We start from the raw sequence: 72,089 nt of genomic DNA on the forward strand, positions 1-72,089 counted from the left end.
TATCTTTGTCGTGAAGACAGTACCAGATATACTGGGAAAAAAAATCACTGTATCCTGTTCTGGCACCCACCAATGTAGGTCGTGGCTGCATCAGAGGGAGTATTGTCCAAAGTCGATTGGCATCTGATATCATAATCAGTACTAGGATATGACAAGACATGTTCCAGTTATGGAGGTAATAGCAGTGCTGGTGCTGTATGTATAAAAAAAAACCACCCCAAGATGCTGCCAGGATTATCTAAATGGATGACCTCCACCTTGCTGCGAAAATAAGGGGGGGGGGGGGGGGCAATAATTCATTATTTACCTAGCACCTAAATATCTGACTCTCTTTCTTCCTTTTCCACTGTTAGAGCTCTATTGAAATTGAAATCCTCAAAATATGTCACCCATGGCTGAATAAGCACTAATATGTTTTTTTCGAACTTAATCACTTCTTTATGAATATGAATAGTGTTGTGAGAAACCTCTCTTTCATTCTGCTATTAGAAGAGGCATATGCACAGCTTGCTTGAACAAGTTGGGAAACTGTTCTTTATGTTTGTTCTGTACAATTTTCCAGAGCTCATAGGTATTGTCTCTTGGATATCTCTGCTCCAAATAAAATTATTCAATAATATGAGCTCTGCCAAAGTTTTACTTTCTTTAATCAATACTTTGCTGACTAGTACGACAGATTTCTTATCCATTTCATGATATTGTATTAGGGTTTCAAGTCCACCAATGCCATAGTGTGCTTGTTCAGGCAGGTATTTTAATCAAATAAATATCTTTACTTTTTAATATACTTAAAAACTTTAAAAATCATTACCATTATAGCTATCATTAGGCCATACTGGTGACCGAAATCATTATCTGAAGATGAAACATGTTGGGAGTTGTTATATTGTGTTTTCAAGGTAGTCTGTATTATAAACAAGGACTTGTACAACTTCCTTGATGAATGCAAAGTTATATTATTAAATGCTTCTTCCATGGCCTAATGTGTTAACCAAATGTAGTTTAACAACCATATATGTCAGCCAAAGTATCCCAATACATAAACAACAGCCAAGCTGAAATAAGACACATCATAATAAGCATCAGGAGACCTCTACCATAAGCATGACTAATGTTGTTACAATCACTTTAAGGGTTAGCACTTAAATAAAACTTGTATACTGTGTAGTTGCATTTCTATATGCATGACTGTGAACAAATCTGTGGAGTTCTCAGGCACTGCTGCTCTTCAAGTGCATTAAGTTGTACAACTTTTGTGTGATTCATGCACTAGAGTGCCCTGGCAGCATTTCTGAAGCTCAAAATGATCTGACATGCCTTCTTTTCTTCTTCTTTCTCCACCTCATACCTCTCTGCTAATAGGAAGCTGTCCACTGCGGCATTGGTGGCAGTTACACTGAAGAAGACTATTTTTTGCTGGTGAGTTTCAACACTCCTTTGACTGATTAATTTGTTTGACAAAAACACTTGCCCATATATGTTCTTACCATCATGTGCATACATGGCTAGTATGACCTGCAATACACCCCATACAATTGAGATGGGTATCATCTGGCAGTGATACTGACCATTAAGTATGGCATCTGGATGTGTCTAGGAACACTTAGTGTCGAGTAATGCTTTTAAGATAAGTTTCTTCAAATTAACACTAGGAGTATCCATGTTGAAAAGCAAATATGTTGTTTAAAACAAATGAATGATGAAATAAATGGAGACGATCAGATTCAATAGGAAGCACTGTATTTTCTATGAAAACAAAGTTTATCTCAAGTAAAAATAAAATATAATGAACCTTGAATTTTGAGCTTGAAAGCTTCTGTGGCCTACGAAATACCTCCTAAAAAACCATGGAAATTTGTGTATGGATTCAATCTGGTATGTTAGCCCCTCCACACACATACAGATACACAATAACAGAAACAGGAAAATGGTATAAAAAGCATAATTGTGATCCTATCTGTCAAAGATAGAATCTGAAGCTGGCAAAAGACACACCAGGGCTTCTATACAAATCTGGTTCCCATCCACCCAGGACTCTTCCAACTTTCCACGACTAAACTTTTTAATGTTTAAAATGAAGATGCTGTATAGCTGGATCTGTACAGAGTAAATAATAATATTGATTGATACAATAGGAAAGATAACCACATAATTTGCTTTGTTGTCAAGATTGTCTCATCCATTTACACCCATCTGATCCACTCACATTGGTGGCACACTACAGTTTCGTATTTTGCATAGGGTTAGGATTTTAAAGAAAAAGAATTTCCCCGGCTTTCCTCACTGTTTATACTGGCTATTTAAAAAAGACTTTGTATATCTTATGTATAATTCAAAGAACTTTTAATTCCCTTTATTTTGGTGTATGATTGATGGGTGTAATATGGGTTATAGAGTATACAGCTTGGTCTTACTCCAGATGTGCACCTTTCAAAAAAGTGCTAGCTCCACTTGGTCCTTTTCACTTCCTGAACTTCAGAGGTAAATTGTATAAAAAAAGAGCCAATAACTTTTTTTTACATTTTATATATTTGGTAATTCATTCATTGCACTTTCAGAAGCTGGTATTGTCTAGTCTGGCAAAATTCATTTTCCCTATTTTAATAGCTGCTATGTATAGTGTACCTGTAGACTAATTCAGGCTCATTTTTTAGCACAAGGGAGCATTCATTTTAGTTAGCAGTGCGTTTAAATCAGGTACAATTTCAAAAGAAATATCATCCACATTACATTAATGTAGTATAGAGGTATGCCACCATTCTCTCCATTGTGCATGTTTTAAATGCAAACGTCACCTTACATACATCACTCTCTCAAAGGTATATAATTAACTGGTGAGCGCCCCCTTTAACACTACAGAATGACAAGCATGTGAAGGGGCCTTTCAATTTGTGGCAATTTCCATTACTTTCCATGACAATTTTGTTTCCTCATCTTTGCAGGACTCTTAACCCCGATGTACAATTGGGTAAAATTATAACATCTTTTTTGGTTCAAAAGTAAATGTTAACCGATGGAGAGACATATCACATCAAGATATAACATGCTCTACTAATATATACGGTCTTGAAGTCATACATTTAACTGGTATTAGGATGACAAATTTTTATTGTAATAAAACTTTCATATACATGCCACTTTATGCTAAAAAGAAATTAAATCTGAACATTACACAAAATGATGGAATAAATGTAATTAAGCACAGATACTGCCAGTGAACAATCCTGGAACAAAAAATGCAGTAACATGAAAAGAGAATAAATGTTGATCTTTCAGCATGAAGACAGAAAGCTATCTTCACCTTAAATTCCAAAGTGCCACCGAGAACCATCCTTAGAATGTACTATTGTCTTAAATCTAAAGAATCAGTCACAAGTACAGTAAAAGTTTAGTTCCTAGGCACCTGCAGAGCTATCATTCAAAGTGCATAAAATACCATAAAGCTGCACAATATTGACCATATTAAATTCTGTAAAGACAAATACAGTCTAACAGTACAATAACAATGTTAATGAATCTGTCCTGGGTTTCTGGTTGTCTCCATCATGGATAAATTTACACATAATAAATTGCTACTTTAAGGTACACTCCATTGATTCATATCACCAAAATGTCTGGAGAAGTATAATCTGTTTAAGTCTTACTGCAATCCATCCAAAATCATTTTATCTTCATATTCTCTGTAGTTATCACAAAGCATATAAATTTAAATGAAACAAGTATTAAATTTAAATGAAATAAAAATCTGAATTTATTATTTTGGAATCTTTTTCCTCATATATTCTTTATTTACTAATTATTAAAAAGCTGAAAAAATTGATTTCAAAGTATAAGATTCATAAGTTTGCAAGAAAAATGATTCCTTAACAACTAATTTGCCTTAATAAGATAAATCTAACAATGTGTAGGATAAAATCATAATGTATCAATATCCAAAGCAAAATGGAGTGTAGGATATAATCGTAATATCGAAACCAAAATTGATTGTGGGATATAATCATAATGTATCCATGTCCAAATCAAAACAGTGTAGGATATAATCATAATGCATCCATATCCTAACCAAAACTGTGTAGGATATAATCATAATGTATCCATATTCAAACCAAAACAATGTGTAGGATAAAATCATAATGTACCAATATTCAAACCAAAACTGTGTGTAGGATAAAATCATAATGTACCAATATTCAAACCAAAACTGTGTGTAGGATAAAATCATAATGTACCAATATTCAAACCAAAACTGTGTAGGATAAAATCATAATGCATCAATATTCAAACCCAAACTGAGAACAAAGCATAGCATTTGGAGTACAATGATAGATGGACATAATGGGTTGACTTCTATGAAAAACTACATAATACAAGAAGCTAATAAAAAATATACAAATTTCTGTATTGATATTGAAATAATCAGATCATAAGTGACTTAAGAGGAGCAGATAGCAAATGGTTACAGATAAGGGGAGATAATCTAAAATACACCCCAAGAAGGGTTTGTAATGACGGCCTCAAACAAAAAAAAAAAAAAAAAACAACAGAAATTTTCCACACAAGAGAATCTTTAAGAACAATATCTGCTCTTGATGCTACATGATGGTTAAATTTAAAACAATAACAAAAATAAACACAGATTCACACCGATTCCATATGATAAAAACTATAAATAGAGTTAAAAATTTTATACTAGGATAAATCTGTACATCAATTCATGAAAAATAAAATTGTCACAATAGGTACATGCAGCCATGCCATCAAAATAGGTACATGTGCTTAAGCCATCAATGAGGTACATGTGTTCAAACATGCAACTGCATTCAAACCATCAAAACAGATGCATGCATTCAAATCATGGTAAAGGTAATCGCATTCAAACCATCAAAACGGACACATGCACTCAAACCATCAAAAGACACACACATTCAAACCATCAAAACAGACACGTGCATTCAAACTACTAAAACATACACATGCATTAAAACCATCAAACAGGCACATGCACTCAAACCACCAAAACATACATATCTATTCAAAATATTAAAATAGACACATGCATTCAACGTATCAAATAGGTACGTACATTTAAACCACAAAAACTGATACATGCAGCCATACCATCACAACTGGGACACCCATCTATACCACCAAAATTGATACATGCATTCAAAGCATCAAAAGACATATATGCATCAATACCATCTAAAGAGATATATGCATTCATACCAACAAAACAAGTAAATACGTCCATAAAACAAGATCTCCAGACGAAACAAAAAAAGGAAACTAAATAATAATAAAAATTGTACAACCAACAACCTGTATCAATCTCTCAAAATAAATATACATACATGCAAAGTTCACATTTTTTATAGTAATAAATATGACAGGATATATGTAGGTATTTACTGGCATGTCAATTAAAGAGATCTAGCTTATATTTATAGTGGCTTTAAGATATTTCATGTCCAGGACGAGAACAGAAACTTGAGACAGAGAATTAGATACAGGCAGAAAGAAAACAACATTTACAAATAAAATATATATTCTGATACAGCACAATGGCATACAGTTTTCATAACAGGCAAATAATTTTGTTTTGAAGCAAATACCTAAATTTATAGTAAAACTTGGATCAGCAAGCATATCAATATCAAAATAAAATATTGTTAATGACTTTGATGGCACAAGCAATGAATTAAAGTACATTCAAATTTTTTTTTGTTCATGGGCAAAAATGTCAAATTATAATTATAAAATTTATTTTTAAAATGTTCTGGCTGGAGACATAATTTCATATTGTTCAAACAGACACATTCTTTCATTAATATGCAGTCTGCAACATGTGAAAACAGCTCATTTTGAATGTATACAAACAAGATATCCAAGTTGGTATGATGACATTCACTTGCCTTACATGATTTAACAGCTGACCATTTCACTAAGAAGTTTTATTTGCTTATTTAATTTTTTCAATAGTACTATGAACCTATTGCTGACAATATCATGTGGAGGAAATTGCAAGCAACTGTCTTTTCCAAGGACACAATGAGGCGGACCACCAGGACTGGTTTGGTTAAGTATCAAACCCACAACCCTTGGATTTGGAGCCTGATGTTCTACCAAATGAGCAATCATGGCTCCCTAATCATGTGTAAACTATCTTCCAAACTTTATATCGTGTTGATTTTACCTATTTTACAAAATCCTAATTCAAAATCTTTCTAATGATAAACGCATAATTATCAAGTGTAGTTTCTTGTGCATGATCAAACATATCCTTATGGTATAAAGCTATTTAACCAGTTTAACAGAAACTGGATCAGATGCAAGATTATATATATATATATATATATATATTCAAAATTTTCACTCATAATAAAAACAAACACCCTGACAATTTTAGCCTATTTGTAAAGTATGATTAAATATGGGTAAGAAATAGCATCTCCAGTGGTAAGAAGCACAGCTAATCCTATGGAAGATCGCCTAATCAATAAGCACAGATCTTGCTCATAATACAAAATTATATATCCTGATGATGTAAGCCAGTTAATAAAATTATGATTAGAATAGAGTTGGTAAAGTGATGACAAGCTCAATAAATCAGATGCAAATCGTCTCATTAATATGCACAGATCTTGCTATAACTGTACTCATCTAAGATAGCAAATGTTTCAGTAATTTATTTTCTCCTTGAATACTTAGCCAATCATATTAACATATAGGCCCCACCACCTCCCAAATCCAGCCCTCCCAAAGATGAAAATTCATTGCTTTTATATTCAACAAAGGGCAATAACTCTTGCATATTGACTCCCCTTGCAGATGACATGACACTAGTTTCAAGCAGAATGGAACATCATGTAACAGGATGCTTGCATTACGGGGAGGATGTAGGGTATTAAATTTAATGTGATTGGGTAAGTATTATATGAGAAACATAATTTACTGAAAAATCTGCTTTCTCCTTCAAATGCATTTCCAAACCACATTAACATTAGGAAAATAGGTAATAGACAGAGGAAACTCCTATACCTATACCTCAGTTAACCTCTGAGGGAAGAAGATTGGATTCCTGCATATGAAGGTTAATCCACTATACTAACTTGCAAGCAATGCAACCATCTGGGAAGAAGAAAAAATGTCTTACCACATAAAATTCCTAGAATGAATGCAGATTTGAAGTATTTGGTACCACAGGAAGAAGTACATCACTACCACAGAATTGTCTCTGAATTGTCTGACATGAGGATCATGACCTTGCTTTGAAGACAGTTGCTACAAAAATGAGAACTGTTAACAATTTCCTTGGTATGCAGGAATTTCCATGATGGATGAACAAAAACATAAGAATATACATTTGTCAGATCGAAACAGATGGCAATTTAGTTCGGAAGGATTGAGAAGCAGACTGATCTTCCCATTTCCATCATGAATTTCAGTGAAAGTATGACCTGATATAGATGACTGAGGTCAAGGACATTGCCATTTGCCATCCTGACCAAACAAAGCTCGAAGGAAAACTGGAAATTGTGGATTCCAATCTTCAATGCCAACTTCTTGATGAGTGCTAGGATCTCTTGCTGCAAAAGTGTGTCCTTTACCAAGTATGACAGTACTTACATCTGAATGAAGAGGGACTTGGTGAAATAAGAACTAAAGCCCCTCTCTGACAATTTGGATTGCCCACTCATCTGGCTGAAAGAGATCGATCTAATGCTGTTTGAAGAAAAAAAAACAAGAGTGATGCCTACCAGAATAGTTGTCTGCAGGCAGTCAGGGACACAAATCAATGGAGAACAAGTGGAGGTAAAGTTATACCTCTTCATTCTATACGGGACATATGCCTGCAACTAACTTCTGCCATCTAGTTTGGTCATAGGCAATAGCTTGTGCCTGGCCCCATTAAAGTCCCATCTCTTCCAGCATGGTCATCACTGTCCTTCGCTGGGTTATCTTCGGCCATCCACATTTATGATTACCAGCTGGTGTCGATCTGAAAGCTACCTTTGGTATCTGTTCTTGGGGCATTCTCATTATATGCCCCTTTGTTCACTATCCCCTGGATACTAATACCTTTGAAACTGATAAAAGATTGTCTCCATGTATAGGAATGGGATCAAGGCTGCTCGTTGTGCAGTGAACTATCCTGTATCGACTTGTCTCCAGTCATCACACCAATCAGTCAGAGATGATGTATAAGGCCAGAGTTATTATGTTAAGAGATGGAGGGATAGTTTTGGGTTGCCTGCCTCCACATTTCCTCTATCTTGTCAATGAACAGCGGAGACGATCAAAAGAGGGAGGTTCACAGGGTCAGGGCAGGATGTGGCTTTAGCAAGGATAAGCATAACATGCATCCTGTTGTAAAAGAGAGGAAGCCATCAAAGCATCTGCCATTGCTAGGTGGGTTACCTGTTAATTACCTTTGATATTCTAGCCATTCACTCACAGGCATATGATTGCTAGCATGTCTGCAAACCTGAGAGCTACCAGAGATGCCAATTCCAAAAACGAGATGTGGCCACTATATTGTAACCAAGTTTCAAAGTGATGTGTAGAACATGTTTATCCAATGCTTAATAAGCAGACGAAGTCATATTGACTGCAGTGTAGTTCTTGTCTAATGCTGGGAGAAATGTGAAGAAGATGACAGAATGGGTCTTACACCAGCGAGATTGTAAAGGATGCGGGTAGTCAACTCTCAGACTTTTTTGTTGCTACAGTCAACCAAGGCCTTGACCCTGTATACTAGTTTAAAAGAGGAGGGTGGACTGGAGGACATTATGAGTCTGGCAACACCCCATATAAATTCCTCTATCACTGCCTTAAAGTTATACTCAGTCCACTCCATGGTGGGATCTGAGTATGAACCATTATCAGGTGTAGATGGTGGTGATTTTGCAGCTTCTTCCACCCAATATAACAGGGGTAATAAATAAATAGTGTGCGCAAATACGAATTTCAATAGGTTCTATTACAACATTGGTTCCCGGCCTTTTTTGGCTGCAACTCTAAAAAATGTTTTTTTGAACTTCACGATTTCATTTCCACATTTTGATAAGTTTTGCCACCTCCAAAAGGAAATCCTGACAACCCTGCAGAATGTTTTTGTGACCCAGAGATTGGAAACCACTGTATTACAATGCAGCTGTTTAGAGCCATGTGGTTAGAATGCAGAAAATATGTGTGGATTAGTGAAAAAATTCACCTAAATTATGGTCAAAACTGAAAACTTACTACCTGCAGCACAAATTTCCAATGGATTTCAGTAGGTAATGTGAACAATGTTGTCAGTTCACAGCAAAAGTTTCAAACTAGTTCCATTTTTGGTCAGCATGGGGAGGTAATGGGCAAGAGCTATTGCCCTTTATTTATATAATTGAGAGAGAAAAGATGAATTTTCATCTTTGGGTGGACTGGATTCGGGAGGTAGTAGGGCTTATATTCCTAATGTTAATTTGATCAAGGAAAGTATTTGAAGCAAAATCTTTATGCCTATGCACCAAGTCTGATCAAAAGTGTATCAGGAATATGGTTTCTACTGTGTTAACAAGCTCAGCCACTCGCATGCAAGGTCACCTCATTAATGCGTGGATACCATGCATTATATGACTCATTTGCCATATAACCCTTTATTTGAAATTTGATCAAAATCAGGTAAAAAAAATATGGCTACAAGACTGGCAGCAAGTTCAGCCAATCCAGATGCAAAGTGTGTGGATCCTGCTCGCTTCTGAAACTGTCCATGATTTTAATATAAGCTAACATACCAATTGTGATAAAAACTGGGTCATAAATATGACTTCCACAGTGGATACAAGCTCTGCCAATCATATACCAAATCACTTCATTTGTAAGAGTGGATCTCACTCATTTGGGAATTCATTAAAGATATTAAGAATGTAAGCATACATTCCAAGTTTTATTAAAATTAGACCAGAACTACAGCCTCCAGAGGGGTAACAAGGTTAGAAAATCAGATACAAGATCACCTCATGGTTCTCGCACATGATCGAAATGATGCAAGATTTTTATGCCATGAACCCATGTTCCCATTTTCTGATCAGAAATATTGACTCTACAGTAACAAGCAATTGTTGAGGGACAAACACTATATGACAGATGTAGGGCCACACCATAAGCTTACATGGCTTTATGGCTGAATGGGCAAAACAATGTTTGATGAACAAACTATAATATACGGCTTCTTTGAAAAACTGAGCTCAGCTTCCCCAGGAAATTCAGTAAATATTTCATAATCACACTTACAGACATTGAAGAAATGAATAAAGATGTGATGTTACAACTCATATTTGTGTTGAATTTATTCCCAAAAACCTTTTACTTCATCATTTTACTGAGGTTTCTTTTTTTTAAATGTGAGCTTTGCTTAAGACTAAATATTTCAGAATATTCAGCTAAACTTACTTTTATGAATGACAAAAAAAAAAAATAACTATCATATGTAAAATAACAAAACTTTTTAAAAATTTAGATACTCCAACTGTTTACAAGCAATCATCCTTAAACAATAAACACCTTGATCAACCAGCAAGATCAGATGATGACAGACAGACTAGGGCTATATGTTTGCATGGCTAAACAGGAAATGCTAATTGCTAACAGCCTATTTCAAACATGCATAATGGTGCCATTTACCGACAAATCTAGGCTGTCATAATGCACATTATGGTAACTGAATGGTTGATGAAAATTAAGTTGTTTCCTGAGATAATCAGGTGTGTCTATGTCATGGCTTTTTGATGTTATACAGAAATTGATTTAAGTTCCTGTAGAAGTAGTAGTTGTGGTAGTGTTGTGGCATATAATTGTTACCTTCACAGAATTGAAAATATAACATCTAGCACATTCAAATTTTAAATCTCATACATAAACATAAGGATATGTACCATATTCATTTTTAAAACACTACACCAATAGTGTAAAAGGCATTGATTTTTAAATCTTTATGAATACTGATGCTATTTATTTCATGGCCTGTAAATGTTAAGCAATCGACTGAGTACCTTTTGCATAGAATTGGTATCTATACAAATGACTTCCCATCTACTTCACTAATCAGAAAGCATATACCAAAAGTGCTCAGTCAAGAAGTGATTCTCTCCAATTAACATATATACTCGCTTATAAGTTGGATCCAACTGCATAAGCTCAGATCTGCCATTGCATAATGCACCAGAACATCTAGTTCTATGCAGTTTCTCAGAAGTCATCAGCAGATGAAACAACACATACCATCACAGGTGCATTATGTGGCAGCAGATCAGAGTCTATGTTGTTTGCAGTTGGGCACAACTTAAAAGCAAGTAAAGAAGGTAACTGCAAGAATGTATGTATCAATGCATCTATCTATATGAGTATTATGGTAACTGCAAGCAAATATGTATCAATGCATCTATCTATATGTTGGCTAATAACTTCGATATAAATCAGTTGCATGCTTTCAAGAGAAAGACCTGCCAGTTCTGTAAATTCCAAAGTGTGCATTTTATTAATTTTAGATCGAAATCCCTGACCACCAAAAGTGAAAGCTACATCATTCATCTAAGCCTCTTCATGAGGCTAGTGTCATTAATGATTGGGACTGAAAGAAAGAGTTGGCAAATAAATTCCACAAATTTAGAAAACAGGTGATTTGTTAAAAAAGACAACAACAATCCATCTATAATTAAAGACATATTGCATAAGAGAATGACACAATATTTTGTTGGGGAAAGTCTTAGAAAGAACCATTGCTAACCAATCACAATCATACAATGAGAAAACACATGTTAAACATGTTATATGGATGAGTTCAAATGAGATTAAAAACATATTTGTTTCTTAAAGAAGCAATTTCACAAATGAAGCCCAACTGAAAAATGTCTACTGGGTGGTGACTCCTTTTTGTTGAATTATTAAAAGGATTTAAGGCTCGTCCTCTAGAGGGTTTATCCTGATAACTTCACCTACTCCTTTGGTACTGCCCTGTCTGAACAGAAGACGGGATCCTTCACGAATATATTCTGGATGCTTGACAAATCTGAAGATGACCTGAGCTTTCTCATTGGTCCTGATCCTTTTCTGTTGGAAAATGAAGAGAAAATGTAACAGTTAATACTTTAAAAAGACCATAGCAAAATGTAACAGATAATACTTTAAAAAGATCATAGCAAAATGTAACAGATAATACTTTAAAAAGACCATAGCAAAAGCTTAACATCTAACATACACTAATATATGTACACTTAAAAATGCTTTGCTGAATCTAAATCTTCTGTTCTTTGGTGATTTATCTTCATGGCCGTTAACACTCTTTACTACATCAGACATAGTGAATTCCATCATTTTCCTGTGCATCGCCTTTTAAAGTTCTGTAAAAGTTATATTTTCATTGGTACCTGAAGTGATATAATTTTGGTATGTCACAAATAATGCAAATACACAGCATCTGTACATTTTTTTGATATCCAATTTGTCTTTTAAACAAACTAGTGTGACACACTTAACAAATAAAAAATTGCTGTTTAACCCTCACAATTGTAAGATTTTGACTACCTGGTCTTGATACTGTAAATGGCAACTCTATTATCATGACCGTCATAAGTTCTCTAATATTGTTAATTCGGCAATTAATTAAGACAAAATGTTTACAAATCTGAAACTTTCAACTTCAAGCATAGAAAAGTTTTGGAAAAACAGTTTTATTATTCCTGCATAAAGCATAACTTATGTTATTTATAAAAATCTGAATTACAAAATTTATGTATTTTATCATGAAAAATACTAACAACATAATATAGTTTGTGTTCTATTATACATATTCTATGTAGAACAGATCTTGTATCTTGACATACAACTTCCCTGACACCAAGAATGTGTCAATTTTGCCTAGAATAGGTTGTAAAGCATAATTTACAAACTGTTGATGATGATAACTGATAAAACAGAGGGATATTGGTCTTCAAATAAACATTATTTAGCTTAAAAAATGTTCACCATCATTTGGACAACAAAAAAGGGCCCTATATTGCAAACAGGCCAACCATTATAATTTTGCCATTAAGCCTTATGGAAATTACCCTGAAAATACAGACTTACAGAAAAAAAATTATGGAAAGAAGATTGTTTGCAGTAAAATCCTGATACTGGCTTGTCCATGCTTTATTTGCATCTGGGTTTCATACTAGGTTCAGTGGGACTGGTCAAGGAACTAGACTAAATTGACTGGAGTATCTTGGACGCTTAAAACTGCAAAATGCCAGCATGATCAAACTATTGCTTCCTTTGTTTTTTAAATCACGTCCAACAAGTGAGCAGTCAGGATGAACAGGACAATAAGCCTCTTTTAATATTTTTACTAGTACCCATAAATAAAAGGGAATATTCAGATTCTTGGGGGCAAAAAGCAGAAAGGGTAACATTTATAGACAACATGTATTGATTTGAGTTTGAGTATGTCACATGGTGGATAGATTATTTCCGTCATCATAGCTTTTTATTTTATGTATTATGTCAAGTTAAGAGATATCAAGAAGCCATTGAGTTCTGTCAGGTTTAGAACTATTGTTTGTGAAGCTGTACTGGAGGAAAGTAGGACTGAAGTAAACTTGATAAACTTTAGAGTTGAACACGATGTTTACTGTCGGTACAGATGGTACACCAATCACACTTTTGTATTTTTAAATGCATGTTTTCCAGCTTGACATTAGCCATTGAAAATATTTTGTTACACCTTAATAAAAATTGATCCAACTTCCAGAAAGAAATGAACTACCATACTGAAGGTTGGCAGGTCTGGTATTGGTATTTCATCTTCACTGTGGCTGCAAAACAGTCACAGGCAAATGAAACCAGTTTAATGAGAAAGATAGTTTATGCAGATTATTAACAAGTTCTAAGCTGCAGAGTTGGCAGGCCAAAATACTATCATCATTACTGAGATGGACAGTGGTCAATTCAATTCATCCAGAAATTCAAATGTTGATGGAATAAATAAATTTATCAAAGAATCAGCAAGGGGGCAGATTTCAAACAGCTTAAGTTTGTCACCTTGTGTAAAAAAAAATTGAAAAGATAATAGAATAGGACTAGGTGTTGTCAATAGTTTTCCTTCACTAACAAATACTAGTACCTGTGGCCACAGCAGCCTTTTGCATATGCAGGAAGTACAATGTGCTAGATTTTGTTGGTTTACATCCTCATTCCCATGCCCGGATTTGTTCTAGCTGAAATTTTCTTTGCACAAGGAAATTGTTTTATTGCTTCTGTTTTGAAAATAACATTATAATGTCTTCAAAGTTTACATTAGACATGAAACTGGTAATTACTAAAAAAATTAGTTGTTTTCAAAGCATTTATGCAGTGCAAAACAAAGGGCCAGGTGGCTAAAGTGAGTTAAATGAAGCCAACATGAAACTGCCTAAAACGCTGAATAAAACTCACTGACAACCAAGTAGTCTATTTGAAAGTATTTTTCTTTCTTGTCATTGATAAGAATTGCATATCATTATATAACTATATTTCTATCTGTAATCTGCATACTGGAAAGACAACCAGGATGTCAACAGACATAAAGGTGCACCACCTTCCTTTCAAAGATGGAAATACCATCAAGTGAAGGGTCGACAAGGGGGGGGGGAGGAGAGACCAGCAGACATGATTTTGGTCTTCAAAAACAAATGCTGAAAAAAATGTAAGGAGGGGTGGGGGCCTCCCCCAACGATCTCAAGGGGCAGTGCCAAAAACGCATTTTACACTCATAAAAAACTGCTCCTGGTGCAACTTATGATCATGAAAGAAACCAAAATAATCATTTGAAAAACTAATACACTAAAAATGTTCAATTGACTTTGAAGATTTCACAATATTTATAGTTCCATGAATTTTTTCTCCAATACTAATGATGCTTAAGTTATTTCATGTGCATATCATTATTCACATTGTAATTATGTCACAATAATTTCTCAATTTTTTGCAGCAAATATATTATACTTCTCTCTTTTCATAACAAATCTGTAAAATAAACACCCAAGTACATCAACTATATATAAAATAATCCCATAGATTCACTTGTTTTTTTATTCAATGGACATGACCTGTTCATGTACCAGGCGAGCTTTTTTTGCGGCTTTGGCAAAGATTTCTTTAGCCTTCCTTTTTGTCACCGCTGACTCTTTTGGCTCAATGTGCAATCATTTCTTTTCCTTCCCAATGAAAGCCTTTTTCCTTTCAAGCATGTGCTTGTATTGGTGACATGCAGTGCGCATATTCTGACAGAGGGCTACATATGTTCTCTCATGCAAGAGATCTTTCATCTGATAGTAATCAACTGTACTTTTACCAGATGCCTTTTTGAGCTTCAATTTTTCCATGTACAGTTTTTTTTATAGGTGCGTTTCCAAACTCTTTGAATCGCAAAGTCAGATCTCTATTGCCAAGGTCACAAAATGCCAGTCCTCTAGCATTCAGTTTTCTTATAAACTGACCAACTAAAATTCCGTCAACTTTTACCTCTAACCAATCCCATTTTCATGTGGTTTTTAAACCTTTATCTAAACTTTTTTTGTCTTGGTCTCTCAACAACTTGGTTTACCTTTCCGAAGATCTGAGCAATTTTTAAGCCTTATGTTTTTACATTTTAACAATATGACATACATCCTATGAAAAGTACTCATAGATACATGCGATGTGATTCCTAAGTAAATGTACTTGTGGATTTGTACCAATGTGATTCCTTATGAAAGTTACTCATGGATACATGCTCATGGGATTTTATTTTTCATTGAAAATTTTCTTTCCTTCATATTTGGTGCAAGTTTGCCTTATGTATGCAGAGCTGCCAACCCTCCAGACTTGCAATGTATATGTAAGTTTCATGGCTGAATTTTTGGTGCACTATAATCTATGCTTCACTTTTTGTGGAATACATATCTTTTTCCTTGGAGGTGAAAACATTTTAAGTGTAGTGTAGCTTAATTAGGAAATGGTATTAATCCAGAAGATGAAACATCAAAGGGTTGCTGATTAGTGGTGTCGGCACATGCCTGGAAAAATATAACTCAAGTAAATTATGAGATATGCTAATCTTTCAGTATCTAAATAATTTCTACACTCAAAAAAGCTGTCTTCTTTTAGTGTCTGTTTAAAAAAATTGAAGTTGCTATGAGTATGAACATATGCCATTTATAAAAAGATCAGTTGGGCCTCGGTTTTCTTTATGAGTATTTGTAAAACATCTGTTCTAAATACAGATTATAAATTATATATTTTACAATGCTTGCTACTGGGCGAACCGAACAACTGAATATAGTTCTAATAAGATTGCAACAAGCAATACAGCAAACATTATTTTATTCTTGATTTAAGCCGATTGAAAAATCTGGAATTTGTGTTGTTTTTGCATGTGGCGTGAATGCGTGAATCGCTATCTCGAGTCATGAAATTCATGCCAATATCATGAGGGTTGGCAGGTCTGTGCATGCTGGAACCTGAAACATTTCATAACTTGACTGATCTTTAATTACTAGTAGGACCATGATGGGACTACTAATCAAACTGATTTTAGACAATGTCGAACTTCATCAAGACTATGTTTTCCCTGATTCATACAACACCTGTCTCAATACATGCTTATAATTAAATACATGGGCATTGTGGTCTCAATGGAGGCTATTGTCATTTGTGTTTGCAATTCATTTAATTCAGAAATGCATTCATCTTTATCAACATGCACTCACTCCCCTTAGTGTTGATACTTCCCAATTACTACTTACAGTCCTGGACAAGAATTAGTCTAGACTGCCTTAATAAACAGCATAATCTTCTATCATGCAATGTATTCATTCTAATTTGTCTTTGAAGGCAGTTATAATGAATATAATTTATTCATCTTCAAAAAACAATTTCTTTTTGTAATGTGTCATTATTACAAATATATATTATTAATGTGGTGTTCAAGTTTATCTTCTGGTTTCCTTGGGGATCACAGCTAGTGTGCATCTGTTGTTTGGGTATTCAATTCCAAACTTTGTGAATTTTACCTAAGAAAGCAAATGTCAGTTGAATGGTAGGTCAACCCAGTGGGTGAAATCAGTTTCCAGTTTCCATTGTGAACTACACAAAGCTAGTGTTATGTACAATCCAGTTATCATTTAGTACCAGACAGTTCCTGATAAATACGTTACTCAATGTAGGCAATTATTATGCTCACAGACCCCATTATGAGCTTTTGTACACCTCTTGCTTGTTCTGTTTCAGTTTTTGCAGAATCACTTAATGACAGAATGATCTTGATTACTTTATACTAGCTGTATAGAGTCCAAAAAACCACACAGCAAGTACTTATTTTGTATTTTTTGTTTGATGTGCACAAACGCTTCTTAATTTACAAAGCACAAACTGGACATATAAAACCATATATATTTCATATGTTAACCATAAAAGCAATGATATAAATATTAAAGAAATCTATGTCATTTTTGGTACTGGATGGCAGCAACAAGTTTCTGTGTACAAGTCCTACCACTTATTTAATCTGATTCGAAAATGAAGTACAAATATGATTTCTAACCAAGGAGTTTGTATACTTAGAATAAATGGGTATAATGATACAACTGACACTTCAGCAGAGCTGCCAACCCTTTAGACTTGCAGATAGTGAAAAAAGGGATAAAAATTAGTGAATTTAGAAAACAATTAGTGAAAAATTATACCATGAAATTAGCTCCATCTATCTTGATAGTCAGTACTACATTATATAAAAATCCCAAAATAAAAATAAAACATTATTTACACAGATTACATGTACAAATTTATTTGCTGCCTAATTTGCTGATATACACAAACTTCACACTATTTGTCATGATAGGATGCTGTGGCAGACTTGAATTTCCTCAACTGTGCTATGGTAAATAGTTTTCCAAACAGTTCAGACTTCTTAGCAGCTGGTTAACTTTGGTGACTTAAATTGCTGCAAATTCTCAGCACCTAAGTAGATACTAAAGTTTGTCCTATTTTCCTCCCAATAAGAAATACTCTTTTCTTTCACGGTCACTGTTGCTGATCTCCAACTGTGAAAAAGCAGGTTATATTCAACAAGAAAACTCACAAACAATTCTTCAGCATTTGGTAGCTTGTAGGACTTGAGTACATGGCTTAAAGTACTCCAGAGCTGAAATCTGCTGGGAGCGCTCCTAATTTTCCCAATATCTATATGTTTTTTGTTAGCAGTGTGCTTTGACATCATTCTGCCACAAGCCCACAGGGGCTCATATTGTTGCTTGTAATTTATCTTTCATATGTGAACTTTACAATAATATTTTTATATTGTACATGTATGACAACTGAATTGTAAGCAACAATACAAGCCACTGTATACATTCCCAATTCTAAAATTCACGGCACACTACTGTGCGAAAGCATAATGTATATCAATGATTGACGACTGAATGCAAGGCCGATTTTTGGTGTACTCCAATCTATACTTCACCATTTTTTGGAATACATGTCATTTTTTCTTAGAGGTGAAAACATTTTAACTGTAGTGTATATTCAAGCATGTGACTTGGAACAAAAAGGATCTAATAAATACTAATTTATTTCATCCTTGATGACACTACAAATATAGTTTCACTAGTGTACTTGTTACAAGAATGTTTTAATATTTTAATTCTGATGGATTTGAGGGCAAAATTTAAATGATATATATACAAAAATTATCATACCTTATCTTTAATCTTAATAATGTTGGCTAGTTGGACCACATTGCCAACATGCACAGTTGTTTGGAACCCCTCATGTATGCTAGTGTTGTGGAACAGGAGAAATATATCACACTCAAACTCCATACAGGACTGTGCAAGCTGACAGCTGACTAAAACCATACCCTGTCCAACAGAAAAGAAAACATATGAGTTTTTTAAAAAAGTCTATTAACAATATTGTGATATTACAAAACAACAATAGCAAGGTGGCCAGCTTGCAAAGCATAATGCATGACAGAATACATAATGTATCAGCTATATCTCAAAACAGACATTTACACCAACTTACTAAACATACTGCAAGTGTACTTATTTACTTATCTGAACCACAGGTTCAAAACCAATTAATGTATTACATACCAAACAATAAGTAAATAACTATAAGTGATACAAATATAATTTACTTAAAATTTAAAAAATGCAGACCTGCAACTAAGTTTCTTATTTTAAAGTATCTGACATCAAATGTTTGGCCTGCAAATTAATTACAACCTAATGTCAAGTCTCTGACCTCAAATGTATGGCCTGCAAATTAATTAGAACCTAAAGTCAAGTCTCTAACCTCAAATGTATGGCCTGCAAATTAATTAAAACATAAAGTCAAGTATCTGACCTCAAATGTATGGCCTGCAAATTAATTAGAACCTAAAGTCAAGTCTCTAACCTCAAATGTATGGCCTGCAAATTAATTAAAACATAAAGTCAAGTATCTGACCTCAAATGTATGGCCTGCAAATTAATTAGAACCTAAAGTCAAGTCTCTAAAATCAAACGTATGGCCTGCAAATTAATTAGAACCTAAAGTCAAGAACTTGACCTTGTGCAGTTTGACATTTGTATCGACTGAAGTAATTCTAATTCTGATGAATAAATTCCTGACAAGAGTAAAAAAAATTAGACATGTGGTCATGGGACACCAAAACCTCGCTACAATGCCCATACCTAGAACCAGACAGACGGATGTAAGGTCAAAAAACTAACACTACAGGCCCCTTTGTGATAGGGCATAAATAGAACCAGACATTGACCTACTGACCCTAATATGACATTCTCAGTAAGGCAGTTAACAGTTTTCCACAGATAAGACCAATGTTTAGTAAGTGTAATGAAATATCAAATACTGCTATTGTTGACTTGGAAAATGTGTAAAAAGTTCAGAAGTGTGATCAGAAGTAGGCAACATTACGCTCAACTAAAAAGTTTGTAAAATACATTTAGTCCATAATGACCGCCAGTTCAGTTTCAGAAACTGCAGCTCCGAACCCCATAAAGGTCAATATCACCCTACTAGATCATTTAACTCTATATAATTTCTGTCTCTTGCATTTTAATTTGACATGACTGGAGCTACATATCTCTCCAAACATAAGTAATATTCAAATCAACACAACTATATATCTGATAAATGTTAATTGCTGCTTTCCAGCTTTTTTTCAAGCAGGGTCATGAATGTCAATATTCCTTTTTATACTTCTGTCGATTAGTGTCTGAATAACTCCTGTTTATTTAGTCTGGTACCCTGTCCAACTCCATCAATAATCTAATATAAGAAAACCCGCAGCCAGACCAACCCTGGGCAAGCCACAACCTGGAAAAGTTTGCAATGATTGTATTCTCACAATTTTGTTATTTTTCCTTAAGCCCATAACCTAATGTATATCAGCAAGATATGTACCTTGTTTAAAGTTTTTCCCCTCTAATGTTCTAGGATATGATGTAGATTTTGTCACCACACTAACAATTCGACCTTCTAAAAGGTTAATGCTAAATACCCCTTCGTGGCTGGTCATAACTACAACCAGGCAGAATGATGTGCAAGAGTCCTAAAAAAGGTTACATTACAGGTGCTTCACGACAGTCAATACTCGAACAAGACTGTTGTACATACAAAAAGTCTAGAGGTAACATTCCTTTTTTTGTTTTAAATGCTGGTATTCCCATTTCATAGCAGTAGTTTTTATCAGATTACACAAATTCTGGCCATCATTTTTATTTAGGTCCCTCTACATATAGTAAGCAGAGTTTAAGTTATAGTCAACACAACCAATCCTCCAAAAGAACTTATGACGGCAGATTTTAAGGAGGGCTCCAATGATCAACACCATTTATATGCAGGACCAATCTGAGAATACAAGAAGTCTTTTAGTTAAAACCCATGACAATACAACATTAGTCCAAAAGGAGTAGCTGTAACAATATTTTCAATATATCATTTTGGGAGTAGAGGACAGAGTCATGTCACAACAAAATCCAAATAGAAGCTAAATGATTTAATTAGGTATCCTGTCATATTTATAGGGAGGTTAGGTATTGAGAAATACATATGTTTGAGACCTGATTAACATTTTCTATTCATTGTGATTTTTTTAAATAATTGTTGTGGGGTTTAACACCATTTTTCAGCACACGATAGGCTATGCAAGGCAGCCAGTATTAATGGTAGAGGAAGAACCCGGTCAAACTCCAGGAATAACCACTGACCCATATGAAGTACTGGCAAGCTTTCTCACATATCCACACTGGCTGAATTCAAGACTCGAACCAACGCAGATAGAGGTGAGATGGCAGTGATCTGTAACGGAAAGCGCTTTAGACCACTCGGCCCCATAAGAAGAAAGATTTCTTGCATGAGAGAACAGATGTAGCCCTTTGTCAGAATATGCGCACTGCATGTCACCAATATAAGCACCAGCTTGAAAGGAAAAAGGCTCTCACTGAGAAGGAAAAGTAATGATTGCACATTGAGCCAAAAGAGTCAGTGGTGACAAAAAGGAATGCTAAAGAAATTTCTGCCAAAGCTGCGAAAAAAATCTCGCCTGGTACATGAACAGGTCATGTCCATTGGAGAATCAATGATATGATAAAATAATATACAGGTGTAAGTGGTATGATGTTTGTGCCAAACAAATAAACTTGCAACCGTAATACCAATTAAACATCATATATAAAAAGTATTTTAGCAAAAAACCCATGTAAAGACTATCCATTCAGGAGCAATAGCAATAACAAGCATTTCAAAATGGCCACCATGGCAAAGGTACTGCAGTCCTGCCAACCCTGATGGGACCATCTCAGTAAGGCAGTTGTTTTTTTCCCCTTAAGTTTGACCAGTTGTCAGTAAGGTGTAACAAAATATCATAAACTGCTATTGTAAAAGCTGGAAAACGTATTTAAAAGTGTGGTATCTGAAACATTATGTTCAACGGGAAAATTTGTAAGGTACACATTGTCCTTATTTGCTACTAGTACAGTTGCACAAACTTCAGTTACAAACCTTATGCTGCTCAACGGCTTGTTGCTATCTCTCAACTTGATGTAATTCTTGGAATTTTTTCCCATTTCACATGACGATGTCAATCGTATCTCCCACCACGAGACATAATCAAACTGACACTTGATGTCCAATAAACATAAATGTATCGCTTCCTGCTTTTATTCACAAAAATCTGAATATTCCTTTTTATTCTTCTGTACTGATTAATAACACTTGAAGAGGCTTAATTTCCATTTCGTCATCAAAATACATTGCTTGCTGGATGCCATTTTCAAAAACATCTATAATCAAGAGTTTGATCATGCTGATTCTTTACATGAAAAACTATGTGCAGTTCTATGCATCTGAAATACTGCAAGTTAGTTTGGTTCCCCATCTAATTCCACCAATTCTAACAAGAAATCCAGATCCAAATCAAACATGGATGAACCAATTATCTGGAATTTTTGGCAACAATCATTTTCCCATAGTTTTTGCTTTTACTCCCAAAGTTGGGGGCCCTGAATGGCCAAGTGGTCTAAAGTGCTCACCATTACGGATCACTGACATCTCACCTGTCTTTGTGGGTTCGAGTATCGGGTTCAGCCAATGTGGGTATGTGAGAAAGCTTGCCAGTAGCTTCTCGTGGGTTGGTGGTTCTTTCTGGGGGCTTTCCAGGGTTCTTTCTCCACCATTTATACTGGCCACCATGTATAGCCTACCTTGTTCTGAAAAGAAGTGTTAAACTCTACAACAACAACAACTCCCAAAGTCCATATTTTAAGTGTCATTTTCGTAAAACTTATGGCAAAATCTTAAGGGTTGGCAGGTCTGGTACTGGATATCAGGCTGTCAGCATTTTTTCTTTAGGAATAACAAGACATCGTAAGATGTATACTGATATGATGTGTTTCCTATTACACTGGTTTTCAAATTAGTGAAGGTAGACGTTTTAAAATAATTTTTACAAAAAGTTATAAATATTATAATGATTAGTATATGTAATATACTGAGCACTTCAAGTACCAGGTTAAACCATATCAATTAGATGCACAACTCAATTTCAGGAGAGAAAAAATTTAAAAATTAATGGGGGGGGGCTCTTTTTTACCGGTGGATGGGGGTGAGGTGTTAGGGTTGGCAATGAAACACAGTGATGGTTGGCCAACCAGAAACACACTTTTTTTTTTACCTAACAAGATTTTTAGGATGGGTGCAATGGCAGATGTATCAGATGTCAGATTGGCAAACACATTGAAAATTATATATTAATCTTACCATCCATTAAGAATAAAAAATGATATCAAGATTTTAAAGATGGCCACCTAGGCAGCAATACAGACATATTAAATGTAAAGACTGACTCCATTTTCACTGAGATGCACTAGATGTTATAATTCTCATGAAAAACCAATGCCTGTTCATCAGGAATAGCAGTAACAAGGTTTTCAAGATGGCTGTCATAATGATATAAGATCAGCACCATCTGTGTTCAGGATATCATGCAAAATCTTTTAGTAAGAACTCGTGTTGATATAACAATCCATTTAGAATGAGTAGTGATAATAAGATTTTCAAGATGGCCACTTTGACAACCATACTGGATGCCAAGCAGTACAATTTTTAATTTTGGACCAACTAGTACTTGAGATGAATATGTGTGTGAAGTTTAATGGAAATCATCTAAGACGCTTTGCAAGAGTTGCATTGTCTAATGTATGTATGATATATGCATGGATGATGGTCATCCCATAAGCTATCCCTATGACAAAAACCTGTTTCCTCTTCGTAACAATTATTTCCAGCGGGATACTAAAAAACTAGCACAAGATGTTTACACATATCCAGTTGAAACAAGTGAATTTCAATCCAGTTATTTTTTTGTACCTTTCTGATATTTTCTCTCTCAACATCAATGAGTGCAACAGTGGCTGCCTGGCCAGCTTGAATAAGCCGGCATGGGAGACGATGACGGTGCACAGTCTTAACAGTCACTTCTTTGAAACCTCCATTATCATAAGGTCCTATCATCAGCTTGTCTCCTTCTCTAATAGAACCACTGAAATAACAGTGGAAACAAGTAAACAAGATGGCCAGGACCTGCATTTGGAACCTACGATAAATGCACTACAGTGACTTTTTAATGAAAACATTACCAAAATATTGATGATGACGGTAACACTACTACCATCAAAAGAGTGATTGCCATGTCTCACTTCCTACAAATGTGGGCCTAACAAAAATGACTTAAAAGACCTCTGTTGGAAGACTTCAAGTCATTTAAGGTCAGGCTCCAAGAACAAGAGTCCCTTGAAGAGAGTGATGCTCATTTGCCTAAAAAGAATTTCCAGGAATCCAAGATAAGATCATTTCTTGTTTTTAACTGGTGTATTGAAACCATCTCTGACAATCTTTAGCAATAACAAGATTTTCCAGATGGATACCATATTAGATGTAATATAGGCACCATTTGCATTTCAGACCAGCAAGACATCACAAATCTTTTGATGAAAACTCCATGTTGACACAACCATCCATTCAAGAGTAGTGATAATAAGAATTTATAGGTAGTACTTTTGTCAGCCATATTTGATATAAGCTCAGGACCATATTCACTGACGCAGCATACATGCCAACCCCAGGTAAGGAAAAAGTGTAACCCAAGTGGACAAAAAGAGTATTACATTTCACAACACTTTGTACCAGCTGAGATTATGAATGTTTTGCACACCACTAAAGCACTAAGCGCTGGGTTAGAGAGCCTGAATCTGAATTCAGTTTTATTTTTGTGAACAATACTAAACAATCTCCCACAGTCTGCATTAGAATGGTAAAGAACCAATATTCCTTTCATAACCTGACAAAGAGGAGGAAATGTATAGCTTACAGTTATTGGGTCTTTTAGCTGGGAAATAAGATGAAAAATTCAACTCTATCCATATGAAGTACATTGTCAGGTAGAGTGGAGTGCCAACTTGATACTTCAGGAGTTCTTCTAACTTATCAGCAGCTTTTCCTGCAACAAGGTGCATCATATGACAGAGACAACCTGATATATACAACGATGGAGACATTTTTCAGAATATAGAATTCGACTCCTTTATGAATTCCAGTCATCACTGATGCAGTATCAGCTTAAAATCCCATACAATTACGCCAACTTAAGTTTATTCAAAGTATTATCAAGAAAATAAATAAAATGTTTTCTCCAGTGGAATCTACTGTTAAATCCGGTAACGAAAGAAGAGCTCTCTGACGTTGCCCTTTTCATTGTCAAAGTCTCTTACACAGACTGGGTACAACTTTTTGTCATAATCATTACTCCTGTCTGTTGCAATACTAAATGGCTTAATTTTCATGGCTTCTGCAATTTTATATGAAGTATCTTCTGCTAAACACCTAATAATATTAGATGATTTTGTTCTTGCACATGCACATTTTCTGCAATTTTGGAATCAGGAAACGTCTGTTTGAACAAAGAACCAATGTAGTCTTCTACCGTTAGTGGTTGTCCATGTTTTATTAAGAACTCGGTAGAAAAAGCATCTGCATTTATCAAATTCATGTCCACAATTTAGTTCTGCTGTACAAAAAGAAGTTACCTCAGTAGTGAAGTTAGTAAACGAGCTAATTCAAGGTTTCTTGTTTTACCACCATGACCAGTATTAAAATCCTGTCCATGCAGCCTGCAAAGGCATGAAGATCCCTAGAATGGAATGCTGTATTGTGTAATTCATGTATTCATCTCTGAATCGGTTTTTTGTCTTTTCCAAATCCATCTGCGAAATTATTTGAAAAATATTTTTGCTCTAACATGCATCGTCTAAAATAAATCTGACTTGACTTTTAGCACCAAATACCTATAGACTGGTTCTGTTCTGAATTAGAACAAAGAATCTGCTAGCAAAGATTAAAAGTTAGAAAACCAGTCTGTTTTCTCCTAACTAAGCCATACAGCTGCTATAAATAGAAACCTAGGTCAAAAGTTGAAACTAGAAACCTGCATGTTTCTTGAAGTAGGGCATCTGCTACAAACAGAACATAATACTGTTAGGAAAGTGCATACAAGTCTTCAGACAAGCGTATTCTTATGTCGTAGTTACATAGAAGCCATATTTTCTAGAATACGGTCTGTGGGATTAATGGGATGTAGTAAAAATGAGAAAAAAAATTATTAATTTTTTGGGAGGAGGAAATATCGAAAATGCGTAATCCTAATACAGTTATGCGCAATGCATAATATGGTGGAAAAAAAGCACAATGATTATGCCAAAAGCGTAATGGTTGGCATGTATGATGCAGATATATATTAACATTTAATAGGCACAAGAACAGATGCATGGATCAAGAAAAAAACAGAGAACATATAATGAACAACAGACCTTCCTACAAGCTTTTCAGGTCTATGACCAGGAGAGCTAAAACAGAAGAAAGCAAAATAACTGACGAGTTTTCTGATATGATGTGATGCATACCTGATCTTTATTGGACTTAAGACCAATGAACTTCCCCTGAGAATGGTAATGAAGGTAATCATTTTCATACATTTTTGACTCTAAACAGAGATGGAACAAGAAGGGAAAATGCTAACATTTATTTCTTGTCTAAGTCATTTCAGTATAGTGAATTCATAATGTTACAGTGCAACAATATACTACAATATGCCTTGTGGAAAATAAAGTACTTACGTGTGTATTTGTCCCCCAACCACACTCCCAACACCAGGCACTGAGAACACGCCATCTATCTATAAATGTAAAATAAAATAAGAAAAATGAATAAAACTAAGAGATAACTGTTAATTACCCCATTTCCAGTAACAGTTTTTCTCTATTTGGATATCGAAGATGGTTGCATATGGGATCATCAGATATCTGCCACTATAATAATGCCCACAAACTTGCTGCATGGGAATTGATCACTATAATTTATAAATGGATACCTGAGAAACAAGTGATTCTATCTCATCATTACTTGATACATTCTAATTAAAAGGAGAGCAGAAACTATGGTCTTAGAACAACAAATCTGTTAATGGCATAAAAATGTATATATTACATTATTTTGTGAAACTAATAATTAGTAATTATTAGGATATTTTAAAATCACAAATTAGTTAGGCACAACTTTTATATATTTTGCACTCCTCTTTCTCAAACATCATATATGACCCCATAACAAGCCTCCTAGGATTTAGTTTCGCATATCATCTTTAAACTTAAGTGAATTACCATAATTTCCAGTTTAATAATCACCTATGTGAATTACCATATAACACCTAGTTTAATATCTCACCCTTATATGTAAGTGAATTGCCATGTAAAAACCTAGTTTAATATATCACTCTTACATGTAAGTGAATCACCATGTAATATCTAATTTAATGTATCACCCATACACCTAAGTGCATTACCCTGTAATACCTAGTTTAATATATCACTCTTACATGTAAGTGAATCACCATGTAATACCTAGTTTAATATATCACCCTCACTTGTAAGTGAATTACTATATAAATCCCACTTTAATATTTCACCTTTACGCTTAACACTTATACTCGCTTACAAGTTGAGTCAAACTGACAACAACAAAGATCCTGATATGCCATAGCATAATATGCCTGCAGATCGGGGTCTATGTTGTTTATTCTACTGATTACTCCCAACTAACTAAACACACCCAGATGTGCCAGCACACTATGTGCAGGCAGATCTGAGTTTGTGCAGTTCGCAGTTGGACTTGACTTATAAGCAAGAGTGTGTGTGTGTGTGTGTGTGTGTTGGACTTTTAACGTAGCTTTAACAATTTTTCAGTCATATCGTTATGATGTCTACAGTGTGGCGGTTTATTGTGATATCTAGCACTTGGACATCATGCCGCAGACATGTAGTATGATGACCCTCTCAGTCACATTATCCTGACACCAAGCCAACCAGTCCCAACACTAACTTCTTAATGCTGAGCACCTAGCAAGGCAGCCATTAATACCATTTTTATAAGTCTTTAGTATGACTCAGTCGGGGTTCAAACCCATGACCTTTTGCATCTGAGGCAGACATTCTAACCACTAGGCTACTGGAGTGGACATCTTATAACAAGTATAGATGTTAAGTGAATGACTACATAATACCCAGTTTGTTATGCTGCTCATCAGTTTCGTTTTTTTAGCTGTAGTAATCACAACAATCATCTAAAGCAAGAGTCCCTTGAAGGGACTGACACTACTTGATGAAAAGAATTTCCAGGAATTCAAGATAAGACAATTTCCTTCTTCTTCTTATATTCTTCAGCTATCACAAGATTTTCAATTAACCTTTTGTAGTATACATAATAGATGTCAGCTTAGCACCATCTTCATTTAGGACAAAGTATACATTGTTAAAAGTCTTTGGTAAAAACCCCATGTCATAATGATCATCCATTTAGGGGAGTAATTACAAGATTTTGTAGTACAGTCATTGTGGCAGCCAAAATGGATGTACAACTGGAACCATTTTCATTTAGGGCCAACTATGTGTCATAAGCCTAGTGCTGAAAACTTCATGCTGATTCAGACATACATTTAGAGAGAAGTAGAGATAATATTTTCAAGATATGACTTTTTATTTAGGAGTTGCATTAACAAGATTCTGAAGATGGCTGCTGTGTTGGCCATACTGGACATCAGATCAGCACCATTTTCATATAAGGTCAACTGGTCATCATAAAAAGCCTCATCCTGATATGATCAACATTCAGGAGAAATAACAATACCAAGATTTTAAGATGGCTGCCATGGTCGCCATATTAAACATCAGTTTGCCACCATTTTCACATAGGACCAACTATACATAATAAGAAGTCTTTCAGCGAAAAATCCATGCTGATATAATCATTCATTCAGGAGGATTAGTGATATAAATATGTTCAGAGGCCACTGTGGTGGCCCTATTGATATTTGAGCAGCACCATTTTCAATTAGGACCAACTAGACCATGGGATGAATCTGAGGGTAAAGTTTCAAGACAATACTTCAAGTAGTTTAGTAGGAATTGCAATAACAAACTCGTGCATGGATGACAGACCAGTAGAACTAATAATACAACTTCACCCCATTTACTAATGAAAATCAGTGTCCTTGCATGTATCAGCCAATATATATCTCTACTGAAATTTACTATCAATTACTGCTGATATCATAAGTAGAGTAATGTGCCAACTGAATCTGAAATTGTAATCTTGACTTACACACATCTAAAGTTCTGTGTGCATTTGAGCTTTATTTTAGTATTCTTCTTCTAGTTGCAGTGACCTTGACCTTCAACATACAGAACCAAAATCAAGAAGTTTCTTTTTGGTCTGAAATGCAAGTTATCCAAAACATTTGTCATGGTTTTTGGCACAGGACATGACTAATTTTGTGGAAATCAATTTCTTTTTTGAAGTCCTTCTGGCTTCTCCTTCTTTTAGTCCATGTGATCTTGACCTTTGACCTTCTGATCCCAAAATTATTAGGTATCTTCATTGTCTCAGCTGCAAGCCATCTACAAAGATGGGTAAAGCTGGTAAAAAAGAACTCAAGGTATGTGAGAACCATTTTACTTCAAGTCACTGTGCCCCTGACTGTTGACCTAAAACTCAACCGGCATCTTTTTTTGTATTACATATGGAAGACTTTTACAAAGCATGGTCAAGGTACCTGGTATACAAAGTCAAATTACTGTGAATATGCAGCTTTCTTTTTTTCAGTCTCAGTGACCTTGACACCTGACCTTTTCATCCTGAAACTGATAAGATTTCTTCCTTGCCCTGAATGCAAGCTACTTACAAAGCTTGGTGTTTTTAGATTGTGGAGAGACATCATAATATGACATGCTCTATCTTATGGCAGGCATATATAGATTGAACGAGAAATATAGTCTCAAGATCTTATGATGTAACAACCTCAGCCAATCACATCCAAAATTACCTCATTAATATGCATCAACCTCACTTATTAAAAAACCTATCAAAGACAATTATCATATACTCTTATTTATCAAACTGGAGCAAATCCTATAAAAATTTTGTCTCAAGAGTGGTAACAAGCCCAGACAATCTGACAGAAGATTACCTTATGATTGTCCATAGACTCATCCAACATCTTTACGATATGACTATTTCACAAGCTGGATCAGAAAAAGCACTACAAAAGTATTTGGCAAGCTCAGCCGATGAAACACAAGCTCATATCATTTATGTATATCAATCACACTCATAGCTGTACTCATCAAAGAGCTTAATAGATGATTAATGTTAATAAAAATCGAATCAGAAATGTTTGCTATAATGAAAGTCACATGGGTCATGTATGAGCATTTACTCATTTTAAATTAAATATAATTGTTCTTTTAAAATTTAATAAAAATTTTCTTTAATCAAATTCTTTTCAATCCTGATCACTGAATGTTCTGCACCTTAACTTTGATCAAGAAACTTCCAGACAAAAATTATCGATCTCCATGGTCTTTAACAATGGTGGTCACATACTAACATTTGGTCAAGAAAAGAACAGGTAGAGTGGAATCATCACAATATAGAGCAGTAATTTGTTTATCAATAAGTATAGCTTTCATTGTGATATCACTGCGCATGACATTCAATCCAGATTGTACTTGATCGTACCTTTTAGATTCATTTGATCCAAAAATGTCTACGTACTTTAACACTGATTTTGCCATATGCACTTTTCGGGGTGTCTAAATAATGACCTTCCAAAGGAATGTGGACTTATAAGAATCCAAATGAAGTGAATACTTACCACTTAAAGGTATATAGAATCAAATTCTAAACAATTACACCCATTACTGAAATATTCAGTGTTGAATGCCTACGTGACATTGTGACTTGTACTATAGATGGCAACAAGCTCAGCCTATCAGATGCAGGATCATGAAAATCAGATGTGTTTCTAAGGTGGCAACAAGCTCAGCCTATCAGATGCAGGATCATGAAAATCAGATGTGTTTCTAAGGTGGTAACAAATTCAGCCTATTAGATGCAAGTTCACCTCATTACTGTAATATAAGTGGTTCTTGCTCATAACCGTATTAATCCAAGAACTTAAAGATTTAAATGTGTATAGAAAGTTTACTCTAACTTGGCTCAGTACTGCAGTTTCTATAATGGTAACAACCTCATCTTCTTAGATGCAAGATAACCTCATTGATATGTGTGGAATTCATAAACAAATTCATCCAAGATCTTGAAGATGTATGCCCATATTCCAAGTCTAATGAAAATTGGATCAGAAATGTTCTCCAGAGTAATGACAAGTGCAGCTAATCTCATGCATGATCATCCCATAAATGTGCAGATCTTGTTTCATAATTAAACTCATCTGAAATCTTCAAAGCTTATATTCAAATCTGAATCAAAACAGATAAGAAATATGACCTCTGGAGTGGTAACAAGCAACTGCTGATGGATGGTCAACATAGGGCACATCATGCAGAACACACAATGGATGTAAGGTCATATAAAAAACTCACTTGCTGTTACAACCAGGAGAGTTAAAAATAGGAATTGTGTATATTATGCTTAAATATACATTTAAATCAGCCCTCATTATGTCCAGAATGTCCAGAATCAAAGTGCATTAAAACTGAGTTACAATATATCGGACTTTGATCAAAGCAAGGTGGCAAGTCTATCTATTTATAATTCAATGATCACAGTCAGCTTGTTATAGAATGGAATTAATTTTGAAATGATGGAGGAAGAACCTGAGAAAACCCCCAGAAAGAACCAACAACCCACAAGAAGCTACTGGCAAGCCTTCTCACATACCCACATTGACTGAACCCAAGACTCGAGTCCATGCAGACAGAGGTGAGATGCTTTAGACCACAAGGCCACCTGGGTCACTTTAATTTTTTTTTGAATACCCTTAGTAGGTAAATGAAGTGAGGTCCATTTCAATTAATATTTGTTAATTAAAGATATTATTCGAATTCCCAACATTTGAAGCATGTTCTGTTTATTACCTGGAACTCTGTGTGTTCTTGTACAAGCTTCTCACGCTCCTTGGAGTTACCCAGTGGAGGTAAAACATGGAGAAATTTAAGCAGAAGGTCAAGATTTTCTCCAGTCACACATGACACTGTGAAAATCGGAACGACTCTGAAAATGAAAATATTTTATGAAGAGAATCTTACATGAGTGCTTGTTTCAAACGAATTTTATGAGATGAACAATTTGTACCTTCTGAAGCCTTGGAAAGTATGTAAATGAACTTGAATTCAATTTAATTCTGCTTAGCTTTTTCTTTCTGAGAAGTCATCTGAAGTAGTTGTTTTTTAAAGCCTTTAATGACAGCAACCAGATTTTCTTTTTTTTTTCTCAAGCCATAGTGGTAATAACTGACAGTGGTTTGGCATTTACTTTTATAAAAAAGTAAAAGGCTATATAATGCAGGTAGAAGTGTGTGGTATAACCATTATAATGATGAAGTATGGAAAATTTCCAAAATTAGCAAATTCAACTTATACTCTGCATTGACTTATAGGCTGGAAATATGGTACATACAGTCAAACCTAATTATCTATCAGCAACCCATCGGAAAAGACAAAAGTGGCCTTTGTAAACAAGTGACCTCTGAAGGTAGATACAGCTTTGAAACTTGTTCAAGAAAAATTCATGTACTATGAGCTGAATAGCATTGTCATTATTATTTCACAAGTATTATTATTAGCGTAAGAGTATGCTACCAAGATACATGTATTTTGTTTTCCTAGTTAGCAACAACCAAGTAAACTACAACTGTGTACATGCACTTATTTATCTCTCTCTCTCTCAAACTTAGTAGATGAACTCATTTATCTCTCTTTCATACAAACACTTGTATCTCATTACGAGTAAAAACAGCTCCTAAATAAAATTATTAGTTGACAGCTTACCTGTAATTGTGAAACACACTATTGACTTTTTGTTGGGTATGAAAACGTGTTCACCCTTTAAGCATTAAGTAGTTGTTAAATCTCACGGAGATCAAAAGACAGCTGGCTTTAGTTGGCAACCTTTAATGATAAGTGAATGAAATGAAGCTTCCTGGAGCTATTGTTAGCAGCACCTTAAACTTTACTTTTAGTTTCCTCTGGCCTTTCTCATCCCATTTTTGATATTTGGACAGTTATGTCAGGGTAAAAGTCAGACTCGATTGTCTATCAGAAAGTTATAATTTGCTAACACATTGGAATGGGGTTTATTGTTGATATTGTGAGACTACATGGAGGTTGCAAGACTGTGTATGATTCAATATAACATTGTTTAAGTTTGCTTGGCCCGCTGGCATGCAGCTACCCTATTCCACCAGTACATGATGGCAGCAAATTCCAATTGTTTGATAGGCAATGCACTAGGACCCTGCACCCCAACATAAATAAAAAATATTACATATGGGGTGGGAAAGGACAGAGGAGACTTCGATTACTCAACAGTGAGGGATATCACAAGTGCACTATATTCAAGGCTAAAACAGTCACTGCTGATAGCAATAACAAGCTTTTCAAGATGGCTGTTGTGGTAGCCATTCTGTCTGTGAAATTGGCACCATTTTATTTGGGACCAACCAGCCATCATAGGAAGTCTTTTACTGAAAGATATGACCATCTCTCAGAAATAGTAATAAAAGATTTCAACATGGTCATACCACATATCCAAATGGCACCTTTTTTATTTAGCACCAACCAGACCTTGGGGTGAATGTTTGTGTACGCTTTCATGGCAATCCTCCAATTAGTTTGGATTTGCAGTAACAAACCTATGATAATGGTTAGGTAGACAACAAAAGGACAACAGACAACAGGACATATCCATAAAATCAAAGGGGTGAAACTTTCTCCAGACATAATTTTTTCAGGATTCCAGATGAAACTGCTTCTTCTTTCTCAGTACAAAATGTTGAAGCATCCATAATATTTTTGACTGATAACAAGATTTTCAATATGACCATGGTATACTGGAGGTAATATCAAAGGTTTTTATTTAGGGTTAACCAGATATCATAAGAAGCCTTTTGAGTTAAAATTGCATTCATCAATATGACCATCCATTCAGATGGAGTAGCAATAACAAGATTTTCATAAGGCCATCATAGTTGTCATTCTGGATGTAAGGCTGATACCATTTTAATTTAGGACAAACTAGATAAAATGAGAAATATTTTAGTAAACTCCATGTCAATGTGACCATGCATTCAGTATGTACATGATTTTCAATACTGCCATCACAGTGACCATACTGAATATCGGATTGGCAATTGTTTTCATACAAGACCAACTAGACATCATACAAGGTCTTTTTGTGGAAAGCCCACGTCAACATGACCTTCCATTTATTAGGAGTAGCAACAAGATTTTAAAAATGGCTATTATGGTAGCCATACTAGATATCAGATAAGCACCATTTCATTAAGGATGAACTAGACATCATGAGAAATCTTTTGGCAAATTGTTGTTGTTGTAGGGTTTAATGCGATTTTTCAGCACAAGATAGGTTAAACATGGCAGCCAGTATAAATGGTGGAGGAAGAACCCTCGGAAAACCCCAGAAAGAACCACTGACCCACAAGAAGCTACTGGCAAGCTTTCTCACATACCAACATTGGTCAAATCCAAGACTCGAATCCAAGCAGACAGAGTTGAGATGGCAATGATCTGTAACAGTGAGCATTTTAGCCCACTCGACCATATGGGGACACCTTATGGCAAATCCCAACATATATGACCATCCATTCAAGAGAAGTAGCGATAAGATTTTCAAGATGGAGGTCTGATTGGCATCATTTTTATGTGCAACCAACATGATTTTCAATACTGTAAAATTTAATTTCTGAGTAGCACTGTTTTCATTTAGGAACAACTAGATATCTTAATTCTTTTTATACTGAAAACCCCATCTTGTTATTGCCAACAGGGTTAGTGAAAACAAGATTTTCAAGATGACCATTGTGCTCATAGTTTAGAAGGAGTAGCAACAGCAAACTTGTTCTAATGGATTCCCAGACAGAAGACGGTGAATAGGCCATTCCATACACTCTTCTGGTATATAACCAGTGAGCTAAAATGAGCAGGTCTTCATTTGCATCCTGTGATGACCACCACAATAATTACCCAAGTTTCCTGGTGGTAGATTAGAAAGTGATTCTTTCATAACACTTCATTCAGCTTCCAGTCAAAGTGATGTACACCTTCTGGGGATGGCCATATTTACCTAGTTTTCATGGCAATCCATCAAGAACTCAGGGACTAGTTATGCTAACACGATTGTGTGCCTGATGGAAGGATGTCCAACCTTTTCACACGAGCAGACAGACTGCAATTTATTTTTCTCACTGAACAGGGACATTACAAACTTAGCCAAATGCTTTGCACTACCTGTTATATAAGGTTGGTGGGTCAAACAGAAATCTCCACTGAGCCAGATTCTGGCCTATGGACCATATGCTGGATAACTTGCTATATACTGAAGTCTTTACAGCAGTGGGGTGGGGGGAGGGGTAGCAAAATGGCAATAACTGTTAAAATTTGACCAAAAAGCCCTCAAACCATAAAAAGGCACATCAACATGTGCCACATGATGAGTTGTTTAGGTTGCATAACTATGCCAATTAAAAGAAGTTTAAAAATACTGATGGACAGACAGAAATGGCAATTATTAAAGGGGCTCCTGACTCTGGATGCTGGGGCCCTAATGAAGGAAAGTTAACTACCTGTCAGAATCAAAATTTTCCCCAAGTGTTATCGCATCATCTTCATTCCTGACTCTAGATGGGATCTTCCTACAACCTGGAGACTTCAGGATCCTTTCCAGCTGTGTAATGGTCTTCTCAATCATAAATTTCCTGCACATGTCAATCTTGGTGATGACCACAAAGATGGGCACTTTAAGCGCAAGGGCAAAGCCAAGATGTTCTTTTGTGGTTCCAGCTGAAATGTAAACATTGACGATCATGACACGAAACATCGCTGTAATTAGAATATGTATGTCTTGGTGGATTTCAGTAATATTAAAAAATACAAGATCAAAAGGATGAATACAAATAGATATTAATGATCATGTTCCATTTCCTAATTATGAGAATTAAATACCAAGATCTCTCTAATTCCATGTAAATGTTTTAATCATTTCTGAACAGAGCTTTTAATCGATAAAGTATTCTGAATAAATAAATGAAGCAATTACTATAGTACACAAAATGTTACACTATATCAAGGTAGCTGGCAATTATTTGCTATATATATTCACAGAAATCCCAACCCCATAATTTAAGAAAAGAAAATTGTTAAATGTTTTACCATACATTGCCATATTCTGTCAGAGACAATTAATCCAGTTAATATTCCTACTGATAGTGATTGGTTTAAGAAACTTGCTTTTCCAAAGTAAAAGAGCCTATGTGTTACATGATTCAATCTATGTCCAAATCAAACAATCAATCTGCAGTCTCTTTCCATTCGTGTCCAATCAATCATGATTAGGAACAATCATGTGCTAATAGCAATGCAAGGAAGGCACAAAAATAAACAGTAGTTTGTAAAAAATTATAAGAGAGTTCTATTAATGATGCAAACTTGAAAAGAACATGATCCCAGTCCGATTCCTGAGTCATAGCCATAATATAAAATACTGTCTTCATTTTACATGGTCCTGGAGTATAGAACATCAGGGCTGGTGTTGAGGTGGGAATCCTTGAAATAGTATTAGGTGAGTTTCATAATAAAAATTAATTTTACCCCTACCCCCTAGAAACTACATTTTAACAGCAGTAATACAACATCCGCTACTACTTCTTTGCTCAATTTAGGAGCAAGGCTGATTGCCCCCCAAACAAAGACTAGTATAAGAACACACTGCACTAACCCTTCTGGTAAGAGAATTCAGTAATGAAAGCTGGTCGATGGTTTTGCCACATGATTTTGGGATGGGACACAAGGAGTCAATGCCTTTGCTAAGGTGCTATCTATATCAAAGGTAAAAGGATGAAAAAGACCACCAGAATTCTGATCTTGTAACGACATCATACATGCCAACCCCTGGCGAGGAAAAAGTGTAATCCAAGTAGATAAAAAGAGTAATCTGAGTAGAAAAAGAGTAATCCACATATAACATGATAAAAATTAAATAAGCATATGTACAAAATGATTTATTTATCCCTCTGGAATTTTAACAACAATTACTGCTTTAAGTTTCTTTAAGTTTTCATATATAACACTTTGAGCTTTAAAAAGCAACAGACTCTCATAATGCATTTCAAAACACTTTTTACCAGCTGAGACTACAAATGTTTTGCACACAAGCAGAGCACTAAGTGCTGGGTTACAGAGCCTGGATCTGAATTCAGTTTTATTTTTGTTAACAATACTGAACAATCTCTCACAGTCAGCATTAGAATGGTAAAGAACCAATATTCTTTTCATAACCTGATAATATTTTAGCTGGGAAATAAGATGAAAAAAATCAACTCTGTCCACATAAAGTACATTGTCAGGTAGAGTGCCAATTTGATACTTCAGGAGTTCTCCTTCTAATTTATCAGCAGCCTTTCCTGCAGCATGGTGCATCATATGACAGACAAGCTGATACGTACAATGATGGAGATATTTTTCAAAATATAGAATTCAACTCCTTTATGAATTCCAGTCATCACTGATGCAGTATCAGCTGAAAACCCCCATACAGTTTGCCAGCTTATGTTTATTCAACGCATTATCAAGCAAATCAAAAATGTTTTCTCCAGTGTTAATTCTGGTAATGAAAGAAGAGTACTATGACTTTGCCCTTACTGTTGTCAAAGTCTCTTACACAGACTGACTAGGTACAACTTTTGTCATAATCACTACTCCTGTCTGTTGCGATACTAAAAAGCCAAATTTTCATGGCTTCTGCATATTTTAAGTGAAGTATCTTCTGCTAAACACCTGATAATATTAGATGATTTTGTTCTTGCACATGCATATTTTCTGCAATTTTGGAATCAGGAAACGTTCATTTGAACAAAGGACCAATGTAGTCTTCTACCGCTAGGGGTAGTCTGTGTTCTATTAAGAACTCGGTAGATAACGCCTCTGCATTTATAAAATTCATGTCCACAATTTAGTTCTGCTGTAATAAGAAATTACCTTAGTACTGAAGTTAGTAAAACGTGCTAATTCAAGGTTTCTTTGTTTTATCACCATGACCAATATTAAAATTCTTTCCACGCATCCTGCATGGAAAGTGAAGCTGCCCTAGAATGGAACGCTGTACTGTGTAATTCATGTATTCATCTCTGAATCGGTTTTTCATCTTTCCTAATCCATCTGTGAAATTATTTTTTAAAATATTGTTACCCTAACACTCGCATCGACTAGAATAAATCTAACTTGACGTTTTGCGTCAAATACATACAGACTGGTTCTGTGCCAAATATGAATCAGAACAAAAAAATCTGCGAACAAAGATTAAAAGTTAGAAAACCAGTCTGTTCTCTCCTAAGCCATACAGCTGCTATAAATAGAAACCGAGGTAAAAAATTAAGAGTAGAAACCAGCATGTTTCTTGGAAATAGTCTAACTGCTATAAATAGAACATAATAATGTAAGGAAAGTGCATGCAAGTCTTCAGACAAGCATACTCTTATGTCGTAGTTACACAGAAGCCGTCTGTTCTAGAATACGGTTTGTGGGATTAATGGGATGTTAATAAAAATGAGAAAACAAATTATGAATTTTTTTGGAGGGGGATATACCAAAAATGCGTAATATGAACAGTTACGCATAAGACGTAATTTAGTGAGAGAAAAAAAGCGTAATGATTATGCCAAAAGCGTAATGGTTGACATGCATGCAACATTGAAAGCAGAGTGATTCAAGAAGGCCCAAGAAGCAGCAACAGCCCTAACCCCAGGCTTTACTTTTCATGAAAGAATGCATCATCTTGGTGAGAGACTGATTAACTTCATAGTAAGGATGGTCCACCTGAAAATGGTGACCACTGAAACATTAAAGGAGCCCTTGAGATACAAAAAAGAGGTGATTCTGACCCTTCCTTACCCCTTTAGAGGAAGACAGAAAAAACCTCCAGGCCACAACTGAGTAAAGTAGCCAATTTCGATCATCCACAGCACAAATATAGATGAGACTGGGAATTGGAAAAAAGAAATGGAAGGTTGCTGATTCTTAGCCAGAACCTGGGTTGGCAAAGAAAAGAAACAGAATCAAAGTTACCTCTGAACCATAAACAATTTTCCTTTGACAAGGAATGAAGCAATCTCCTCTTCACTGATGCTAAGAAAAGCAGGAAGACTGTCTAATGGGTAAAGTTCTTGAATGAAGCCTCATTCAATGGGATTGAGGCATCCAAAAACAAATTAGCATGTGAGGTGATCATTACTAGGGTTTGTTCCATAAAAGCCCAGATCCCAGTCAATATCTCCACTTGGGATGCAACAGAGTCCAAGAAAGGGAGGTGGGGATTAATGAGTCAGGCTAGGGAATGAAACCAATAGTTGTGTTCATAGACAACATACAGAACAACCGTCTATGTAAGCACAACCAGTATACAATAAGCAGCTTTTTGTACCCCTGCTTACCCACACATTGTGACATATCTCTTAATGAGAACAAATTTAATACTATCTTGAACATTGTTTATTAACTAGGGGTTAATAATGAACATAAACATGATCTGCCAAATTAGGTTAAAAAAAATTTCAAAGTTAGCACAAGGAACACAAAAAACACTAAAATAATGGAAGGACAGGGCAGAAAAATGCTCTATCACTAAATGGTATTAAAAATGGCCAAAAAGACATTTAAAAACAAGGATGAATAATGATGTGTGATCTTGGCATGTGTACTAGCACAAAGTCCAAGGAAAATGAGGCAGGAATTCTATATATTGTCTATGACTAAATTATCAGACTGGGATCATGTTCTTTTCTATTAAAGTCCTCCAATTTCTAACTGGAGGTGGCATTATTTAGCTTGGACTGGGGACATGGTGTTTCAGAATGGTAAAGAAATACAATAGTAGTAGGCAATGTATTACTGCTATTAAAGCACCTTAGTATTAAAACAAATCTATTAGTAACACCATAACAGAAAGCATAGCCTTGAGAAAGCCTTCATTCTCACTAAGACAAAAGTTCCCCAAAATTCTTTGTTTTCCCCATCACCTGTGCTTCGATGTATGCAATAAGAATTTAAAAAACTGAAAAACACAGCATCCAAATATGGTTCATGACAACAAGGTTGCCCAGAAAAGTGATTTCTAAGCCTAATGAATTGTTTTTATAAGAGGAAGAACAAAATGAAGTTCACACACAATTAAGTGTCAAACTAATCTTTCCTTGGCCATGTACAGTGTACATATGGCTACCATAATTAATGTATCTACTTTGGAGATTTTCATCAAACAGTTTATGAAGACAGTGATTTAGAGACAGATGGGCATGCATCACAATACAGCTGACCCAAAAGTATGGGTATAAAAATCTCAACACTTCTCCCACCATTACTTACCCATTCCTGTATTTGCACTAACAACCAGCATGGAGAAATCTGGTTTGTAGCAGGTGAGTCCAAATATGGTGGTTTTCAGGTACTTATGATGGCCGGCCAAGTCAATTAGCGTTATCAGTTTGGTGGAGTGTTCACATATCTCCTCAACTGACCTCGACTCACTGTAATTTACAACCTGTCAGGAGAATGGCTGAGTTAAAACACAACTGTCAGTTAGGAAATATATTTTTTTAAAATTTGTGAAGATATGTTATTCTTTTTACACATTTGATTTACTTATTAATGTATCAACAGCTATTGACAATGGGTGCATTGCAAAGGGTCTTGCTTGCTACAATATTTTCAGCAAGGCCTGGAACAGAGAAACTTTCTGGAAACAATACTGTATCCAACAGTAATGGTACATATCTCTACAAATGATGATGTCAAATGCTGATAAACAAATCTGTGCAAGCAACACAAAATTGCTTTAAATCCATGATGATCCTGTGCAAAAACCAAAGTTTAAAAAAAAGACAATCACTGCACTTAATAATGGCAGTGTAAGATAACAATGAATCTCATGGGAAGTAGACATCTGATAACTGAAAAGCTGCAGGTGAAATAAGACAATCCTAAGCATAGATATACTGTGGAAATCAATATTTACGAAGACATACAATCAGGGGTCATAGCTCATGTGAATGACAGCAAGATGGGCTGGAGACTCTTTCAAAGTCTCATCAATATAAAGTTGAATGCCAAACTGACTTAATCAAACAATTCAAAGTAAAGTCATGTTGGAAGATCAAAATTAGGCAAATAAGCCAACAGGGGAAATGTCTACTTGAAGTTGCAAGTCAAGTTTGGTTGAAATCCAACAATCCAAATTTTAAGAAATGCTGTGGAAACAAAAGTTAAGAGGACAAGAATCGGGGACATTCATACTCATTTTACAACAGTCAAACTGATTAATTCTGGCACAGATTGAAAAACATGAATACAGAGGAAGAGTAGGATGAAAGATGAAGCATCTTAATATTTTGGAAATTTGCAATACGATTTCTGAATATTTTCTTTCAATTTAGTTTTTATAGATTCAAGCCCATGCTGTTCATCAATTTGTTCATATTCCACGGCTTTACCCTTACTGTATACATAATCATGATGGAGCCAATTAAAATAATTTTGTTTCATTACCATGAAAAGTTTCGCTTCAGGAACAGAAATTAGGAGATATGGGTTATCAGGGGCCATAACTCTTGTAAATGGTGTAGTTGCATTTTAGAAATTAATCTGATTTGAAGTATCACCAATATAAAGCTGCATACAAAATTTGGTTGAAATCTAATCATTCCCAATAATATTGTAGAAACCAAAATCAGGAGGTGGGATAATCATGGGCCACAACTCCTTTAAATAACGACTAAAAATGTATTAAAATCAAACTCATTTGAGGTCTCATCAATTTAAAACTGCAAACCAAATTTGGTTGAAATCCAACAATTCCTTCCAGAGTTATCCAACAGATACCAATTTGCAATGTTTACAAAAACTTCTAAACACGTACGTCATATACAATAACCTTTTGCCCCTCCTGTATGATTGGTTTACTGCTGACAGTTATTTATAACTTGCTCAACTTGTCCTTCTTTTGCCTCTTAAGAAAGCAACTGCTCAAAAACTTGAAGAGGCATTTTTTAAATAAAAATATCACTCATTAAAGGTAGTGTTGATAACCAACCACTCCGATGGCCTAGCGGTTAGAGCATTGACCTCGAATGTGTGAGGTTATGGGTTTGTACCACGACCAAGTCGTACCAAAGACGTTCTAAAATGGTACTAACAGCTGCCTTGCTAGCCACTCAGCATTAAGAGGTTAGTGTTAGTCAGCCTGGTGTCAGGATAACGTGACTGTGTGGGACATCATGCTACATGTCTGTGGCATGATGCCCCACTACTAGACAGCACTATAAACTGCCACACTGCAGACATCACAGCAATATGACTAAAAATTTTTTAAAGCTTTGTTAAAAATCCAAATGACACAAAAATGCTGATAATCATATTTTCCATTGGTAAATAATGTTTAAAAACACTTCTGTCAGAAAATAATAGCCAATCAACCTGATATGTAATGTGTGGATCAAGTTAATATCATCAAAGTCAGCTTTCACCTAGATATGCAACTGATGATGTCAAAATCATCCACTCTTTATGCTGAGATACAATTGTTTCCTGCTACCTTTACAAAATTGTTCTGCTAAATAAAAGTTGTCACCTAAAACAAAACCCTATCACTTGAATGACACCTTTTCTTCCCACTTGTTTGGTATGTAATTGAGATAATCTGGGATAAATTAAACGCCCACTTCCTTTAATGTTATCTGTTATACTTGGCTTAACCCAATTGCTTGTGTGTGACCCTGATGCTGGTTCCACCATTACATTTATATAGCCATGTGGTCAGCCAGTGATAATGAACCAACTGGTTGATTAAAATTCACTAATTTCCTCTACCTGCTCAGTAGGTTTGGCACATGCTACTTTTCATGTCTGAAAAATCCTTAGTGCTCATTCAGTAAAATGGACACACCACCATCCAAAAGACCATAAAATACCCAGAGTACAGCTAGCCCCATGCTGACCTGGTTAAGAAGATCCACTGCAGTATTTGCAGATTTTGATTCAGACAGCATTTCTCCCATAATGGAAAAGAAAAAACAATCCCAAAAAATTAAAGTAACTAAATGACGTCACACTGTATGGATGATTTCCTACCCCTTGTACTGGATGGTAAATCTTCCACATTGCTAACTTTATTTTAGATCTAAGTAGCAACAGGTGTGCTAGTGGTGCAGAAGGGTTATGACAGCACACATTTACTAGGGCACTACTGCAATTTATTATTCTGGTTTTTATAGTTGCAGTAATAGTTCTTATTGTAATTGTGATTGTTGGCATTGTTATTTGCCAGAACATGTGTAAAATTTCATGAATTCAAAATGCACAAGGTGCTCTTATATTTACAGATTATATTCTTATCAAGAAAAAAAATTTGTTTTGATAAAAAATAAAATAAATTAAAAAAGATCTATATTTACCATATACATTGTGGCACGATAAAATATTTTTTTCTCCTGTTCCAGAACTTATGGTGAAACTTTTTTCTCCTAGGTCATATGTCCCAAGACTTAAGAAATGAACTCATTTTGTATTGAATTTGTGCCACCCTCCCCCAACTGTACACTGCAATAAATTGATAATCAAAATGCTTAAATGATAATAAAATGAAAGAAACTAACCTTGTATTGTTTTCATTTCTTCCTTTTATCTATCATGATTTAAAGAAAAAAATATATTCACGAACTCCATATATGTATCATAGGCTTCCATACTGTAGCATGTATTGCTTATGTCCGATAACACACGACACTTGTACACTGTCATGAACACTGAGAAATAAATCATGTTTGGTTGTACTCAAAGGTTTGAATATGTTATCTGACTGAAAACTGGATCCAACAAAATCGTAAATGAGAAGGAAATAATCAAAAGATATGGTGAAGACAACCGCCATTCATACATGACACGGTGTTAGGTGCAAAATAAGAAAGACTGAATTATATCCATGTCAGCTCTATGACAGTATCTTGCAAATAAAAATCATTATATGAAAATACATTCACTTGAGTGCAAGTGACAGTCATTTTGCTAGCAAAGGTTACAAAAAGTATCATTAAAGCAAGTTATTGTTGTGTATACTATTTACTCGCAGACATCATTTATATTAATTATAACTACAGATGCCAAGCAAATAGAAGCACGGGAGGTGAATAAACACAACTGGCAGCAAGCAGTGAACTTGTTGTTTGAACTTGCTGACAGGACATCAAAGACAAAGATTATTTTTTTTATTTCAAAGCAAGCTGACCTCAGAAGCCAAATTAAACTACTTCTGAGCCTCTCCCTTTTTGTTAATTTTTTTATTTTTGAAAGGATATCAATACATTAGTTAATTTATTACAAAGCAAGCCGACCTCAGAAGACGATTTGAGTCTTTTAAGTGTGCCAATTTTTTTTTTAAAATACAAAGATGGCTGAGATAAGGATTCTAACTTGGGTTCCTTTTCACTGATATTCACGTGAAATTTTGAAAATAAACTGAAACAATGGAACAATTTTTAAAGTGACACAATATAGTGCTTCGTGCATGGACATCAACGACCCAGAAGATTTGGAGAAAATAAAATCATCTGATGAATTCTAGAAGGCCAGAAGAGAAGATGATTTCACCAACAATATGATCATTAACATGAATGAAATTCTAGTGTACTTTGACCTCAATCATGGATGGACAGACGATAAGATGGGGATTAAAAGTGTGAGAATTAGCATGACTGGTGCAGATTTGGAAAAATATCTGACTGTTGTCCTTGCATTTCCACTTCAGGTGATGTATTGCCTCTAATGATAATTCTTTATGGCATGAGAAAGCTAAAAAAAATATTCATGCACCGAAAGAATGGACTGTACGTGTGCAGAAGGGTTGTGTTGATGAGATAATGCAGCAGTGGATGAGAGTTTAAAAGTACACATTATTATATACTTTTTAAATAAAATTTCAGTTAGAGTGCATTTTCTGAAAGGTAATGTTCAAACGATTTAAAAGGTGTCCCACAACTTACAACTCGAAAAGACAATGTGTCCCAGAACATACAGTGCACAAAAAATTATTTAAAAATTAATTTATGGTGTCCCAACTTATGGTAAATACAGCAAGTGGGTGCTACCTCTAATACAATGTTCTCTTTATCTAAGTAAGAAATGGACATAAAAAGAACTGAATTATTTTTATTTATATCAGACATAATTCTTCGAATAAGCAACTAATATTTACTGTAGCAGGTAAATAAATCACTTCAAGCTTTTGAACATTATTTTTTAGCTGCTCTCTGACACTGAAAGAATTAATTTAAATTCATAGCATATTTATATACTGTTTGTACTGGAAAGAAATGTGTGTTATATTAGTTATTCTATCACTATTTTGTATGAACACAACAAGGACTTGACTCTTGAAGAATTCATTCTTGGTACAATTGAAAAGGTTGCTTCCTTGCTGTGGATAATTCATGATTATTAGAATTTTCCCTTAATCAGGGCATAAATATCTAAGAGTTTGAAACTTTCTGCAATATCACACTGCCTACATCAGCAACTACTATTGATCATGTAATTTGGTCATGTGATATGGTACATCAGACATTAGAGTATTCAGATAAAATTAGATTAATATATATCACAAACAATAAAATTCTTTAAGAGAACAAATTACGCATGTGAAGAACAAAACAAAACATTATATAAATTATGGTCTCATTTATCATACCAAATGTAGTGACTGTGAGAATGCTGATATTGATGGAATAGGCAGTTTTAGTAATAAGGATTAAGGAGCACATCAATAGAATCTTCTGTAATAAATGAAAACTGCAGCCGAAACAGAAAATTCCATCATTCCCAATTAGACCTAGGTCATCACATGAGGCCTACACATGGAAAAGCAAGGTGAAGGAGGTTATTGAAATAGAACAACGAAGGTCAACATTAAATAGGGACGAGGACTTGAATTACCACCTTTCTACAACAGTCTCTTCATATCATGTGACCATTATAAGCCACATGATCAACAGTAGTCGCTGATGAAGATTTCCAAATCCAAGATATTTATGGTATAAGTAAGGGAAAATTCTAATAATTGTTCTTGGTAGCTCACTAAGGAATCAGAGAGTTTTGTATGTTATGTCCAATTAAAAAAATGTAATTCTATTTTTTTCACATTGTGAAAAGTCCTGTTTTGAAGACATGAACAGGATTAAGTGCCTCAAGGATGCTCAATTACATTGTAACCATCAGTATAAATGGCCTTTCCTTAAGGATTTTCACTTTGATATTACCATAAAGAGATGTGGAGTAATTAGGAAAAGAAATCTATCTATTGTTTAAATCGAAAAACTACAATACATTTTGTTATGAAAACAATATGAGTTAGGGAAAACAAGGATACTAAATCAAATCTACAAGTTTTCTTTTCTATTTCCTTGATTTATTCACATTTATGATGCTAACTGCATGTTTCTAGAAATCATTTTGAAATGCTACCATATGCTTACACTTCAGCTATCAAAGACTCCTGGGGGATCACTGGATACCATGTACCGACTTCAGATGTTTTATGCATCATAACATTCTTCAAACTAGACAAAATATGTGGAATGCCAACTCCACAAACAAACTTTGTAGCATTAAACCAATCACTGGAAACTTGCATCCCTAAGACATCACACAGAATACATGGCACTGTGGTCTCGGTGTATAGGACACACATACCTGACTCGTGCATACCTCCTGAAGGGTGAACTTAGACCAAAATGTATCCACTGACAGCAGGGCACATCTTGTCAAGTGTACGAACTTCCTTACTGTGAAACCCAAGTCCCAAGTTCATGTGAACTTTATGTCCAGCATGTGAAACTCTTGGATATTTTGAGGAAATGCAGTTTATATAACACATTTTGACCATACATTTTTAGGATTGCATTTCTACTTTATACTTTAATCTAAATATATTTTATAGAACTTAACATTTTTACCATAATATTTAACTTTCAATCAACATTAACACCATGTAGCAGGGATGGTCCTGGCTTTTAAAAAGCTGTCGCCAAAAAAATCGCCAACCTCAATAATTTGTCGCCAATTTTCAAAAAGTGTCGCCAAAACAAGTAGTGTACATTTTTCCAAGTGTTAATTTAGTCTATTAATGTAACAGGCAATGAAAATTACAAAAGATGGGTTAGTTAATACTTTAATTACAACAAGCATTAACAAAATGTTACAAAGTGTTACATGAAGATCCGTCGCGATTTTAGGGCTGCCCACTTGTTGAATGCAGTTTCAAAGTCTAATTTTTCACATCTGTACATGCTGATTCTCATTAAATTCTCGAGAGATGAGATGCAGAGCTTATTTCTGATGTCAGTTTTTATGAGGTTCATCTTACTGAATCCACGTTTACAGTCTACAGTGCTGACTGGTGACACCAGTAGTCTCTCAGCAGCCCCCCCCCCCACACCTTATGGCTAGCTTCACAAAGCTTGTAGCGAATTGCTTCCTAAATCCCAAGAATGATCACTGAATGCTGTATAAATTTTCTCGACAAGCAAAATAGGATCACCATTCCCACGAATGAAACTTACAGGAGTCAACACCTGGCAATATTGGACCGTATATATAAGCATAAATGCACACCCAATTTAGGGATTCTTTCACGCCTGTATTTTGAGAAATAAATAATTATTATTAATTATGCAAAACCGGTCTTTTTTTTTTGCTATTTCTTGTTGCGGAGTTTAAGTCTCTGCAGCCGTAACACGGAATTGATGGCAAAAGGAAAAGATCAATGAGTAAAATGCTGCACTGGCGACAGATATAATTGTGATTGAGATTTTTTCCATTTGCTTTGTATTTATACACAGTAGTCGGTACTTCAAAGGTTATCAGTTTTCTATGAAGGTTCAGCAAAACTATTGTATTGGTATATGTAAAAAAAGAAAGAAAAAAACACACAGAAGGATTAGCCATACAATTAATTGTTATCTGTTCTGTTCGCGTCTTCAAAAGTCAGTCAGTTGTAGGTATAGTGCGGTAGCATGATTGACTGTATCGCAGCATACAGCACTCAGCCCAGATGTCGGCATAAGCAGATTATGATGTAACAATGCATTGTAAAGATGGGGTTTTCAATACGAACAAAGGATCGTTTGTGTAACAGATTGATTCCAATGCATTGCTTAGTCAAGTTTGTGGCTTCCTTTCGTTCTCCCTTTTAATTTATCCAGTCCAAATCCATGATTGTATGTACAAATTAAATAACCAAAAAGTATGTCGCCAAAAAAATCGCCAGATGGGATATTTTTGTCGCCAATAAGGAAAAAAAATCACAATTTGCGACATTGGCGAAGCCCAGGACGATCCCTGATGTAGAAATGTCTGTCTGTCCATCCGTCCTGGGTTTTGGGATAAATGAACATTTTTCATTTGTAACTGAAACAACACAAGGGTTATGTGAAATGCTCTCTTTTCCAAATGGTGATATAGGTTACCTGCAACCCTTAATACTGAGCAGTACTGTTCACTTCCACTCATACCATCACAGTACTGTTCACTTCCACTCATACCATCACAGTACTGTTCACTTCCACTCATGCCAGGTAAGCAGGTAGGTTATATATATATATATATATATATATATACACACACACTAAACATTTCTTTTAAAACACCAGGGGCAAGAAAACAGAAACATAGTGACAGCTAACCAAAAACAATTTTTGTGTTCCTAATATTAATAATGTAAACACTTATTTAAATGATTGCAGAACCTAACAAGAGTGCTAGAATGGCACATTATATTGCTATGCTGTGTTTAACAGTCCTCTATGTAGCCTCTATTAATAACTAACTGGTCTCATTAACCTCAACCTTTGGTTAAGGCATTTGGTCTTGAACAAGACATACTGCAAAAGTCATTATTTTCTTACAAGACATACTATGATTGTGACCTTTGACCTTTAGATACCAGAATTTACAGGTTTCTTTATTACCTCAATGCAAGCCATCCAAAAGTTTGCTCAAAGAACTAATAACAGATTAAAAGAACTAGATTTTTCTTTGAGCCAGAATGCCCTTGGATTTCGATCTTCTGACCCCAAAATCAATAGGCCATATTAATGCTTTAACTGCAAACACTTCTAAAATCTTGGTTAAGATATAACAGTTCAGAACAAAGTTATATTAAGCAAAAGCCATTTTTCTTCTGTTAGTTAGTAACCTTGACCTTTGACCCCAACATCAATAGGCTTCTTTTATTCCCAATTTGTAAGACATTCACAAACTCTGGGAAAGGTACATGGCTGAAAAGCAATTTTTTGTGTGCAGAAACCGTTTTTTTTTCTTTCTCAGTCACAGTGACCATGACCATTGACCTTTTGACCACAAAACTGATAGGCCTATTCCTTATCTCAAGTACAAGAAAGCAAAACATTAAGGTTGATCCAAGCCCATTTTGTAGAAAGTTATTATAAAATACATTTTCTTCTTTTAATCATATTAACACTGACCTTCAACATAACAATTAATAAATTTTTTTGGTATGCCAAGTATAAGCCATCCACAAAATTTGGTCTTGGATGTGATTTATAACTTATGCTATTGTATGGAAACCATTTTTCTTTTAGTCACACTGTCTCTGACTTTCGACTCCAAAATCAATAGGTTGATTCTGTACCCCAAGTGCAAGCCATCCCATATGTTGGTTCAGGTAGGTGACATAAAACTAATGGTACTGTGCAGAAACCATTTTGCTTCTTTCAGCCACTGTTATCTTGACCTTTGACCCCAAAGTCAACTTGGTTCTTCCCTACCCCAGCTGCAAGCCATCTACAAATTAATAACTGTAGATGGTTCAGAACTTGAGTTACTGTGCAGAAACTAAACTAGTAACAGATGGTTATATAGAGGAACAGACAACATCATAAGCCCTGCCTTATGGTGAGTGTATAAAGTAAACAATATTCAAATCTACCGATTTTCCATGCATATTGTAATACTGCTAACTTACCCCTCCTTTACTATCAAAGCCCAATACTTCATGACTTATGCAGGAGGTCCGACCTGATTGAATTTCATGAAGGTGCCTGAACAAATTGAGTCGTGCCCTGCCACGACCATTGTCTAATTCTCCCTGAGTGAGGATCCCAAGCAGTGTGCTCTTACCACCATCAACATTACCAAGAACAGCAAGGCGGAGATCAATAAACTACAAAATATGAAGAATATGCCATAAACATTATGTTTTAATTCACATGTTGCATGTAAAATTAAGGTAGAATGAAGCAAACATATGAACTTTACATTATGCTTTGCACATGAATACAGGTGTAAAATAAATGTGTGAATCAAAATGCATTGCAGTGTTAGATTTTTGTTGCCTATCAACAAATGTCATTATATATGTATAACTATGAAGATGGTATACTGAATGTTTTTAAGTCTTTCAACACTCTTTTCTAATGTAAATTTTCAAAGACTGACAGTTATTTGCTGTCAAGGATCTAAGGCAACACTTCCTCCTCAAGTACTCTTTGTGTTGGGCAGACAAAATATTATCGTATACTAACAAAATTATACATGTATGCAGTGTTTGCCTTGCAGACTTTGGTGATCCCCATTTCATTACATAAACTGGGAGATTTCATTAGTCCTTGATATACTACATCTACTCCAGCCTATTCCTTCAAAGACATATGCTCAAAATGATACAAGTATGTTTCTTCATGTGAAAAATGATTAGAGATTTTTAAAAAATTCAGATTTATCTCCCCTGAGGGAAGGCATCGAGAATAAGTAGTGAATAAGCAGGGATGAGAATAGGATGGACCACTAAAATGAGCACAAAGAACCAAGATGCCATCATGGATTTGTCTAAAAGACTATGAATAGGGTTTCAGACCACTGTTTTGGAGGAAAAAGTAAATCAACTGGGAGTAACATGTACTTGAACTGGAGACCATTATTTGGCTCCTTAGCACTAAAGCCCTGGCCATGCTGAAGGGTAACTGTAAAACTTTTGACAGCTACCTGCTGATCATCTGGAACTTTACGAACAAGGATTTCTAGGGCCTTCCTGGGTTCCCTGTCGCCTTCTGATTCTACTTCACGTTCCCTTAGTACTGTCAATGTAGCCCCCAATCTGTTGAGAAAAAACAAACAAACATGAAACAAATTTTTTTTATATTCTTAACATGAAACATTTTAAAAACAATGTACGCCTTCTTCCTCTTTCTGGAACAAGAGGACAAATATTTGGATGATCAACTCAAAGAGACAAATACAGTAATACTACATTGGGAGACCACTCTCTCTGCCAATGAAAAATTGTCTTGAACTTCAGGTAACCGTTCTTCATGATAAAAACTAATCAATGCATTAAGAATTTGAACTTTTTTTTGTCATAGAAGTCCCTCATTAACTCACCTTTCAGCCATTCTTTCTAGATTAGTCAATGATGCTTGGAGATCTACAGGAGACAGCCCTGCCAACAATCCATTATCCTCTACACCTAATTCATAGATTGCCTCCCCTTCTCCTTCCTGAAGTCGCCATTTCATCTGAGTCACCAAATGCTCAAAACGAGACGGTGAGGGGTTAACTAATTTGAGCTGAAAAGAAGACAGCGATATCAACTGTAAAATGTATACACAGAGCTGGTCATAGATACTTTCTTATAAATAGAGGGTATGGGTCAGCACTGTAACTGTAAAACTCTTAACTTTTGAAAACCAATACCATATTTTTAAAGTAAAAGCTATGTAACTAAAATAGTAGACATTTTTGTTTAAAAAGGATCCGTTTAAAATATGGTAGTCAATAAAAACATGCAAGTCAAGTAAGTAATGGCAGCCAAAAAAACCTGCTCACACAATTCTCTGATGGAAAAAGTATGACACAAATTGATAGAGAAGAGTAAAACAAATACAGATTCAAAGCAAAATGATACAAGAACATCAAGACAGAGGAATAATATTAGTCAATTTAAATACATTACCTTGTATTCTATATTCCCCTCTTCTACCTGTTAATAACAAATAATGAAGAAATCAGATTAGTTGATCTGAATGAATGTCTCATTTTTATATAATATTTATCTAAATCCTGATTAAACCTAGATGCATTAATTGCAAAATCAATATTCCACGGTTACTGCTAATTCATCATGTAAATGGGAACCATTTCCTGAGGTTTGTTTTAAAATCTTTATCGCAACAATTTAACAAGGAATCAAAAATTTGAAGAAAAAGTTTGCAAATATTTAAACAAATGTTTTTCAAAATCAGAAACATGCACAAATTTAATAGCATATAACTATCCCAATATAACATATATCTGTGTTAGGCCTACAAGTCTGCCATAATCCTAAATGAATTTCACTGAGATGACCATTGGAATATGATCAAAGACATGGTCCCTCTGGTAATGTTCTATATATAGCCACTTGGATCATGTGTTTGGAAGAGCACCTGATCATCAGTGTGTGATACCCAGTAATCATCAGCAATGTAAATCACCATCTCTCTGTCAATACGTTGCATGTAATACAAACTGAAAACATTTTCTTTCTCAGGAGAAAATACTTATGTGCATGCATGACATGACATAGTTTGAAATGCAATAAAACAATGTAATATATGATTAAATTTGCACTTTTCTATTTATTTGTAATTTCTCTTTTTATTCCAGTAATTACTTTTGTTTTGGTTAGTTAAAAAACAGAAATATTGGATACAACCAAGACAGTAGTATATAGAAAATTTAAACAACTTGTGTTTACTTAATAATGAAACAATGATGGTTTCATAAATCTGGAGATTCCCATCTGTTCCAGTAATGTACATTTTCTTATTAATATGCAATCCAATTCTTTGCCACAAAATATGCTACTGGATCACTTTCACCCATAATGAAAGTTCACATTGTTGCATTCCATGTGTATGTGTGTGTGTGATTTGGATTTTTAACATAGCTTTAACAATTTTTCAGTCATATTGTTATGATGTCTGCAGAGTGGCAGTTTATAGTGATGTCTAGCACTGGGGCATCATGCACAGACATGTAGCATGATGTCCCACCCAGTCACATTAACCTGACACCAGGCCAACCAGTCCTAATACTAATCTCTTAATGCTGAGCACCAAGCGAGGCAGTTGTTAGTACCATTTTTATAAAGTCTTGGTATGACTTGGCCAGGATTCAAAACCACGACCTCTTGCATCCGAGGTGGATGCTCTAACCACTAGGCCACCGGTGCAGTCAACAGCAAACTAGTAATTAGATAAAATGTTACTAACTTCCTATTTCACTCTAACATAACTTTGTTTAACTGTACAGTTTTCTTTCTGTAAATTATACAAACACTTCTATATTATTTTGATGCATACAGTATATTTCATGAAATTGTGTATTTGTTGTTTATACCAAAGTTTTAAGTATTTCACTGCCATATGCTTGTACATGCTGTAGAACTGAATATAATTTTCAAACATATCCTACTTTTATTCAGAATTCATAATTTTTCATTTTGAAGATGGAGTTCTGGAACTCTGCTAACTTTCATGATTTGGTTAGGTTGCTTTTGCTATATTTCAAGCATATGGTGATTTTATTATTGTTTTAATGCCATTTCATGATACGATAATTTGTCATGTCCTTATTATTCTTAAAATTCCTTTTTGTCGTGTTTCTATGAGATGTTTGTCCATGTATCTATGTCAACAAGATAGTAACTGAATAAATGAGACAGCTTAAACTTTTCCACGACTCTCTTGGCACAATACCACTGTTTCCATGAAACAATATCAAACAGCAGTTTCATGAATTTGCAACTATACAGGTGATTTCAGCACAGGATTTGAAGATTCAGTTATTTATTGTCCAAGCTGTTGATAATTTTACCCTGCCTTGTTGGTGGAATTGCATGTGACCAGCAATAGCAATAATTTATTAACAAAGTAGATATGGATTTTCTTTCCACCATCATGAATATCTTTCTGACTTAGTAAATGGTGTAACCTAAAAAAAGTGAGTGTACATGTGTCTGTCTTTAGTTTCTACTATTCCATCCTTACCAAAAGTTGTATCTATCACTTCTTGTCAGCCTTATATTGGATACCTGACAAAGTCTTCCATGTTTTTGTCTGCATTTTGTTTCATGTGACTCAAAAGTTGTGATTCAGTTGGTGAACTACAAGGTCAACAAAACAAAAACTCTTACTGGTACCATCAGATCTCCATGTTGGACTGTGGAGATCAGATTTTAATCAGACTGCATAGCGAGTCTTTTTCGTACAATGAATGTCCTTTTTACCAAAAAAAAACTCTTATGTCCATTTGAGAAAATATAATCAAAATCACATGCACTTGATTCTGTCAGTCAAAAAGGGTGAAACTAACAATAACAACCTTCCATACTCCCAATTAACACAAGGTAACTAACTTTTGAAAGTACCTGAAGATGAAATATATAAAATATTACAAAAATTCTATAATAATTATAGTTAACAAATATTTATATTTGTTGTTAATTTCAAAGGTACATAATAAAAAGATTATTTTTATAATTTCATGTCTGACTTACCCTAGTCTTTCAATATATGATGTTATCACATGGTATTTATGTTTTGCTGCTATTTTGGTGCTATGTCTTACTGCCTAAATAACAGCCTTGTGTAGCGTGTTCCGATGTTCACTGACAGCAGAACAAGCCACCAAATTTTCAAGAATATTTCACACACCTGATTACTGAAGCTTTTCCACAAATTAAAGTCATACTGATTTAGGTGGACTTTACTAACCCAGTTTTTTAAATAATAAATTCAAATTCTCACACAAGCAAATGGATGTGTTTTCAAGTTCTGCTGACCTACATTTCAGTTAGTTGGAATGCATAGAAAGCTGGAAATGCCAAAATTGTTTAAAAGAAAGATAAATATCTTGAATGAAACAATGCAATTTAAACACTTTGCTCAATATTAGTAAAATTTTTATTGATTTCAGAAAAGAAAATTTCTTCAACCTAATCAAATTTTGGCATTCCTGGCTTCCATCACATTTTTTTTCAACCAGCTGAACAGAATATGAAAATGCATCCATTTGCTACTGTCTGATTTTGATTCCCTCAGGATCAAAACAGCAAGTAAGAATAATCACTTGGATTTAAATTTGTGGAAAAGTTTTGACATAGGCTGTCAAATGTGTGAAATATTCCAGAAAATACTATCTCCCATTCTCCTGTCAGTTGACTTGGGAAAACATTACACAAGGTTGTTATTTAGACAGTAAGACATAACACCAAAACAACAATATGCGATATGTCGTACGTTGTATATGTGTGATTTGGATATTTAATGTAGCTTTAACAATTTTTCAGTCATATCGCTATGATGTCTGCAGTGGGGCATCATGCTGCAGACATGTAGCATAATATCCCACCCAGTCACATTATCCTGACACCAGGCTGACCAGTCCTAACACTAACCGCTTAATGCTGAGTGCCAAGCGAGGCAGCTGTTAGTACCATTTTTGTAAGTCTTTGGTATGACTCAGCAGGGGATTAAACCCACTACCTCCCGCATCCAAGGTGGACGCTCTAATCACTAGGCCACCGAAGCAGTTGTAAACCTACTGTGTATGTCACAAGGGTCATGTAAGCACATTTACTACATAAATTTAAAATATAGTTTTAAAAATGTAATTGTAATATATAGTTATAAAAAAGTTTATTTAATTTTGATTTTTGAGTGATCTGTACATTAATTGCCATAACAAAATTTCCGGACGAAAATTATCGATCACTATGGACTTTTACATTGGCAGTTTGGCATTACACTGGGTAAAAAATGTTGATAATGGATTGAACTATTACTAGTGCAGGGGGATTCAAGGTGCGATAGTGTGAATAAGTCTCGCACATTTTCATTCATCTCCTGTATGGATGTTCAACTATTATTCGGATAGAGGAGTTGTTGTTGTTGTCGTTGTAGGGTTTAAAGCCATTTTTCAGCACACGATAGGCTATACATGGTGGCCAGTATTAATGGTGGAGGAAGAACCCGGAAAGAACCACCGACCCACGAGAAGCTACTGGCAAGCTTTCTCACATACCCACATTAGCCGAATCGGAGATTCGAACCCATGCAGACAGAGGTGAGATGGCAGTGATCCATAACGGAGAGCGCTTTAGACCACTCGGCCACTCGGGGCCCCAGATAGAGGAGTAACATACAATTAGTTTTATTCTTAATTTGTACATATCACATTTCTTCAAAATGATACTATAGCATGATTTAAAATTGAACTAAAATAAATCTGAATTAACAGCAGTAGGAAAAATAGGTATTACGTAGAAAATGAAATAAAAGACATGACATACCAAACAGAAGATATATACGAAGTTACATAATTGCCTCCAATTTAATGGTCTTGTATCCTTTTTTCTACTGGTGTTTTCCTGGGTTTGTTTATAAATGACAACATTATCATGTCTCGGTTTATGCTTGTAGTTCAACTTCGTCCAACCGCAGGCACACTCCCTCTTACATCACAGCATGTGACATAAATCAGTTTTAAGTAATAGTCACATGGGTCATGTACATGTATTTACTCCTTTTAAATTAAATATAAATTGTTCTTTTAAAATTTAACACTAATTTTCTTTAACCAGTCTATTAAATCCTGATTATTGAATGCTCTACACCCTGTCACCAAGAAACTTCCAGACAAAACAAGTCTATCACTATGGAATTTTACAATGGTGGCCATGTACTAAACTTGGGTCAAAATAAGAGCGCACTGAGTGGAATCGTCATAATCGATGGTAGTAAGAATTTGTTTATCAATAAGCGCAGCATGTATGTGACATCACAACGCACAACATTCAATCCGGATTGTATTGGATCACACCTTTAGGTTCATTTTTGTCTACGTACTTTAACATTGATTTTGCTGTATGTACCTCTCGGGGCGTCTAAATAATGGCCTTCCAAAGGAATGTGGATGAAAATGTCGAAATACGTCATCATTGAATTTGCCGTTAAGCATTTATGGAGAAATTTATACAATAATCTTCAATGGAACTTGCATGGATAAGGCACGAAATAAAGTGAATAAATGCCGTTTATAGGTAGTCAAATTCTCCAAAATTACACCTATAGCTGCAAAAAGTGACTTAGCGCACGTACACGACTATACTGTACGAGTTGTACAGTACAACTGACTTACCCCAATACACACTCCCAAAAGCGGACCCTGACAGAGGTATGAATATATTTTGTGCGTATCCGAAATATCGATATAAAATTATCTATTTGTTTTAGAAAAAAAGAACATCGAATTAATTTCGACGAAGTACATATACCAAGTCATTATTGACAATAGGTTTGTTTACCTCAGGCGGTAAGGATGCGGGCATTTTCCCCGTCTCTTGATTATGTTCCATTTTTTCTCTACAAACTAAATTTTCGTATATATCTTGCATGTTTCCGATGTAAATATGCAATCTCGCCTACAAACATTTCAATATATTGTGACAACTGTCAACAATACATGTTTGTAGTTTCATTATTAGACCGCCATATTTCATCAGCTGGCAAAATTCCCGGATGATTAAAAATACACAGTAAACATGGGAGGTAACCAGCCATTAGATTAACCAGAATAAATGCATTTATCGCAATAAATACAGGAATAAAGGTATTTACCGGAATAAATACTGGAATGAAATTAATTACCGAATAATTAGGAAAATCAAAATAAAACGACGATTTTATCTATTTTCAAAAAGATTTTGGCTTTGTTTTATTAATGGAATAAAAGCAATCAGACGATTGAAATGGTATGCATTTGTAAGCAAAATTGGGGTTACTCAAATATTTGCATTAAAGGATGGCATTGATATTTAAATTACATCACGACAGCTACAGAGATGTTATTTATCTACAATTTAATTCTTTTGCATATAAATTATATAAATTTGAACAAGTATAGGATCAAACATTCAGCTGAGACTCAAATATGTCCGTCTAAGTGGTGGTTATTTCTTCATGTACAATGTCCTTTTGAGGGACCCGTCACGACTACTAAAGACCCCAAGGTGAAATAAGTCTTCATGTTTTATGATTTTAATGGAGTTGACATCAGTTTTTATTCTTTTTTCAAATCTCAAATGAGAATAGATAGAATAAAACAAGCGTTGTACATTTACGACTCTATTTCAACCAGTGACAAATCTGCAACTATCAACACATACATATTTTACATATATCATATAAATTGTATAAGAAGTGTTTATGCCCTTATTGCATTCATTAAAGCACACAAAAATTATTTCTTTTCCAACTAACGGATAATAACATCCGGAAGTAGTGAATAGGGGCACCCTAGCCTTAATGGAAATTAGCATTACAGGACCCCTTGGGCAAACCTAGCCTCAATGGAAATTTAACATGGGAAAAAATCATGGGCAAACCTAGCCTCAAGGGAAATTGAACATGGGAAAAAATCATGGGTAACTCTAGCCTCAAGGGGAATTGAAAATGGAACAGGGTCGGGACCCTATTTTAATACGGTCCCGACCTGATGGGTCTATGGAAAGGGAACATGCGAAAATTGAAACAGGGAGGGTCTCTAATTTTTGTTTTAAAAAAAAATAAAAAAATAAAATAAAATAAAAATAAAATAAAAAAAATAAAAAAGGGTAGGCAATTGAAAGTCGATCTCTTTTCGAGAGATGTGGGTAGCCCTGAAAAGGGCCTTTGAGTTTCTTCTTCTTCTTCTTTTAATTTCTTCTATTTCTCCACCAGCTTCTTATTTTCTGTCCTACACTCTTTCTCTTCTTTTCTTTCTTTTCTTCCTTCTTTTTCTCTTCTTTCTTCTTCTCCTCCTCTTGTTTCTTCCTCTTCTCATTTTCTTCTTCCTTTTCAATTTTTTCGTTCCATACTCTCATCCTTATCCTTTCCTCTTCATCCTCCTTCTCCTCCTTTATTTCTTTCATCAGATCACTTATCATTTCCTTTACTTTTCTTAAATTGTTGATCTCCATCTTCACTCGATGGGGACTATAAGAATAGTGATCCTCGTTTAACCTCACTAACATTTGCTCCATCATACCCAAACTGTCCAGGACGTCTTGCAATGTTTTCATTTTATCAAGCTGGTTTGAAGCCATCTTCTTTTTTATTCTTTGTAGAATGGTTTGAACGACGAATACTGTGGGATCTTATAGTGAAAGCGCGGACGTGATGGAAAACATCCCCCAAAACATAAAATTGATATTACCTCGATTATCACTTAAAACGCGCGGACGTGAAGGACAACATCCCCCTACTTTTCTCATTTCATATGATCTACTATTCACATACGTGAAGCAGCAATAAACAAACCCCAAATCTACTATCCACACACGCAAAGCATTAAAATGAAACCCCAAATCTACTATCCACACAAACGTACGTGAGCGCTTACAAACAAACACACACACACACACACACACACACACACACACACAAGGAAAAAAGAGTCAGTGTTTATATTCACACTACTCTACCTACACACTATGGCAAATCGATTACTATTTCTTTTCTAAAGATTTGGGTAGTCCTGAAAAGGGCTGTTTTTTTTTTAACTCCATGGCACCTGGTTAATGATGGCACCTTCCAGGCCTGGCACCACACACACATCTTCTTCCCCAGTCTCTTTTCACTCTTTTTTGGGGGAGAGCAGAGGCGGGATAAGTGGCTTCAGAATCCCAATTTTCTGTCTCTGGGATTCTGAAATTTTCTTCTTGTGGTTGTGGTACAGCCATTCCTCTCTCCTTTTCCTCCTCTTCTTTTTTTCTTCTCTCCTCCTCTTCTTTGTTTCTTCTCTCCTCCTCTTTCATCCTTCCCTCTTCTACAATGGCTTCCGCGGCCAGTTCATTTCGTATGTGCCTGGCATATTCCAGGTGCACATGAAGTTCCAACAGTTTTGCTAGCCTTCTGCTCATTCTCAAGTGTTGATCAATCAACAAGGGTAGCTAGACTGCCGAGCGAGTTTCAATTTATACTAAAAGCGCGGACGTGAAGGAAAACATCCGCTAAAACAAAAGTTATATTACCTAGATCATGACCAAACAACGCGCGGACCTAAAAGAAACACTCACTCACTTTTTTTATACTACCCATTACTAATTTAAAAATTTTCATTAATCACTTCAATATACTATTCACATACGCAAAGCAATCAAATCAAACCCCAAATCTACTCTCCACGCACGTCAAACAGCAAAAAACATGATCATTATCTACTATCCACACAAACACATACACTCACACCACAAAAGAGTCAGTGTTTATATTCACACTACTCTACATACACACATTGACAAATCGATTGTTATTTCTTTTCTAGAGTATTGGGTAGCCCTGAAAAGGGCTGGTTTTTTTGTTGTTTGCTATGGCAATCTTTTAGTTTCTAAGAATGCACCGTCCTCTGACGATAGACTTTCTGACGATAGGTCTGCTTCTTCGGAAAGAGAAGAAGAACTCTCTGGTGTCGATACGACAATCGACAAAGCCTCTGTCAGGTTCAGGTTGCTGCTGCTGCTGCTGCTGCTGCTGTTGATGCTGTTGCTGCTGTCTCTGAAGTCTGTACTTCTCTGTCCATTCTTCTTTCTCCCTGTTCACTTCTTCTCTGAAGAGCTCTTCTATCAGGTCTTCAGTGACTTTTAGCATTCTCACATTCTAAATCTCTTCAGGTTTCGGTATCAGACTGTGTCTGAGCCTATGCAAATTCACGTAGGCTTCGTTTAGCTTAGCTAGTTTGGAGCACATCTTCGTAGGAGGATGAGTCGACAATGGATGGTTAGACTGGAAACTACCCCGGTTCTTAAAGTCAAAGCGCGGACGTGAAGGAAAACATCCCTCTACGGTTTTCGAGCCGGAACGATCAGTGAGTGTCATGAGAGAGATAGAGAGAAGTCAAAGAGCATGAATCAACATTCTTATAGCCAAACAAAAGACAAAGGCATTCTTTTCAAAACACAACATTTTTTATTCAAAAATCACTTAACACTAAACAACAACTCTAACATTTTTAACAATAATCCAACATGATAACATCAAACAATTTTTTCTAATCACAAACATATTTTTCTCAATTGACAGTCTACTTTAAACAGGGCTGACAACGTTGTGATTTCCACTGTTGGAAATCATTAGGCCATTGATTGACACTACGTTTCCTAGCTTGAGACAAAAGATAAGCATAATGGTCACAAAACCATCGATCTACTTTCACATCGTTTCTAGTAGAAGAACGAGGATCAAAATGAGTCACTAAATGTTCTAAGGAATAGCCCAGGCTGCGATGATGCAGAAAATACACACAGTACTGTCCACACACCAAGGAATCTGTGCCTTGTAATTTTACATTATTGAATCGGGTGGTTTGAGCATTTCTTCTCATAAAGTCAATGATATCGTCTTCCAAAGGGGGCAATCCGTACGAATCGAAATATTCCACACATCCTTCTTGAGGAAAGTAAACGGCTACCCAGTGGGTTCCTGGGAGATGACTGTCGTCCGTGTTGATCACGTAAGCTTGATGGTCTTGAGGTTTGCGATGAGGGAGTTCATCTTTAGCACAGACGACAGGATTCCAAGAAGCCGTATACGAACTGTGGTTCAAAAGGTAATAAAGTTCCCAGGTATCCATTGATTTGTGTGTTTTTTTCTTCTTCACAATACGTCGTCAATTCGATCCTGACTTTTTGCTTGAAAATGTCTGACAAGTAACCGTTTCTTCGTTTCGTCTCCTCACTCTGATTCAGGAGAGCTTCGATACGATGGATCTCTTGAGTGGTTAATGGTGGACAAGAATGTTCACGCAAGTCTTTATACCACTGATGCAACACGTCCTTGTCCGAGATGAGACTCCAAGCTTCGTCCAGATACTCGTCCAATTTTTCTTCTTGACTCAACATCAGGCATTTATCGTGTTGAATTTGACTGGGATGATCGTTTTGACATCCATAGCAATTTTTCTTGATCAATTCCGTCATTTTTTCCACCAAGTGTTTGGCAAAACAGGAGACTAAATGGGCTTCTTGTTCTGGCCATCTCGATTTCATCATGATCACTTCTTCTTCCACAGTCTCCTCACATTTCATGTCCAAAGTTTCTCCACTAGGTAAAGAGGGATAACAGTCTTCAATGGTTTCTAGTAATCTAGAATGACTTCTCTCAAACTGTTGATTTCTATGGTATTATCGAATTCTGCATACAGAATGACGTTCACCGTTTCATCAGGGACTCGGTCTTTAAACTGAATTTCCACACGAATCTGGCCGGATTTTATAGGGTGGAAATGTCCATCGTCGCTGCCTTGGTCAGGAGTGAAATCGAAAGCCTACAAAGCGTAGCCTCCTGCATAATCGTCGTACGTAATGCCGTGACTGGTGTTGGTTCCTAAATGTCCCGTGGCTTCGTACAGGGACAAGTACAATCTCAAGTAATTCTTCTTCTCAAAGTCAGGCTCAAAGGGTCGGGTACACAAGGTCTTGCCATCGCGACTGACTTCGATCTTGGACACGCCAAAGTGTTGAAAGTAGAAAGGATTTTTAGCGATAGCTCCGTTGAAGGCTGTATTCTCGACGATACCAACGATCAAACGTTTGGGTAGCTGTCCTTGGAACAGATGATCTTCGATCATGGATCGCTGTCCCTTGGGAATGGTGAAGGTTTTCACTTCCACGCGTCGTATGGGATACTTGGCGGTCGTTCTGCTCAATGTTTGACTGATGTCGTTTCCCACTTTAGGTAACACTTCCACGCGACGTACGTAGAGTCTGGCTTCTTCGATTTTGGTTTTGTAATTATCGTCAGTATCAGCCAATAAATGGAAAGCGGTACTGCTCCGATTCAGTCTCAGGCGGACATTCACCCCGTTTAGCAAATATTTCTCTTGCAACCACATGTCCAAATGCAAACGATCCATCAGTTCTAAACTTTTGTTGGGTCCCATGATTCTCTTTCTTCGTTCTACAAATCCATCATTGTTGTCTTTCTTTTCATCAGTTTCGAAATTTTCAAACTCGTTAGCTTCGTCAGCTTCCCATAGCACAGAGGCATTGAGATGAGTGTTCTTGGCGTCTATTCCGTACGTCAAGAGATTTTCCAGGTACGCTCGATAAGGGTAAGTATCCATGCTGCTGCTGACCAGTTTGTTGTTCAAGTACAAGTCCACTCCACTGAACAAGGAATGCATGAAATTGTTGACGGGAGCTACTGCTTCACTGTCTATTTCAGTTCCAGTCTTATCTAGAACTCTGACTTTCAGGTACAAGTAACTGCTATTCAGATCGATGTAATCTTCGGGCTGTCCTTTGATTTCAAACTCGATGGGAGCGGAATCGGTTAATGAGGAGACGGGGTGAAATTCCACCCACTGGGATTCTTGCATGGTCATCATGGTGGGGGGCATGGCAAACAGATCCAGTTCCGTCTTGGAACAAGCGCAAGACTCTCGGTGCATCATTTTTTGTTGCTGTGTCTCAATAATCGAAAACGTCTAAGTCTCGAACGGTTCTTCTTCTTTTTTTGGCCTTTCTCGCTTGAAGTCTGGTGAAAGGATGTTTTCTTCGTCGTCTCTTTCTGCCTTGTCCTTGCTGAATGCCTGATTCGGTAGTGTGCAGGGCATTTATAGGTGTGTCTCGTCGGCCCAAAATATCTTTGCCCGTTTGCAGCAAGACATTTTTGCCTGCCCTCATGAAGGCTTCTTTAGGTTTTGTTTGTCGATGATGACATTTTGGAGAAATTCTTTGCCTTGCGTCAGTGCTGCATCTTTCAAGGCGTGCAATCCGCGTGTCACCATCGGTTTCAACACCGGGGCCACCGAACGAAAGGCCGATTTTAACATATCTCCTAAACCGTGTCCTCGCTGTCGAGCAACCCCTCGGTACACTGGATACATGACTTACTTACGAGTCGTGAGAAAACCGTTTTCGAAAATGGAGTTTCACCGTGACTTTTCCTTTGGTGAATGGAATATTTTGTCCCAAATCTCCTTTTATAGTAATGTTGACCGTGTCCAAATACGACTTGCTGACCGGCAAATAGTGAGGATGGACAAATTCGCGGTGGACGTGGTAAGTGTTTCCACCTTCCTCGTTAGCGTTTGCGGCAGAATCCACTTTGAAAGGAATGACACGCAGTAACGGCACGGAGGTGTGTCCCACCACCACCTTGTATTCCACCACATCGGAATACACGAACATCAAATTCAGTCCTTGGTTCAGTTCTACCGGGGTACGAAAATACTTGGCAAAAGTCTCGTTGTCGGAAATGATTGGTAATTCGGGTTTTTGTTCTACTTTCTTCCTCAGCTCCATGTCTCCGCCCAACATGTCAAACAATTCAGGACAAAATAAGAAAGACATCATTTTACGCCCCTCAGGAAATTTTATCAGAAAGCGACGAGCTGTTTTGTGGTACTCCAGGGTGACGATACCTTTATTGGAACTTTCCAAAGCTCTCAGAAACACGCCATTAAACCTGGTGGCTATGGTGCTGACCAAATGTTGACCACTAAAATAATAGCCTGGGGGAATGAACAAGTGATAGGTGGTGTACTTTAGATTTTGTGTACGGGTTTTCTTGTCATATTTGCTATGGGTATCCATCCACTATTGCACTTGCTCGTCATAAACTTCCACATCAAATTTATTTTGATTGGGAAGGACATTGAGGACTTGGGTCGGGTGAATCATTTCTACTAAAGCCACTTCCCAATGGGCTTCGTGATCTAAGGGGATGGTCTGAGGTAATTTGGCCGTGTAACAGCACAACGTATTGTGGGGAAACACCTCCATGGAACTGTCACTGGGTAAGGTTAAGTAAAATTGGTTTTCGTGACTCATAATTCCAGAGTTCTGTGGCTCTCCGAGGGGTTACTGGACGTCAGAGGCGTGTCTCCGTCTAAAATGGGGTTCTGATTGTGGTTGGAGTGGTGACTGACACTGGCACAGGACACAAGGTTCCCGTGGTTCCCGTTCGAGGAGGATTTCAGGGAGGGATTGGGAAGCAGGTAACCGATGCAACTGCTCAATAAAATGGTCCACAATTGTTTGTCTCCTTGTTGCAAACTCAAATTGGCAATGGCTGCCCCGATGACACAATACACCACGAAGATTTGGCAGAAAAAGACGATTTGCGTTTTAGGCACACGTTCTCCGCACCACACCCACAAGGGTTGTTTTTGTAAATCTTGCACAGAAGAACTAGGTCAAGCAGTGGTCGACGTAGCTGCGTCTGCTGTGTGAAAGGGCATGATGGTCACTTCCTTTTATAGTCGATGACTTGCGAAGCGTCGATCCAAGAATCAAAACTGGGTGGATATCCTTTCCAACGTACTTTGACTTCTTTGACACGTCGTTTGCCCACTTTACGGGTTCTGCGTTCGAGAATGCTTTCGATGTCGTACACGTCGTCTTCTTTTTTGGTGACACGTTGTAACTCGGGCAAATAAAACGTTCCTTTGAGCACTTCTCCGTTCATGTCTTCCAATTTTTAGACGGCAGGATGACGGCCATGCACTCGTCCAGTGACACGAAACAATTCGGTCGTCCAGTTAGGTAAGTAACCTTTGTCGAAAGTGCGTTTGGTTTTACCAATGCGCACCCAATCTCCCACGGCCAACACTCCACCTTTCTTGGGGACAGCCACCGTCGGGGACTTCCAAACACCATCACTTCGTTGTCGGGAGTCACTTCTTGCGGGGCACGTCCAATGCTTCGATGGTAAGATTGGTTGTACGCTTGCACCAGGTGCGGTAAGATGTCGATGTACTTCAGAGTGTGGTGATGCGTAAAATATGTCCACATGCGTTCTTTCAAAGTGCGTTGAAAACGTTCCACGATCCTGGCTTTGGTTTCGGGATTCTCGGTGGTAAAAAAATGAATGTCACGTTTCTTTAATTCTTTTTGGAAAGCTTGGTTCAGAAATTCGGGCCTTTGTCCGTTTGCCATCGAAGAGGGTGACGACCGCTTTGTTTCAACACCCGTTGCAGGGCTCGCACTAACTCGCTGCTCGATTTGGAAGTCAAGGGCACGACCCAGGCAAATTTGGAAAAGACGTCGATGACACAAAACAAATATTTGTAGCCGCGAATGTAGCTGGCCTAATGAGAGACATCGGCTAAATCGGCTTGTCATTGATGATCGATGCCTTCCACTCGGGTGCGACTTCTGGCAAACTTGCGTCGAATGGGTTTGTGTAAAGTGTAGGTAGCTTGTTCTTGTAACCATCGTTGCACTTGAGGTAAACGGAGACTTTTCAGTCGAGTTTTGGCAGCACGATACAATTTTTGAACTCCTGCGTAACCTGCAGGATGGGAGGATCGTAGTAAATGCTGGCTAAGACCTTTTCCATTTTTTGTGTGTTAATAAGTCACCCACTCTTCGGTGATGCTACTTTGGGTGGGTCGAAAGGGTGGTTTGGAAACGGATTTACGTGTCCGATGGGCTACGGGAGTAGAAGTCGAGGGTAGTGGTGGAGGTGGCAATGGAATGGCTTTAGTCTTCTTTTCTTTTTTCACTTCTGGTTTCCCTTCTTTCTTTTTCACTTCTGTCGAAGGCGGCGTGCACATCATCTTTTTAACCCAAGCTTTCATTTCTTCTCGTTGGGGTGTGGGGGACGGGGTCAACAAGGATGCTGCAATCTTACTCGAAATGGGAGCTGCTGACGGTGTTTGAAACACTTCTCGCATCTCTTCTTCCTCAGGCCTTCGTGGGGTAGCATCTCTGGTGACCCCAGGGGATGGTAGTAGTGGTGGTGGTAATGATGATGGTGCTGGACTTTTCATCAAGGTCTTAAAATCTTTCAGAGTGGGTAAAGCTGTTTCGTCTAAAGCTTTCTGGTGAAAGAGTTGCAGTCGTTGCAAGAGTTGACCGTACTTTTGCGATTTTTCTGTTTCGGACAAATCTTGGCGATCCATCAAGGACTGCAATTCGTGTTGTAACTGGGACATCTCGCTCAAATTGGGATTGGGAGGTAAATGCGGGGTGCGTTGTTCTTGCCACCGATGGTATTCCATCCATCGTTTGTAAGGCACTAAAGCTAGTTTTCGTCCTTCCATGGGGTTGTCAGCGGTCGATTCTGAGATCTTGGGACTTCCGAGGGCCTTTTTATCTTGCTCCCACCAGTCCTCCCAACATGGTTCCCAAGACTCCTTTCAGTATGGGGCCTAACAAGAGAGGTAAAATGCCTCCACGTTGCACTAACATCTTCTTTTTTTGACGAATGGGAATTTTCTTTTGAACCATTTTGCGAAGAACGTGACGATGTTTGCCTAAGCATTGTTTCTGGTGTTTGGACAAAGGGATCGTGCCTTTCAAAACGTTCAAACAACATTCGCACACGGTATCGATGACCTCTTTGGAGGCCGTTTGAATGAGTTTTCTTCGTAGGGGTGGAGAAGCTTTGGACAGGACAGATAACATGTACCTATGTTTGGCTAAACGTGGTGGCAGTCCTTTCCTTTTCTTTCCTTGGGGTTTTCTCGAGGGTGAGATCTTTGAGTCTTCAGGAGCACCAAAAAAACACTGATACCCTACTTGGTCACAGGCCTTTTTTATACTGGAACGCGTCGCCACTGATTGTCTTTACGTCGTATCAGTTTGAGGACAGGCATGACACGTCGTGCAGGGGTACGTAACGGACTAAATCGAGCCAGTTCTTGCTTGGACAAATCCAGTAAACTTTGTAACATGCCCGATCTTTCATGGACTTTGATTTTGGGAGAAGGTATTTTGTGAGCAGCAGCCACTGCCACTAAATTTGAGGGTCCTGCCACTGGGGAAGTTCTTTTGGGGGTCATCAACGGAGAAGTTCTTGGTGTGATCAACGTCTCCAAGTACTCTTCAGTTCTGGGTGTCATTAACGGAGAAGTGGATAAACGTGAGGCTGCAGGAGACGCAGTCACCGCTGTGGCAGGTCGTGGTTTGCGAGTGTAAGGTTGCGTCCTGGCCGAAGTGCCTCTCTTGCGACTAGTTTTCTTCTGTGGACTTTTCTTTTTCTGGGGACTTTTTTTCTGTTTCTTTTTCTGGGGGCTTCTTTTCTTTTTCCGGGGTGGTGTCTGGTAAGAGGAGGGTCCTGCCACTGGAGAAGTTCTCCTTGGGGACCTGGTCTTTTTCTTCTTCTTGGGGCTTCGTTGGACTTTTTTCTTGGGGATAACTTTTGGGGCATTAGGATCCCATCTTAAGAGAGAGCGAATGATGACCCCTCCTAGAGTACCGCTCCCTCCAGGTTTCAAAATGATTTGTTTTTTGGTTTGAGTGTCGATGCGGGGATCGGCCAGTTGGACCAAAGCGACTTTGTTTCGATCGAAAAAGCGTTTGGTTTGATGAGGAATCTGAATGATTCCTTGGAGTATCTGACGTGCCGTTACCGTGAACCATCGTAAGACTTCTTTGAGACTAGCTTCTAAGACACGAGCTCGTGTTTGTGGATTTTTTTCTCGACTGATGCCATACAAGGCACGAATCAATTTGACGGGAAGATGCGACTGAAGGGACGTCATGTTCACACTGTGTGAGACAGACGAAAAAGGGTCTGAGGTTTTTATAGATTTTTTTTATGGGGAGTGAAATGAAGTCGAGGACGGAGACGTGTACAGGACAGGCCCTCCGTCTTGGCACCAGTGGTGAAACAAGTGGGTACGAAATCGCAAATCCTCGGGGGTCGTAGGTTTCAAATCGACGAGTAAATAGGCGTGTGGTGTTTGAGTGGCATCGTCGTACTCCTGAGTCAGCCAAGGCGTTCCTAACTGTTTGGCTAAGACTTGCACTTGCGATTTATCTCGAGGGCTTTTAAACAAGACCACGTAATGCGCATTGAGACTGATGGTGCGATGGGCTTTACTTTGTTGAAACAAATTTTGGGTGATGTAAACGACACTGGCATTACGATGATGCCCTTTGCACGTGAACCACAGTTTAATTTCTTCTTCGTCTTCTCCTAACATGTCGTCGAAAATGACCAAATGGGTTTGACGGGAGTCAGAGACGATGCTGTCGTCTTCTTTAGGAATGCCTTCCACAAACACGATGGAATCGCCTTGACTTTCTCGCAAGAGGTTGTACGCCGATTGCCACTCTTTGTAACACCACACGATCCGTTGAGGTGGCCGATCGATCAAATGATGTTTATGTTCGATCAAACGTTTGACGAATTCGGTTTTGCCTGAACCGCTAGGTCCAGCAATGAGCATGTTAAAGGGATGGCGAAGATATAAAGCCTCCCAACTGGCACGATCTAAGTGTTCGTCGATGACTTTGACAGTAAAGGAAGAGGGAGCAGAGACAGCAGAGGTAGCCATTGTGTGAGAAATGTCACTTCTGACACTAAAACAAACAAGACAAGAGTTTATATACTTTTTCAGAACACGTTTATTGAATGTTTTTTTTTTCAAACATGAATACGAAAGACAAAAATACATAAAAGCCAAAGGCTTAAGTACAAGGATAAAAGGCACATGATAACCATTAACGTGAAATAAAAACAAGTGTCTGTACAACAAGATGTTTTGGGTAATGTTCTAACCAGTTCTATAGTAGGGGGTAAGGTCACACAAGTGTCCTCCCGAAAGGGTCTTTCAGGTCTGTCCACGACAGTCCCGTCCTGGGTGACGGGTTCTTCTGGCACCGTCACTAACACGGGTTGAAAAGTAACTTTTTTCCTTGAACAACTCAAGTGCATACTGGGCCACTTCTTGGGTCCAAGCCTCAAAGCCCCATTCTTTCCAGGCACGGACATCTGTCCAATGGGGATGTAAGTCACAAGCTACACACACATCTTCATACACGTCTTGGGTAGCTAAAAGTTGACGAATCTTTTTTTCCTGTTGAGGTCGAGAAGTATCCAGATGAAAACGCAAGGCTTTGAGCAAAAGGAGTTTTTCGTGACCATTTAAAGCCATTGAGGTGGTAAGTACTGATCGTAAAGAGTCCACAAGGAATCGGCTGGTAAACGAAATCCCAGAAAACAAGTCACTAAGACACACACCACTTGTCGTCCCAAATTGAATGGATACAGTTCTTGTAATAATCGATGGTAATGATCCACGGTTTGAATATGGTCATTGAGTTCCTTCCACGGAATCTGTTCAATGATATGTGACATAATCCGTGGCATGGCAACTTGATTTTATAGTGTCTTTGTTTCGGAAGCAATAAAGGTAATTTCTAACCAAACATGTTCGTTCTCCAGTAGGGAATTTAAATGTTACATACTGTAACTGAAACGTCAGAGTTTGTCTAGATGTTTCGTCTTTTTCTAAGCAGATTCCATGTAACAAATGTTGGTAATCCTTTAACTCGTCTTCCTCAATACGTTGCAGTAAGTGAATCTCTAAGTAGCCAAAATTACGAACGTCTGGTCCATCATCATCCCCAAACTGAATGTGTTCAACAAGGTCTGACCACTGAAAAAATTTCTGACGAATCAGTCCTCTTATACCATTCAGGTACCAGTGGTTAAACATCTGGTGACGTAACGGATGCAATTGTTCTTTACGTTTCACTTGTATTTTCACCAGCTCTCGGTAAATCCTTTCTCTCAACTCCACAGGCAAGCCCAAAATGTTCTCTTGTAAAGTATTCATAAGTACATACACTGTTTTTGGAATCGTTGGGTGGTGTCCAATAGCCTCGTTTAACTTTGTGCCTAATGTAATATCCACTCATAATCAGTCTTCTTGTACTTTGGAACAGAGCATAATTTAAAAACGGACGAATCACTTTGAGTTTGCGTTTCACTTGTATTTTGATCAGTTCTCGGTAAATGCGTTCTCTCAACTCCACAGGCAAAGCACGAATGTTCTCTAGCAAAGTATCCATGAATAGGTCATACTAAATCCTCTTTGGTCTGACACAAGAAATGTACTGTTTGCACAAACATGGTTTTACTTCAGTGTCGAATTTAAATCCTTTAGTTACTAATTTGCACATTACAATTCGTTCAGAAGTTTCCTCTTTCACTAAGTTGACATTGTGTTCAAGATGTTGGTAATTCGTTAACTCTTCCTCTGGAATTCGATGCAGTAAGTTTACAATGATGTAGGTAGAATCGTCCATAACAAACCAATCCTTTTTAAAACTAGAGGATCGTTTATCAATGTCTGTCCGATGGAACACTTTCAATTGAATCAATCCTTGTATAGCCTTCAGGTACCAGTGGTTCAAACACCGGTGACGTAACGGATGCAATTGTTCTTTACATTTCACTTGTATTTTGACCAGCTCTCGGTAAATGCGTTCTCTCAACTCCACAGGCAAAGCACAAATGTTCTCTTGTAAAGTATCCATGAACAGATTATGGTAAGAAGATACTTCAATGTCTCGGTCCCACTAAGGGTAAGTAATGACAATTCGGTGACCATCGAGCATGTTCAACGTAGGCCGAAACTTGCGGTTCCCAGTGGTGAAGTGACACACCGCAACTGAAGCACTTGACTTTATCTCCTTCGCCCAAGTAGAAAAATCCGGCTTTGGCTAATTCTTCGGGGGTCGGTCCTCCCAGATACTTTGGCCATTTTCCTTTGAACGATTGAAGATGATTTTCAAAGTCGCAGTATTCCGACAAACGCACAGGAAACGAATATTCGTCTTTCACAGGTTCGTTTCGATGAGGGTTGAGTGACATGGGCAGGAGTTTGCTCAGGGCTGGATGACATCCGTAGGGGGGGTAGACGTGAAGGTGAACATTCCCCTTTAAAACGAAACCCAGTAAAATGTCCAAGAGGACGAGCGGCATCACTTTCGCATCCCTCAGGTTTGACACGCACAGCATCCCTTTCCATGATAGGGATAGTGACACTAAAGTTCCCATGATGCTTTACGGCATCGCTAAGGTAACA

The 72,089-nt window shown here is 36.6% G+C and overlaps 1 protein-coding gene across 1 annotated transcript; it reads right to left on the reverse strand.

Annotated features, from left to right (window-relative positions):
- Positions 1 to 1,723: 1,723 nt before the first annotated feature.
- On the reverse strand, positions 1,724 to 57,795 carry LOC149804350 (GTP-binding protein 2-like). Its single transcript, XM_089939253.1, has 12 exons — positions 57,589 to 57,795; positions 52,195 to 52,221; positions 51,624 to 51,808; positions 51,228 to 51,339; positions 50,209 to 50,406; positions 40,545 to 40,719; positions 35,753 to 35,969; positions 32,028 to 32,163; positions 26,712 to 26,770; positions 23,911 to 24,082; positions 18,732 to 18,893; positions 1,724 to 12,090 (listed from the first exon to the last, which is right to left on the reverse strand). The coding sequence occupies exons 1-12, from the start codon at positions 57,676 to 57,678 to the stop codon at positions 11,935 to 11,937; spliced, it is 1,689 nt and encodes a 562-aa protein (XP_089795379.1). The 5' UTR covers positions 57,679 to 57,795; the 3' UTR covers positions 1,724 to 11,934.
- Positions 57,796 to 72,089: the final 14,294 nt, after the last annotated feature.

Source organism: Sinohyriopsis cumingii, chromosome 2, assembly GCF_028554795.1.
Source record: "Sinohyriopsis cumingii isolate HCF-2022 chromosome 2, ASM2855479v2, whole genome shotgun sequence".
NCBI lineage: Eukaryota > Metazoa > Mollusca > Bivalvia > Unionida > Unionidae > Sinohyriopsis > Sinohyriopsis cumingii.

Coding starts and splice junctions, on each gene's coding strand:
- LOC149804350 (XM_089939253.1), bottom strand. CDS start 57,678: ATGCAAGATATATACGAAAATTTAGTTTGTAGAGAAAAAATGGAACAT. Junction 35,970..40,544: donor TAGTGCAAATACAGGAATGG/GTAAGTAATGGT, acceptor TTTACATTTCAG/CTGGAACCACAAAAGAACAT. Junction 24,083..26,711: donor GTTGGGGGACAAATACACAC/GTAAGTACTTTA, acceptor CTGTTATTTCAG/TGGTTCTATTAGAGAAGGAG.